Genomic DNA, 60,948 nt, shown 5'->3' with positions numbered 1-60,948 from the left:
CAGGTCGTGGGCCGGATGCAGGGGAGGGGGGCCCCAAGTGGCCCTACTCCTGCTCTAGAACCACCATGAGATTTGCATTTATGGTGTTGAGAGAAATATTGCAATGACTATTTGATGAATTGCCATGACATTTGATGCACACATTTATGTCTCCCTCTGGAAGGGGAACTCAACAAGTTCTTGAAGGTCTCACCATTCCACATGCTGATTGCAGCAGATGTCCTTCGTGCTGTTGCCAAGGGGGAATAGTTCAGGTCCGTCGATTTGAAGGACACTTATTTTCATGTCCCCAATGTGCCTCACCACAGACGGTTTCTTCATTTTGCCTTCCAAGACTCTCCCAGCTCAAGGAACTTCCATTCCGACTTCCCCTCCCCACACAGGTGTTTCCCAGGTGCATTGTTGCAGGGCTGTTGTGCCTGCTGTCACAGGGCATGAAGATTCTGCCTTATCTAGACAATTGGTTGGTTTGTTTAGAGAAGAGCTTTCTGAACCCCTGTCAGAACATAACATTCATTGTTGTGGTTTTGAACATGGTCACTATGAGGGCCTGTCCATCGCTTCAGCAAGTGGACGATATCCTCTACCTCTTTCCTCTCTTCCTAAGAGGCAATGTATTACCATACATATAATTGTAATTTTTTTTAATCTTGCAACATCATCAGGTCAAAATTTTAATTCATCCAAATGGATTTATGGACGTTTATGTTCAACTGACATCAGAGATTCTGCCACGACCATAAAAAGGGAGTTCTCTTGGTTGTAGCAGTGTGTGTATCTATGATGTACATGTGATGTGTTAATCTTGACACATCCTAACCAGTAAAGCTGTTTTCATCCATCTAATGACCAGAGATAACAAACACTGTTTAAAAAGTAGGTTTGTCTGTGGAGTCCTCCCCTCAGAGGTTTATTTAGGCCTAGCAGTGAGGACCCCAACCCATAATCCTCCTGCAGACACACATCAAGCTTCACAGAGTCTCTCCACAGCAGCTCTCCACAGAAGCTCCACAGCCTCCAGACCGACCCTGAAGATGACTCCCTCTGCCAGCCTGCTGCTGCTGCTCCTGCTCGGCCTCTGTCAGGCACATCCTCTCCAGGAGGAAGGAGGCCAAGAAGGCGGATGTTTTTCCGCTCTGGGCAGAACAGGAGGCAGACAGGTGCTCTCTCTCAACAGGCAGGGCTGCCTCTACCACGGCATCATCCAGCATGAGATCAACCACGCTCTGGGCTTCCAGCACGAACAGACCAGGAGCGACCGCGACTACTACGTCAGGATCAACTGGGAGAACATCGACCCCAACATGTCCTACAACTTCTACAAGCAGAACACCAACAACCTGAACACCCCCTACGACTACTCCTCCATCATGCACTATGGAAGAACAGCCTTCTCCATCCAGCACGGCAGGGACTCCATCACCCCCATCCCCAACGCCAACGCGCAGATCGGCCAGAGGCAGGGCATGTCCTACTGGGACATCATGAGGATCAACCTGCTCTACGGCTGCTCATAATGGTGATTCTGATCAAAGTTGTCAGATATTGAGGAGACAACTGAGCTATCTTCTATAAATATTCTGTAATAAAGTCAGTGCAAAACACCATTGTCTTGTTATTTTTATGTATTTTTGTGTGCATATACACACATTAGTATAAACCCCAAACTAGCATGTGATTCACAGACCCCAAGAAAACAGAACTGGCTGCATAGACTGTCTCTAATGGTGTAAACTCCTGTACAGTAACAGTAGTTAACAGCCTCTCAGAGTGACATCTGAAGAGCTGTTCCTTTTTTTAGCTCCACAATGAAACAGGTGTTCAGATCCTATAGCCCGGTGGGGGTGTGATGTGTGTGGGTGGGTGAAGGTGGGGGGCTTCATCTGCTGTTTTAACATAAGTGATGATAGATATCAGGCTTTTCATAATCTGGTCTATTGTTTCAAATGATGGTTGAGATACTGCTTACTTCGGGTTTTCTTTGGTTTGAGCACCTTAGATGAACTATGGGGTTGTAACAGATTTTTTTTACCCTTTACCCCAGTGAGAGGCAGGCATTGCGTGTTCATCCCATCTGTTTCCATCTTCCTGTGGTATCTCTCACCTCGGCTGCCTGCCTGCCAACTATCTCTGCCATGAAGTGAGGACATTCCCTACAGGCTCTGCATTGCATATGGACGACCCTCCTCCAAGACACAGCAGATAGATAGGAAGCTGCTTCTAAAACTGTCCCTCAATGTCCCTCACAGAGAAGGACTGTACACCAGCAGTTGTTTGTGGCACTGTAGTGTCGGTCAGTCCAGTTAGCCATATGCAGCAATGAAATACAGTGAGTAAAAAAGGTTTGTTTGTGAAATTCAGAAACACACACTACTACAGCCATCACATCACCATATTTCTAATCAAGGAAAATTTCAAGAGAGAGATCCAATCAGAAGGTGATGTCAGAAATGTGTGACTAATTGTCATAACCTATCCTAAATTCAAAATTGTATACTATTTTCTCTTGATGTATTCAAGCACCAAAAACAGCATAGGAAGCAGAACAAAAGCCTTCATTCATTATAATGCTGATAACATGATGTAGGGTGAAGTAGCCCTTTCATTGTTACTGTACACACACTGTGCTTACGTACAAATTTAATGTACTTGTTCTTTACTTGAGTCTTTTCTTTATTAGGTCACTTTATACTTTTCCTCTACTTCATCTCAGAGGAATATTGACTGACAGCTTTAGTAAAGATTTTCACCCGCAATCAATAAATCAATTAGTCGATTGACAGAACATTCTGTGGATCACTGAAATAATTTTTTGCATATTTTTATATTCACATTTCATGGCTCCAGCATCTAAAGATTTGCTGTTTTTCCTTTCAATCATTCTAATAAGGTTTGGAGGATTGTTTGGAAAAAGCAGACATTGTGAAGGTTTCTCTTTAAGCTCTGGGTAGCTGTGAAACAAAACAATCTATCGATTAAGAGAGGAAATAATCAGCAGATTAACCCATAATCAAAACAATCATTAGTTACAGTAAATCCTGATTTTTTCCTTCACATTAATGCACAAATAATAATAATCTAATGATATAAGATATTATAGTATAACAGTCACAGGGGACGTTTCTCTGCAATGAGTACTTTTACTTTTCACAAGTACACTTCCCTGATTATGATTACATACTATAATTTTAGTAACATTTTCAATACAGGACTTCTACTTGTAATGGAGTATATTTACAGTGTGGTATTAGTGCTTTTACTTGTATCTGTTGTATCTGTTAAGCCAAGTGCTTTAAATATAAAGATGTCTTCATTTACAGTTGATAGAGTGTTCTGTGGTGCCCCCTAGAGGTCACTGACATTAACGTCAGTAGGGATTCCATCCATCCATTCATCCATAACAAGAAGGCTTGAATACATTTATGCCATATATTCGTGACAGTGTGAAATACAAAAGGCCTTTCTTACACAAGACATTTTATGTCACAATAGGAAAAGCACAGATATAGACTAAATAATGAGATGAACATCACACTGTCACTGACTTACTGGGACATTTTAATAGAGCAGAGCCATCGTTAATGTAACAACAAGTTACAATGTCTTCTGTGAAAACGGCCTATTGTATTTAGCCTTGAGGCTATTATGACATAAAGGGTTATCCTACTCTATTCATGTATTCTAGCCTTTTTGTAAGTGTTGTACTGTAAGTATCGTACCACTAGATGGCAGCAAAGCACCTAATAATTACTGTAGTATATCCTAATGGCATGGACAATCTCTGTACTCCAACAACCTTCAAATCTCTGCACTGTATTTGTCATTCATGCACAGTACCTGCACTGATCTTACTGTTCTCTTTCTCCGGCGTCTAGAATCCCACTGTTCCCTGCTGCTTGGCACAGTTCCTCCTCTGAAATCATTAAAGTTTCATCTTGTCATGTTCATATCCTGGTCGAGAGTTGACAGGAGGTCACAGATTAAACTCCCCTGAGAGACTGGGCAAGGAAATGAGAAACTCATCCCTCTCATCCCTCAACATATACTGTACTATATCATATTGCAGTATTATATAATGTACATTGTCTTCACAGGGACAGTGGACTGGTTTTACTGAACAGCAACCAGATGTCACTCTGTAAACTCTCTCTGGAGACATGACTGTTGAACACATGAGGCCTTTTTTGGACAGCTTGTTGCCCAAAATGCAATGTTTCTGAGCAGGTTGACACCTTTCTCAAGGAAATCTTTTAAAACAAAGTTGACAGCAGAACAGTTTTGCAGCATTCTCTGAAACAACTGAAGTAGATGGGGACTTGTTTTAAAATGTAAAAATCCATACAGCACATACTTATTTGAAAAGACGTTATTTACACCTTCAACACGTAGTCAAGCTTGCACACTCACAGACGAGGTGTGTCCCCCTCTTCTTTAATTATTGTAGAGAAAAGCTGTTTTGCCATGAAGCTCTAGAAATGTTTATTGAACGACAAAACTTCACCTGACTTCCCATCAGCATGAGGGTGAGTGGATGATGACTGAATTTTCATTTTTTGACTGAACTTATCCTTTAAGCATTCACGTTCTCTGTCCAGAATTCCAGACTCTCTGACCTTTATCATACCAACCTCTATCTACAGTAAATGTCCACATCTCCACATCTGACGGGGACAAAAAACCAGCCGCAGGGAGAACCAATTTCCCTCCTTCACACTTCTTGTGTTTTCAAGGTTGACATTTTGTGTTAGCAACGTGTGGAATCTCCTTACTGAGGTTTCCTCAAAGCTTCCTTTGATCCAACACAGCCCTTTCATCCACGGACAGAAATGAAACGCTGATAAGGAAAATTCAAGGAGCAGGACTCACCGGCAGCCATGCTGTATGTAGCTCCAGCCTCATTAACTTACATACTGTACATACCTGACACAACAACAACACACACAGAGGCACTTTCATTTCAAAAGTAAGTGTGTTAAGCCTGGTCTTGCCATTTATTACACTTAAAATACCAAACAAACCATCCGCTCTGAAAGCACTCAAACAATATGGATTAGTATGTTGAATAAGGAAGTCATCCAACCAGCAAAGTGCCATATGTTGACTTGCTTTTCTGAAATTGCAAGGCATCTGTATCTCTAATGTTGAGGCATTTTGTGTCACTTTGCAGGTTTATTTGTATGTTTATATTCAGTGCTCTTTTTTCAAATGCTTTACATACAGTATGTTGTTGGGCGTAAGCCTTGAATCATCAGTCATATTATAAATAGCCCAAGTCACCATTTTCATGTATGGAGAAAAGAGTCATCATGCAAGTACGCATATCTTTACAAGAAATACTTAATTACTATGTCATATGAGGATTCCAATTAACAGCAAACTTAAAGATATCTGTGACCATCAGCAATTCAAATACTAAATGTTTTTATTTCCAGTGGTTACAGTAGCTTCACAGGTAAGATCAGAGTGAGAGGATCAAAATCATGAAACCATTACTCATCAGTTCATACTTCATTGTCTGTATATGAAACCCTGATTAGGCTCATGTATTGCCAAATGAATGGATAGTTGTGACTTGTGGATGTGCTGTATACCATTAGTATACTGTTTATTCCAATTGATCAAACAAGAAGGTAGACATATGGTTTCTGGAAGACAACATAATTCTGAGCACATTAAAAAGATATTAGCTAGCAGCTGTAAAAAGGCATTTTAGCAACATTATCATACAGTATTTGTACTTTTTGAGAATCTATTTCGCTTTGTGCCACTTTGTTCCCGGTGTGACAAAATGAATGAATGAAATCTTAATAAAAAAAATCAATAAATTGTATAATTTGCCTATAATAGCAAAGGAGCAATATGTACAAATGTGTACTCCAAACAAATAAGGGGCAGCATATCACCAGAGTAACAGCTAACTGCTGCTAACCGTAGCTGCTGTTAGCTATAGTAAGTTCCCTTAATCATGCAGCTAGGGGTTGTATTAGCTGAGTCTTCCAGACTGGAAGCTTGGAGCATCGGGGCAGTGTTGGTGTCATTTACTACTGTCAGCTCTTGAGGTATAAAGTGGCCAGGGGCTAGCTGGTTAGCATGCTAACTTAAAAAAATATCCCTGCAACATGAGACATATAGGTCTTTGAAATGAATAGAAAAAAGTGATTTCTTTTCACATTCTGTTGGTATTTGTAGTTAATTTTTGAATGTTTTAAACTGAAATTCTTTTGATTCACATTGCACCTTTAAATATTTCTATTTCTACAATGTAACCCAGTAGAACAGAACAGAAATACTCAAGTGAATTAAAGTACCTCAAATGTGGAGACTAGATGAGTAAATGTGATTTTGCTCCGCTGCACATTATTTAGTGCAGTATTTGTATCTGCTGTACTGTGTGGGGAAACGTTGGAGTAAAGCTGTAGATTTCCTTATACTTTTACTGTGAAAGTCCCTGACCGGATGTGGCAGGTGCTCTGGTGTCTGGTCTGATCGCCGCTGCTGTCACATTAAAATGCCTAACGTCAGTTTTGACAAACCTCCACGCGTCTCAAAGGCCTGGATCGCTCTGAGACGGTTTGACAAAAACGGTTCGTAGATTTTTTGTGAGTTTTTCTCGACTTTACGATCTTTGGTTTGGTTTTACAGTCAGTGATGTGCACTGACTCTGTGTGTGCGTCTGTGTCCATGGCAGCCAGCCTCTTCAACCCATTCAACACTAAATGGAGATTATATATGCGCTCAGCTTCTTCTCAGATATTGTCGTGCAAATCCAACCTACACACTTTATCTCTGTTCAGTTTTTTCTTTCTTTTTTTTTTTTTTTTTACTTCAGGTGTAGCTGCTCAAGCTTGTATCCATGAACGGTCAAAGAGGAGAGCAGCTGTATGTGACTGCTGAGTGTTACAGCCTTCACAGCTCAGATTTAAAGTCGTCCAAAGAGCCTGTTTCATCTGAATATGAGACGACTGTCATACAAAATGTTCCTGCATGGCTTTTATTGACTTACTTCTGATACTTCATAAATAATTTACTTACTCAAGTCTGCAGATATAAATTTAATTAAAGTAATTAATAAAGAGTTGTAAGTTTCCTGTTTTCTAAAAAGCAATGAAAAAAACGTACCCAGTCATCAGCAGGCAAATGTTAACAAAAATGTTAACCCTTTTATGATAACCATCTCATGTTGACCTGCACAATTTAAGAAAGCTGTTAAATGTTTGTTTTTTATCTCTGCAAAGTTATCCTTATGGGTTATGTTGGTAAACCATCCGCTAATTGTAATTTTATTTTACTTTGTGTTTCCCATCCTTTTAATAATTTTATGTTTCTCTTTTTCTTTTTAATGGACTAATGTGGTCTTTGCAGTGGAGAGTGCCCAGCTCAAGCACCTCTGAGGGTTTTTTGCACATCAATTCATAAAGAATTAAAATATATATTGATTAATCATTTATAAAGCCACAGGTTACAACTCATCAACACTTTGTAAAGGTGACATATTAGAAAGTGGTAGCATCATGTTGTATCTGTTGCAGATGACAGAGCGGTGGCTCTTCGAGAAGTGTCCATTCCTCCAGCGGCTGAGGTCACCGTGATCGTACAGGTGTGTTGCTTTTATCTATCTATCTATCTATCTATCTATCTATCTATCTATCTATCTATCTATCTATCTATCTATCTATCTATCTATCTATCACAACAATAGAGAAAAATAACAAGATAGCAATCAGTCATTTTGCATTACCTTTATTACAGATCATTGTGGTATTCATTCTGAACATTTGAACTAACATGGTGAAAGAAACAACAATCTTTAGCATTGATGTCACAGGTTATAGCAGCTTTAAAAAGTATCAGCATTATTATCAGCAGCCGTAGAGCAGGTTGATCCTCATGATGTCCCAGTAGGACATGCCCTGCCTCTGGCCGATCTGCGCGTTGGCGTTGGGGATGGGGGTGATGGAGTCCCTGCCGTGCTGGATGGAGAAGGCTGTTCTTCCATAGTGCATGATGGAGGAGTAGTCGTAGGGGGTGTTCAGGTTGTTGGTGTTCTGCTTGTAGAAGTTGTAGGCCATGTTGGGGTCGATGTTCTCCCAGTTGATCCTGACGTAGTAGTCGCGGTCGCTCCTGGTCTGTTCGTGCTGGAAGCCCAGAGCGTGGTTGATCTCGTGCTGGATGATGCCGTGGTAGAGGCAGCCCTGCCTGTTGAGAGAGAGCACCTGTCTGCCTCCCGTTCTGCCCAGAGCGGAGAAACATCCGCCTTTGTTCTCCACGCTGATGTAGTCGTACTCGTTCTGACGGGGGACGAAGCGGATGCAGGTACTGCTGTGGAAGGCCTTCATGGCGTTGTCGATCTTCTGCCTCTCCCAGCCGCTGAACTCACCGCTCATGGTGAAGGGGATCATCACCATGCCGTTGGAAGCTTTCCTCCACTGGCAGCTCTGGGACCAGCACGTCATGGCGTTTCTGGTTGTGGGAGCCAGCAGGTCTCCTTCCAGCAGGAACTCATCTGTGGCATTGTTGGAGGTCAGAATCCTGGTGGTGATGTCCATGATGTCTGGGACTTCTTCTTCTCCGCTTCCTTCCTCCTGGAGAGGATGTGCCTGACAGAGGCCGAGCAGGAGCAGCAGCAGCAGGCTGGCAGAGGGAGTCATCTTCAGGGTCTTTCTGGAGGCTGTGGAGCTTCTGTGGAGAGCTGCTGTGGAGAGACTCTGTGAAGCTTGATGTGTGACTCAGTTCAGTCCAGGCTCTTTATACTCTCCTCTACAGGTGTGTCTGCAGGAGGATTATGGGTTGGGGTCCTCACTGCTAGGCCTAAATAAACCTCTGAGGGGAGGACTCCACAGACAAACCTACTTTTTAAACATGGTTTGTTATCTGTGCTCATTAGATGGATGAACACAGCTTCTGTCAAGATAAACACATTACAAGGTCTTCAACCAACAAGACGTCACATCATCTCTGTCAAACTAACCTTAATTCAAACAGAATAATATATATCATTGTCTCTTTGAAAGCTCCTCTTGTAGTTGTTCCATGTCATTTATTTGTGTGTATTATTGAATAGTTGGGATGCAAACAAATACAAATACATTATCAGGGTATGAACAGAGTGGTCTTTCCAGCGATGGTATTCAGTATTACATCTTTTGATATTGTGTCTCTTTTCAGATCATCACCTCTACCTTTGGTCTGAACTCTCCTGATGCCATATTAAAGGTACAATGAACCAGGACATGCCTGGATCCACAGAATATTGTTAAAGAAAAGGAAAAATAACTTTTTGTTGTAGCTGAACAAATCAATACTGGGTCAGAACTCTGAAAAACACAGTGAGTTGGATCATTTCTGCTTTGGTCTGTTTACAGATTAGGAACCACTGTGGATGTCTGATCCCTCTGAACAGCTTGATCCCTGCTAACAGCAAGCACATGTGAGGACACATTATATTCTGTATTTCAATACATCCATCCACCACATCATCACATTAATTAAGCACCGTTTATATCAACTGTTTTTTTCACCACAGGCCTTATGTGCTTGAGGTCGCCAAGACCTTTCAACATGGTAAGAGCTGACTCAGCTTTTGTTCTTTTTCTTAAAATATTCATGAAAAATACAAATTCCACTAAAATCTAATAAAAACAGGTGTGTCTCATTCAACCAGTATAGGACAACATTTGTGATTGATTTCGAGTCAATCGGTCGAATGGCTTGGAAGCTATTGAAGAAATCGTCCGATGTTTTCATGAAAAATTGTGACTTTTTAAAGAAATATTCATGAAAAATGCAAATTCCACCCAAGTCCAATAAAAGCAGCTGTGTCTCGTTCATCCATTATAGGATGACATTTGTAATCGATTTCGAGTCATTTGGTCAAAAGACCTGGAAGCTATTGGAGAACTCGTCCGATGTTTTCATGAAAAATTACGACTTTTTAAAAAAATATTCATGAAAAATACAAATTCTATTAAAATCCAATAAAAACTGCTGTGTCTCATTCAACCAGTATAGGACAACATTTGTGATCGATTTCGAGTCACTCGGTCAAATGACCTGGGAGCTATTGAAAAAATTGGGCGGTGTATTCGCTAAAAATGGTGATTTTTCATTAAAATATTCATGAAAAAAAGAAACTCCACTAAAATCCAATAAAAACTGCTGTGTCTCATTCTACCAGTATAACAAGACATGTTGGCATAGATTTCGAGTCGATGGCTCAAATGACCTGGGAGCTATTGAAAAAATCAGGCAGTGTATTCGCCAATAATGGTGATTTTTCATTAAAATATTCATGAAAAATAGAAATTCTACTAAAATCCAATAAAAACTGCTGTGTCTCATTCTAACAGTGTAACAAGACATGTCGGCATTGATTTCGAGTCGATGGCTCAAATGACCTGGGAGCTATTGAAAAAATCGGGCGGGGTATTCGCCAAAAATGGTGATTTTTTGAAAAAAATATTCATGAAAAAAAGAAATTCCACTAAAATCCAATAAAAACTGCTGTGTCTCATTTTACCAGTATAACAAGACATTTGGCCATTGATTTTGAGTCGATGGTTCAAATGACGCAGGAGCTATTGAAAAAATTGGGCGGTGTATTCGCCAAAAATGGTGATTTTTCATTAAAATATTCATGAAAAAAAGAAATTCCACTAAAATCCAATAAAAACTGCTGTGTCTCATTCTACCAGTGTAACAAGACATGTCGGCATTGATTTCGAGTCGATGGCTCAAATGACGCAGGAGCTATTGAAAAAATCGGCCAATGTTTTCATGAAAAATGGTGACTTTTCTTGAAAATATTCATGAAAAATACAAATTCCACTAAAATCCAATAAAAACTGCTGTGTCTCATTCTAACAGTGTAACAAGACATGTCGGCATTGATTTTGAGTCGATGGCTCAAATTACCTGGAAGGTATTGAAAAAATCGTGCAGTGTATTTGCCAAAAATGGTGATTTTTCATTAAAATATTCATGAAAAATACAAATTTCACTAAAATCCAATAAAAACTGCTGTGTCTCATTCTACCAGTATAGGACGACATTTCTGATCGATTTCGAGTCACTCGGTCAAATGACCTGGAAGCTATTGAAAAAATTGGGCGGTGTATTCGCCAAAAATGGTGATTTTTTGAAAAAAATATTCATGAAAAAAAGAAATTCCGCTAAAATCCAATAAAAACTGCTGTGTCTCATTCTACCAGTATAACAAGACATGTCGGCATTGATTTCGAGTCGATGGCTCAAATTACCTGGAAGCTATTGAAAAAATTGGGCGGTGTATTCGCCAAAAATGGTGATTTTTCATTTAAATATTCATGAAAAAAAGAAATTCCACTAAAATCCAATAAAAGCTGCTGTGTCTCATTCTCCCAGTATAACAAGACATGTCGGCATTGATTTTGAGTCGATGGCTCAAATTACCTGGAAGGTATTGAAAAAATCGTGCAGTGTATTTGCCAAAAATGGTGATTTTTCATTAAAATATTCATGAAAAATACAAATTTCACTAAAATCCAATAAAAACTGCTGTGTCTCATTCTACCAGTATAGGACGACATTTCTGATCGATTTCGAGTCACTCGGTCAAATGACCTGGAAGCTATTGAAAAAATTGGGCGGTGTATTCGCCAAAAATGGTGATTTTTTGAAAAAAATATTCATGAAAAAAAGAAATTCCGCTAAAATCCAATAAAAACTGCTGTGTCTCATTCTACCAGTATAACAAGACATGTCGGCATTGATTTCGAGTCGATGGCTCAAATGACCTGGAAGCTATTGAAAAAATTGGGCGGTGTATTCGCCAAAAATGGTGATTTTTTGAAAAAAATATTCATGAAAAAAAGAAATTCCGCTAAAATCCAATAAAAACTGCTGTGTCTCATTCTACCAGTGTAACAAGACATGTCGGCATTGATTTCGAGTCGATGGCTCAAATGACGCAGGAGCTATTGAAAAAATCGGCCAATGTTTTCATGAAAAATGGTGACTTTTCATGAAAATATTCATGAAAAATACAAATTCCACTAAAATCCAATAAAAACTGCTGTGTCTCATTCTAACAGTGTAACAAGACATGTCGGCATTGATTTTGAGTCGATGGCTCAAATTACCTGGAAGGTATTGAAAAAATCGTGCAGTGTATTTGCCAAAAATGGTGATTTTTCATTAAAATATTCATGAAAAATACAAATTTCACTAAAATCCAATAAAAACTGCTGTGTCTCATTCTACCAGTATAGGACGACATTTCTGATTGATTTCGAGTCACTCGGTCAAATGACCTGGAAGCTATTGAAAAAATTGGGCGGTGTATTCGCCAAAAATGGTGATTTTTTGAAAAAAATATTCATGAAAAAAAGAAATTCCGCTAAAATCCAATAAAAACTGCTGTGTCTCATTCTACCAGTATAACAAGACATGCCGGCATTGATTTCGAGTCGATGGCTCAAATGACCTGGGAGCTATTGAAAAAATTGGGCGGTGTATTCGCCAAAAATGGTGATTTTTCATTTAAATATTCATGAAAAAAAGAAATTCCACTAAAATCCAATAAAAGCTGCTGTGTCTCATTCTCCCAGTATAACAAGACATGTCGGCATTGATTTTGAGTCGATGGCTCAAATGACCTGGAAGGTATTGAAAAAATTGGGCGGTGTATTCGCCAAAAATGGTGATTTTTGAAAAAAATATTCATGAAAAAAAGAAATTCCGCTAAAATCCAATAAAAACTGCTGTGTCTCATTCTGCCAGTATAGCAAGACATGTCGGCATTGATTTCGAGTCGATGGCTCAAATGACCTGGGAGCTATTGAAAAAATTGGGCGGTGTATTCGCCAAAAATGGTGATTTTTCATTTAAATATTCATGAAAAATAGAAATTCCACTAAAATCCAATAAAAGCTGCTGTGTCTCATTCTCCCAGTATAACAAGACATGTCGGCATTGATTTTGAGTCGATGGCTCAAATTACCTGGAAGGTATTGAAAAAATCGTGCAGTGTATTTGCCAAAAATGGTGATTTTTCATTAAAATATTCATGAAAAATACAAATTTCACTCGGTCAAATGACCTGGAAGCTATTGAAAAAATTGGGCGGTGTATTCGCCAAAAATGGTGATTTTTCATGTAAATATTCATGAAAAAAAGAAATTCCACTAAAATCCAATAAAAACTGCTGTGTCTCATTTTACCAGTATAACAAGACATTTGGCCATTGATTTTGAGTCGATGGTTCAAATGACGCAGGAGCTATTGAAAAAATTGGGCGGTGTATTCGCCAAAAATGGTGACTTTTCTTGAAAATATTCATGAAAAATACAAATTCCACTAAAATCCAATAAAAACTGCTGTGTCTCATTCTAACAGTGTAACAAGACATGTCGGCATTGATTTTGAGTCGATGGCTCAAATTACCTGGAAGGTATTGAAAAAATCGTGCAGTGTATTTGCCAAAAATGGTGATTTTTCATTAAAATATTCATGAAAAATACAAATTTCACTAAAATCCAATAAAAACTGCTGTGTCTCATTCTACCAGTATAGGACGACATTTCTGATCGATTTCGAGTCACTCGGTCAAATGACCTGGAAGCTATTGAAAAAAATGGGCGGTGTATTCGCTAAAAATGGTGATTTTTCATTAAAATATTCATGAAAAAAAGAAATTCCACTAAAATCCAATAAAAGCTGCTGTGTCTCATTCTACCAGTGTAACAAGACATGTCGGCATTGATTTCGAGTCGATGGCTCAAATGACCTGGGAGCTATTGAAAAAATCAGGCAGTGTATTCGCCAATAATGGTGATTTTTTGAAAAAAATATTCATGAAAAAAAGAAATTCCACTAAAATCCAATAAAAACTGCTGTGTCTCATTCTACCTGTATAACAAGACATGTCGGCATTGATTTTGAGTCGATGGCTCAAATGACCTGGGAGCTATTGAAAAAATTGGGCGGTGTATTCGCCAAAAATGGTGATTTTTCATTTAAATATTCATGAAAAAAAGAAATTCCACTAAAATCCAATAAAAACTGCTGTGTCTCATTCTACCAGTGTAACAAGACATGTCGGCATTGATTTCGAGTCGATGGCTCAAATGACGCAGGAGCTATTGAAAAAATCGGCCAATGTTTTCATGAAAAATGGTGACTTTTCTTGAAAATATTCATGAAAAATACAAATTCCACTAAAATCCAATAAAAACTGCTGTGTCTCATTCTACCAGTATAGGACGACATTTCTGATCGATTTCAAGTCAATCAGTCAAATGACCTGGGAGCTATTGAAAAAATCGGCCCATGTTTTCATGGAAAATGGCGACTTTTCTTTAAAATATTCATGAAAAAAAGAAATTCCACTAAAATCCAATAAAAGCTGCTGTGTCTCATTCTCCCAGTATAACAAGACATGTCGGCATTGATTTTGAGTCGATGGTTCAAATGACGCAGGAGCTATTGAAAAAATTGGGCGGTGTATTCGCCAAAAATGGTGATTTTTCATTAAAATATTCATGAAAAAAAGAAATTCCACTAAAATCCAATAAAAACTGCTGTGTCTCAGTCAATCGGTCAAATGACCTGGAAACTATTAAAAAAAAACAGCCAATATTATCATAGAAAATAGTGATTTGTGTCTAAAATATTAATGAAAAATACAAATTCCACTAAAATCCAATAAAAACTGCTGTGTCTCATTCTACCAGTATAGGACGACATTTCTGATCGATTTCGAGTCACTCGGTCAAATGACCTGGAAGCTATTGAAAAAATTGGGCGGTGTATTCGCCAAAAATGGTGATTTTTTGAAAAAAATATTCATGAAAAAAAGAAATTCCACTCAAATCCAATAAAAACTGCTGTGTCTCATTCTACCAGTATAACAAGACATGTCGGCATTGATTTCGAGTCGATGGCTCAAATGACCTGGGAGCTATTGAAAAAATTGGGCGGTGTATTCGCCAAAAATGGTGATTTTTCATTTAAATATTCATGAAAAAAAGAAATTCCACTAAAATCCAATAAAAGCTGCTGTGTCTCATTCTCCCAGTATAACAAGACATGTCGGCATTGATTTTGAGTCGATGGCTCAAATTACCTGGAAGGTATTGAAAAAATCGTGCAGTGTATTTGCCAAAAATGGTGATTTTTCATTAAAATATTCATGAAAAATACAAATTTCACTAAAATCCAATAAAAACTGCTGTGTCTCATTCTACCAGTATAGGACGACATTTCTGATCGATTTCGAGTCATTCGGTCAAATGACCTGGAAGCTATTGAAAAAATTGGGCGGTGTATTCGCCAAAAATGGTGATTTTTTGAAAAAAATATTCATGAAAAAAAGAAATTCCGCTAAAATCCAATAAAAACTGCTGTGTCTCATTCTACCAGTATAACAAGACATGTCGGCATTGATTTCGAGTCGATGGCTCAAATGACGCAGGAGCTATTGAAAAAATCGGCCAATGTTTTCATGAAAAATGGTGACTTTTCTTGAAAATATTCATGAAAAATACAAATTCCACTAAAATCCAATAAAAACTGCTGTGTCTCATTCTAACAGTGTAACAAGACATGTCGGCATTGATTTTGAGTCGATGGCTCAAATTACCTGGAAGGTATTGAAAAAATCGTGCAGTGTATTTGCCAAAAATGGTGATTTTTCATTAAAATATTCATGAAAAATACAAATTTCACTAAAATCCAATAAAAACTGCTGTGTCTCATTCTACCAGTATAGGACGACATTTCTGATCGATTTCGAGTCACTCGGTCAAATGACCTGGAAGCTATTGAAAAAATTGGGCGGTGTATTCGCCAAAAATGGTGATTTTTTGAAAAAAATATTCATGAAAAAAAGAAATTCCGCTAAAATCCAATAAAAACTGCTGTGTCTCATTCTACCAGTGTAACAAGACATGTCGGCATTGATTTTGAGTCGATGGCTCAAATTACCTGGAAGGTATTGAAAAAATCGTGCAGTGTATTTGCCAAAAATGGTGATTTTTCATTAAAATATTCATGAAAAATACAAATTTCACTAAAATCCAATACAAACTGCTGTGTCTCATTCTACCAGTATAGGACGACATTTCTGATCGATTTCGAGTCACTCGGTCAAATGACCTGGAAGCTATTGAAAAAATTGGGCGGTGTATTCGCCAAAAATGGTGATTTTTTGAAAAAAATATTCATGAAAAAAAGAAATTCCGCTAAAATCCAATAAAAACTGCTGTGTCTCATTCTACCAGTATAACAAGACATGTCGGCATTGATTTCGAGTCGATGGCTCAAATGACCTGGGAGCTATTGAAAAAATTGGGCGGTGTATTCGCCAAAAATGGTGATTTTTCATTTAAATATTCATGAAAAATAGAAATTCCACTAAAATCCAATAAAAGCTGCTGTGTCTCATTCTCCCAGTATAACAAGACATGTCGGCATTGATTTTGAGTCGATGGCTCAAATGACCTGGGAGCTATTGAAAAAATTGGGCGGTGTATTCGCCAAAAATGGTGATTTTTCATTTAAATATTCATGAAAAAAAGAAATTCCGCTAAAATCCAATAAAAACTGCTGTGTCTCATTCTACCAGTATAACAAGACATGTCGGCATTGATTTCGAGTCGATGGCTCAAATGACGCAGGAGCTATTGAAAAAATCGGCCAATGTTTTCATGAAAAATGGTGACTTTTCTTGAAAATATTCATGAAAAATACAAATTCCACTAAAATCCAATAAAAACTGCTGTGTCTCATTCTAACAGTGTAACAAGACATGTCGGCATTGATTTTGAGTCGATGGCTCAAATTACCTGGAAGGTATTGAAAAAATCGTGCAGTGTATTTGCCAAAAATGGTGATTTTTCATTAAAATATTCATGAAAAATACAAATTTCACTAAAATCCAATAAAAACTGCTGTGTCTCATTCTACCAGTATAGGACGACATTTCTGATTGATTTCGAGTCACTCGGTCAAATGACCTGGAAGCTATTGAAAAAACTTGGGCGGTGTATTCGCCAAAAATGGTGATTTTTTGAAAAAAATATTCATGAAAAAAAGAAATTCCGCTAAAATCCAATAAAAACTGCTGTGTCTCATTCTACCAGTATAACAAGACATGTCGGCATTGATTTCGAGTCGATGGCTCAAATGACCTGGAAGCTATTGAAAAAATTGGGCGGTGTATTCGCCAAAAATGGTGATTTTTTGAAAAAAATATTCATGAAAAAAAGAAATTCCACTAAAATCCAATAAAAGCTGCTGTGTCTCATTCTCCCAGTATAACAAGACATGTCGGCATTGATTTTGAGTCGATGGCTCAAATTACCTGGAAGGTATTGAAAAAATCGTGCAGTGTATTTGCCAAAAATGGTGATTTTTCATTAAAATATTCATGAAAAATACAAATTTCACTAAAATCCAATAAAAACTGCTGTGTCTCATTCTACCAGTATAGGACGACATTTCTGATCGATTTCGAGTCACTCGGTCAAATGACCTGGAAGCTATTGAAAAAATTGGGCGGTGTATTCGCCAAAAATGGTGATTTTTCATTTAAATATCCATGAAAAAAAGAAATTCCACTAAAATCCAATAAAAACTGCTGTGTCTCATTCTACCAGTATAACAAGACATGTCGGCATTGATTTCGAGTCGATGGCTCAAATGACGCAGGAGCTATTGAAAAAATCGGCCAATGTTTTCATGAAAAATGGTGACTTTTCTTGAAAATATTCATGAAAAATACAAATTCCACTAAAATCCAATAAAAACTGCTGTGTCTCATTCTAACAGTGTAACAAGACATGTCGGCATTGATTTTGAGTCGATGGCTCAAATTACCTGGAAGGTATTGAAAAAATCGTGCAGTGTATTTGCCAAAAATGGTGATTTTTCATTAAAATATTCATGAAAAATACAAATTTCACTAAAATCCAATAAAAACTGCTGTGTCTCATTCTACCAGTATAGGACGACATTTCTGATCGATTTCGAGTCACTCGGTCAAATGACCTGGAAGCTATTGAAAAAATTGGGCGGTGTATTCGCCAAAAATGGTGATTTTTTGAAAAAAATATTCATGAAAAAAAGAAATTCCGCTAAAATCCAATAAAAACTGCTGTGTCTCATTCTACCAGTGTAACAAGACATGTCGGCATTGATTTCGAGTCGATGGCTCAAATGACGCAGGAGCTATTGAAAAAATCGGCCAATGTTTTCATGAAAAATGGTGACTTTTCTTGAAAATATTCATGAAAAATACAAATTCCACTAAAATCCAATAAAAACTGCTGTGTCTCATTCTAACAGTGTAACAAGACATGTCGGCATTGATTTTGAGTCGATGGCTCAAATTACCTGGAAGGTATTGAAAAAATCGTGCAGTGTATTTGCCAAAAATGGTGATTTTTCATTAAAATATTCATGAAAAAAAGAAATTCCACTAAAATCCAATAAAAACTGCTGTGTCTCATTCTACCAGTGTAACAAGACATGTCGGCATTGATTTCGAGTCGATGGCTCAAATGACGCAGGAGCTATTGAAAAAATCGGCCAATGTTTTCATGAAAAATGGTGACTTTTCTTGAAAATATTCATGAAAAATACAAATTCCACTAAAATCCAATAAAAACTGCTGTGTCTCATTCTAACAGTGTAACAAGACATGTCGGCATTGATTTTGAGTCGATGGCTCAAATTACCTGGAAGGTATTGAAAAAATCGTGCAGTGTATTTGCCAAAAATGGTGATTTTTCATTAAAATATTCATGAAAAATACAAATTTCACTAAAATCCAATAAAAACTGCTGTGTCTCATTCTACCAGTATAGGACGACATTTCTGATCGATTTCGAGTCACTCGGTCAAATGACCTGGAAGCTATTGAAAAAATTGGGCGGTGTATTCGCTAAAAATGGTGATTTTTCATTAAAATATTCATGAAAAAAAGAAATTCCACTAAAATCCAATAAAAACTGCTGTGTCTCATTCTACCAGTATAACAAGACATGTCGGCATTGATTTTGAGTCGATGGCTCAAATGACCTGGGAGCTATTGAAAAAATTGGGCGGTGTATTCGCCAAAAATGATGATTTTTCATTTAAATATTCATGAAAAAAAGAAATTCCACTAAAATCCAATAAAAACTGCTGTGTCTCATTCTACCAGTGTAACAAGACATGTCGGCATTGATTTCGAGTCGATGGCTCAAATGACGCAGGAGCTATTGAAAAAATCGGCCAATGTTTTCATGAAAAATGGTGACTTTTCTTGAAAATATTCATGAAAAATACAAATTCCACTAAAATCCAATAAAAACTGCTGTGTCTCATTCTACCAGTATAGGACGACATTTCTGATCGATTTCAAGTCAATCGGTCAAATGACCTGGGAGCTATTGAAAAAATCGGCCCATGTTTTCATAGAAAATGGCGACTTTTCTTTAAAATATTCATGAAAAAAAGAAATTCCACTAAAATCCAATAAAAGCTGCTGTGTCTCATTCTCCCAGTATAACAAGACATGTCGGCATTGATTTTGAGTCGATGGCTCAAATTACCTGGAAGGTATTGAAAAAATCGTGCAGTGTATTCACCAAAAATGGTGATTTTTCATTAAAATATTCATGAAAAATACAAATTTCACTAAAATCCAATAAAAACTGCTGTGTCTCAATCTACCAGTATAGGACGACATTTCTGATCGATTTCAAGTCAATTGGTCAAATGACCTGGAAGCTATTGAATAAAGCCTCCGATGTTTTCATGAAAAATTGTGAATTTCTAAAAAAATATTCATGAAAAGTACAAATTTCACTAAAATCCAATAAAAACAGGTGTGTCTCAGTCAATCGGTCAAATGACCTGGAAACTATTGAAAAAAAACAGCCAATATTCTCATAGAAAATAGTGATTTGTGTCTAAAATATTCATGAAAAATACAAATTCCACTAAAATCCAATAAAAACTGCTGTGTCTCATTCTACCAGTATAGGACGACATTTCTGATCGATTTCAAGTCAATCGGTCAAACAACCTGGGAGCTATTGAAAAAATCGGCCCATGTTTTCATGGAAAATGGCGACTTTTCTTTAAAATATTCATGAAAAATACAAATTCAACTAAAATCCAATAGAAATAGGTGTGTCTCATTCAGCCAGTATGGGACGACGTGTGATCAATTTATTATTGTGTTTAGGGTCTGCACACTGCTTAAAGTTCTTTCTGTCCTTCAAATACATCATAGTCTTTAAAGGGTCAGTTTACTGACTCTCTGCTTCCAGTTTGCAACCCTGAAGGTTATTAACATTATGGTTACTGTAAGGGAGAGGTGTAACTGTAGGTATTATTATATTGTTATGTCATGCTTGTTTCCACGCAGAGTTTTTAAAGTGAGTAAATGTAATAGTTCTCCCTTACCTGCTTACATCACTTAAGTGAAACACTAATTCATCCTGAAGAAAAGGCAAAGTCCTCATGTCTGTGCTCACTTCAGTTTTTTTTGTTGTTCTCAGTTCGTCCTAAGCCCAGAACCATCCCCATGACTGTGATCAACAAGAGCATGAAGACCAGGCTACAGACTATTGACAGGAGGGTAAGATAGTACCAGTTATGGTACTAATACAGCACTGTTGCATGTGTATAAAAGTAAACATTTTGAAGGAGGAAATCTAGTAATTATCTTAAACCTGGGAAATAAGTGCTTTAAATTAGGAATTTAGTATGTTTCAACGTGTCAATGAGGAGATGATTGAAAACAGAAAAACACAGCTGAAAACAATGAGATGCAATAAGGAGGAGCTTTTCTAGACTCTTCTTCTCAGTAAATTTTAAAAGCTGACTTTACCTTCAAAAAGTCAGGAAACCAATTACCTCAGAATAACCAAGTAAAGCAGACTATGAAATTAGCTAAACGTTTTAACAGCTTCAAATTAGTCTACTATTAGTCACTTTGTCAGTTTTTACAGTATTTAATTAACGGATTAATGGTGCACCGTTTATTTGGCCAGCACAGGCTCAGGTTTGCCTGTTTTCTTTTCAGTTTACTTTTAATGTTTCACCACCTGCCAGAAATGAATTAAGACTGTGTGTTTTATTACAGATTCAGAGACTGGAGGAGCTCCTGCCTCAGATCAAACTCAGGCGCAATGAAAAACTAAGCCAGGTATGTAACCTTTCCTCTGGGCCTTCTATAACAGTGAACACAATGCTAACCACAACACAGACATGCTTGTGAGTGTGACCATGGCAACTTGCTTGTGATAAATGTTATTTTATTTATTTCTTCATTTATTTTGTGAAACGGACCATGGCCTTTCTGTGTTGTCTCAGGAAATTGAATGTCTCAACCAGAAGTTGAGGTTTCTTCATAAGAGGATGCAGGTGAGTCATTCTGATCAATACACCCACATTCTACTCAGATTATCTTAGATGGATGCATGATTTCGATTTAAGTTACTTCAAAGTTCAAGGCATTTTGTTTGGCTCTTGTCTTTGTAATGTTACTATGGTTCATTGGGCTTTGACTAACAAGCATACCCTCCTACCACGCTGCGGCCTTGCTTAAGATTTTACTTATAAAGCTGACGTCTGTCAATGGAAATTTGGATTTTAAATCTAATTAACAGAAGGTTTAGTTCAGATGCCGCGGTCTCAAGAACAACACTCTCAAGTTACTGTATGTTTTCACGAATTCTCCAGATCTCTGCTTTGTTTCTGCACTCTTAATGCTTTTTACTGCATGTTGTGATTTTTCAGTTTAATGTTATTAAATGCAAAACATCAAGTTGTTTATTTCCTTTTTAAAACGTGTCAGTTTGTCGCAGCATCACCATACAAGCCTGTCTGCTTCTGTGTCTGAAGTCTGTCCAACCTGCCAACATTTAGCAGCTGTTTGAACAACTGACGTCACCATTTACACTAAATCAATGAAAGAAGACATGTTATGGACGGTAAACACGTACAAATACAGTAAACTGTAACCAATATAAGCAACCTTGTCACCCTTGGAGAAAATCCCAGACTCCCTTAAAGAATAGCTGAATTTTCTGATTTGTTGAGTTAGAAGAAACTTTAAAAACTTTGTGAAACGCTGTATACAACACATTCTTAACTATTTGGGTCTTCGTGTAAATTTGGCAAATGTTACACATCATAATTGTCTTTGTTTACAAAATATTTCTTTGTTTGTGTAAAAAAGTCCTTGTGTCTGTTTGTCCCAGTGATGTACGTGTTAGTTTGCATGTAGAGTGAGGAAGTGAGATCCGATCAAATGTGGTCACAGAGCAGCCGTTAATGCCAGGTGTGAACTGATGGACTTAAAGCTGTCCACTTGTGATCTGAATCCCCTCACTGTCTTCCTCTCCTCCACTGCAGGTGGCAGATTCTCACAGCTGGAAGGGCGTGCTGTCCAGAGCCCCTCTGTGGTAAACCAACACCCACATTTCTGGCTATTATAGAAGACACAAACCTTCTGACCTGTGTGGACGAGAATCTGTTAAGTTATATATACTATATGGATGGATATGTAGTGAGTGTGTCACTTTGGTGTAACTGAGGAACAACACAATTGTGTCGAGCCCTTTTAGATTAACTATGGTAACCAACCTTTGGTTTGACTGGCAGATCATGATTGGCCAAATGTAACCTGTGATAAAACCTTATGTCGTGTTTACCATGAAATCAATGAAATACAGTTGAAAAACTGAGACTCTCTGTTCTGTTCATGAGTGGCTGCAACATACAGAAGTGAGCCACGCAGCCTTAAATACCACAGTGTTTTAATATGAAGTCTGTGCATAACATTTATAAATGTATTATCCTCTATCACTGAAATCCCACTCTCGCTTATTGAAATCATTCTGGGTACTTTACACAGGTCAGCTTTGTCTGTTTTATGTGAAAAACAAAACAGTTATACCTTGGTATTTACATGTCTGAGGTCATTCCCGTTCCAAACTACATTACATACTAAATACTGTTTGTGTGTTCACAACATTAAGTGTACTTTAAACTGTACATATATTTAAAAAAAAACATTATTTTTCTTGGTAGCAGCATTCCAAGTTGGCAGTGTGATTGGTGTGCTTTGGTACACATATTTTATCATTTCTGGCACAAAAAAATGAAGTCTATTATTTATTGTAGGTTAACAGCATAGTTCGACAATGCATGCTATACAATTAGTGTGTATGAAATTGGGACTCCTGTTTCCCTCGAGGTGAGGAAACGGTGCAAAAAAATGATGAACACAACCTGCTGTCTCCAATGATCAACCATTCACATTCTTTAAAAGTGGCTTATAGATGTATTCCAGCAACACCCCCGAGCCATTACAGGAAGTGAACCTCAGTCGTAAACTTCATCATTTAGATATTTATGTTTTAAAATTCTGTATTAAAAGAAATTACTTCTTGAAAAAAAAAAATTCTTAACGTGTTTTTTTTTTTCTGGGTACCACCTACAGTATCTGCTGTCTTACGTGATGGCTAAGGCACTTTCCAGAGGTGTCTGAAAACTCTATGTGTCACATCGTTCATCTCTTGGTGCACACTTCAACTATACCACATGGTTCCCCTGTTATACTGCATAAAAGAGAGGTTATATCACTGCTTAAAGCAACAAAATAATGTGAATTACATATGTCTGAAACAGGTTTGTTCAAATCACTATATACTATATACTATATTACTATACTATTACTATACTATATTAAACAATTCATATATTAAAGTATTAATAATAGAATTCATAAAATTATAATCTAAAACAAGAAAATAATACATTTAACAATGAATGAAATGGAAATCACTGGAAAAGTCACTGCCATTTAAAGAAGAATATACAACTACATACATATGTATTTACACAGTCACTATCACATTTAGATAATTATCTAAAAACTGAAATAACCACCCATTAACTAACACTAACCATAACTAACTATCCTAAAACATTTCATCATCAAGTTGAAACTGGCGAGGGTCCCTCTGCATCGCCGTCGCCAGAGCTGGGTGCAGGGCCCGGTCCGCTCAGCCTCCTGATCTTCTTCCTCCACAAGTTAGTTGGTTTTGTCTGCAATGTTAAAATATTCTTCTGTTACATTGGTATTTTAATATCAATCTCTTATTATGACTTTGCTTTAATCATCTTCCCTCCCATCACACAGTCTTTCTGCCTGTTACTGATTTAGCCATCTGGTAAAGATTGTGAGTTGGGGCTGGGCCTGAGGGTTGCTACGTTACATTTAAAACAAAAAAGTGGCTCATAAGAAGCTGTTTCCTCTATTCAAAACCTAATAAATACTAATTCAATATTCATGTATGATTAAAAACTTAAACTTTAATGGAGAAGTGGGGACTTCTGTTGCTGACCAGATTCATCCACTGACCTCATTCTGTATAATTATTAATAAAAATTACAACTCGTGAAAATACACCTCACATTTTAAAACAACCACACACGTCATTCACTGTACAGATTGTAAAGCCCCTTGAGGCAATGTGATGTGATTTTAGGCTATATAAATACATTGATGTTATTTAATTTGACACTTGGCGGAGTGTCAGCAGGGCCAACACAAAGTGCCTGAAGTTGGTATGGCTATTTAAACCAACACACGGGTGATGTTCAGTGCATTCTGATGAAGACAGAGGTACACAACACAGACACACACATTAGATGTGTCTGCACCGTGGACTAGTTGTTTTCAAACAATAAGATCTGTTGAATCAGTAGGAATCAAGGGTGCAGTTTATCAGCTTTAGATCCAGCAGGTGCTTCATACTGACAACTAATGACATTTTTAGTTGATAGTATTCATTATGTTGTAGTCCACTATAGTTTATAAAAGGATTGGCTAAAATGATGTTGACTAAATTAGGCCTGTGGTTGGCTGGGATATTCTGAGGTAGACTGCCCCTTGAGTTTTAGCTAAAGGGTTTTGTCCTTTCCTTGGTAACAATTTGGACAGTGGGCAAATATGGGATCAGCTCTGGGACCATGATCCTTTGCAATAAGGCTATGTGTATGTGTGTGTTCTGCTGGTAGCGTGACTGACCGAGCTTGCCAAACAGATGACCCCTGAAAGGGCCAGAATTCGAAGGTAGCTCCAAAACCACAGGGGGCAGCACAACTGCTTACTGCTGCTCACTATACTGGACTTGCTACTACCTACCGTTAGCAAGTAGCTCAGGTAGTTGTGGAGCTAAGTGGCCCTATTAGCTGAACGAGTCTGCCCGCACAGCAACCTCAGATGATGGGGGAGTCACCAAGGACAGTGGGGCTCAATCATGCCTGGACACCAGACTGGGACTGAACACAGCCTCTGAGACCAACAGATGCCAGTTTGAAGACGGGATAGAGTATGGAGGTGATTTACAGCGGCTCTGACCAGAACTATGACTCCTGGGACAAGAAGACAAATCAGGCGGGGACACGAGAGGCATGAAGCAACAGAGGAGGGAGAGAGAATCGAGAACGAGCAAAGACATTGTGTAGAGCCGCAATATTTTTACATCTTACTCTGTGAATTTTAGATTTATTTCGATCCAACCAGTTGTGATTGTGGAAAGATAAAGACTGTTGGTGAGTTTATTTAGTTTATTGTCAGGGTCCTGTCATTTTGGTTTATTGTGTGTGTGTTATATGTGTTATCAGGTTTTGTGTTGTCTTTTGCCCTTCTTCTGCTGCAGAATTTTCAGTCTGATTGGGCTACAGAATTTTCAAACATCCCTGAAAATCTGACTGATTCTCAGCCCACTACTCTCCAGTCTCCGAGCTCCCACACTGGGCTTATCATGGAGTCTGCCAACCCTCAGTCCCGGGCTCCCAGCTCTCAGCCCAAGCTTCAGCCTCCAGCCAGCTCCTGCATCTGCTAGCCACCAGCCTGATAGCCTCTCTCCAGCTCCTCTATCAGCCACTGGCTGGCTAGCTGCCTGCAGGAAACTATTTCAGATGCTCAGCATGTTATTGTCACATGCATTGGCCAGAGAGACAACGATGTGGACTGTAGACATTATCACCAAAGAACCATCCACGATGTTCCAGGACGACCGGCATTAGCTCTCCTTCACAAACAGCAAACAGAGAGCAAGGACCTGGTGCGAAAGCAACAATACAGCAATACAATCTTTAATATTATGGATTCTTTAAAACACTGCTGACTTTCAGCTGAAGGTCCTAGTTACAAAACTTGAAGGTAAAATATTATTGATCTATATTTCAGTTAATGCCATTTCATAATAATCACTGATCTCTGGGCTTAAAAAGCAAAATGGATGTTTACCTTAAAAAGCATCTCTGGGGGGGCATGTCCGACCATCGCCATGTGAGACATTTTTCTCAGTTGCTCCTGGAGTCTGTGACTATTTTTGAAATTTTGAGTGTCTTTTATCATTAGATACTTGTTGATACCTTTAATTTAGTTTCCCCTGACTTGATTTTGGAACACCTTTCGCACTCCTGAGTCGACCATGACCTCTACTCGCCCGAAGACAGAGTCATCACGAGGAGGCTGCGCTAAGGCCTTGCCCTCGACTGACCCGGACTCCCCACCGAAGCTAGATGCTAACTTTCCTGACTGGGACCGGCTTGAGCGAATGCTCCCCCCCGCATGAAAGGTGATATATGCGGAAGAATTGACTCACTGGCTTTTGACCTTCATTCTGAGATCACTTCAGTAAAACAAGAGTTGGAAAATACAGTTGAACCTATGCTACAGCGGCTAAATGCCCATGACCAGACCATGCACGAGCTGGAGCGCGCATGCACTGACAACGGCACCGAGCTGTCCAGGCTGGACTCAACAGTGAATTCCCTGAAAGCCCAGGTGAAAATACTGAATGACAAATGCGAGGACCTAGAGGGGAGGTCGAGGAGATATAACATCCGTTTGATTGGTGTCCCGGAAGGCGTGGAGGGCCCTCGACTGACCAACTTTATTGCGCAACTCCTAAAGGACACATTGAAGCTGGATGAGATGCCACTGCTTGACTGAGCTCACCGCACCCTCCGCGCAAAACCTAGAGAGGGAGAGGCGCCCCATCCTTTCATCATCAGGATCCACTACTTCCATGTCCGTAATGAAATTTTGCGTGCCGGTGAGATGTCCCGGGTCTCTCCACTTCTCTACGAGGGGAAAAAGCTTTTCATTTTTCCTGACTACACTGCGTCTGTCTCCAAGAAACGCGCTGCCTTTGCAGGGGTGAAGCGGCAGCTCCACTCCTGCCCCGGTACAAAGTTTGGACTTCTTTTCCCGGCCGTCCTGAAGATAACCCTACCAGGCGGATCAACGCACACATTTGATGATCTGGACTCAGCCATGGACTTTGTCAATGCAAGTATTAAGAAGTCTGTTACCCCAGATGCTGTGGTCTAAGGTATAGCGCCACTTTCATTTTATTTATTTTTTTTATTTATTTATTTATTTTTATTTGTCTGTTAATTTATTTGTTCTTATCATTTATATATTTTAATTCTTTCTGTTTTTTTTTCTTTCTATTTTTGTATCAACAATAATACAATATACAATGTTTTTCTTTCAAATATTGACGCTCCTTAGTCTAAGCAAATAACCGAGTGGTATGTCACATACCTCTGACGGAGCTTTGGTTTAGGTTTAGCAGAGAGTTTAGGTAGAAGATGGGACCAGCACGCGTCTCGTTTGGGGAGACGCTTATGCTAAGGGAGGTGGGGGGTGTGGGAGGGGTTGTTCTCTTGTTCCTTGTTACTTGTTCCGTTCTGTTGTTACGTAATGTTTGTGTCATTAGGTCACCTTACTTTAACTTTTGTAGTGGCTATCCGTTTGTCACTGAGTACACCTGTACACACATTTACTTTAAGATCAGTACGTGCTATGGCTCAGAATAGCCAGTTTTGTCGGTCCAGGAGGAGGTTAAAGTGAAACTCTCGCCAAAATGAAACCTAGGCTTTTTTTGTGAATGTGTTTGAGTCAAACCTTCATGTAAAAGCATAATTACGACGAAAAAGCTACTTTTAAGATTCACCGTAGTTTCGTTTCCGGGTCAAACTCATTTTCAATGGTGTGCAGGGGCAACTTTACGGTAGCATCAAACTGGCTATTTTTAAAACACTAAGAAGACTCGACACAACATGAAACTTTGCTTGTAGCATCACCAGGGTCTCTACACATGAACACGAGCATTGAGAACATCGTTTGTGTACATAGAGTTTACTAAAAAGAAGGTTTTTGAACAGCTCACGTTAGCAGTAGCAGTGGCCGTCCTGCCAGTCGAAATGCGTCGATCCCCGAGTGCGGCGTAACATTGAGGAGAAAGCTCCATGTTACGCCGGGGATCGGGGATCGACGCATCTCGTCTGGCAGGACGGCGACGAGCGGAGCAAGCTAAAGCTAACGTGAGTTGTTCAAAAACCTTCTTTTTAGTAAACTTTGTGTACACAAACGATGTTCTCAATGCTCATGTGTAGAGACCCTGGTGATGCTATGAGCAAAGTTTCATGTTGTGTCGAGTCTTCTTAGTGTTTTAAAAATAACGATTTTAATGCTACCGTAAAGTTGCCCCTGCACACCATTGGAAATGAGTTTGACCTGAAAACGAGACTACGGTGAATCTTAAAAGTGGCTTTTCGTCGTAATTATTCTTTTACATGAAGGTTTATTGGATTCCGGTGGAATTTGTATTTTTGGTGAATATTTTGGTGAAAAGTGGGCATTTTTCATGAAAACGTGGGCCGATTTTTTCAATAGCTTCCAGGTCTTTGGACCGATTGACTCGAAATTGCTCCCAAATGTGGTCCTATACTGGCTGAACGAGACACAGCAGTTTTTATTGGATTCCGGTGGAATTTGTATTTTTGGTGAATATTTTGGTGAAAAGTGGGCATTTTTCATGAAAACGTTGGACGATTTTTTCAATAGCTTCCAGGTCTTTGGACCGATTGACTCGAAATTGCTCCCAAATGTGGTCCTATACTGGCTGAACGAGACACAGCAGTTTTTATTGGATTCCGGTGGAATTTGTATTTTTGGTGAATATTTTGAAGTCAAGTGACATTCCTCTGCCCTCAGGGCAGAGTGGCCTAAATCATTATTTGTCTGACGGTAGTTTAGTCTCTCTTCTGGTCCCAGGGCTGAAGTAACATTTTCTGTATTTTTGGTGAATATTTTAGTGAAAAGTGGCCATTTTTCATGAAAACGTCGGCAGATTTTTTCAATAGCTTCCAAGTCTTTTAACCGATTGACTCGAAATCACTCCCAAATGTGGTCCTATACTGGCTGAACGAGACACAGCAGATTCTATTGGATTCCGGTGGAATTTGTATTTTTGGTGAATATTTTAGTGAAGAGTGGCCATTTTTCATGAAAACGTCATCCGATTTTTTCAATAGCTTTCAGGGCTTTGGACCGATTGACTCGAAATCGCTCACAAATGTGGTCCTATACTGGCTGAACGAGACACAGCAGTTTTTATTGGATTCCGGTGGAATTTGTATTTTTGGTGAATATTTTGAAGTCAAGTGACATTCCTCTGCCCTCAGGGCAGAGTGGCCTAAATCATTATTTGTCTGACGTTAGTTTAGTCTCTCTTCTGGTCCCAGGGCTGAAGTAACATTTTCTGTATTTTTGGTGAATATTTTAGTGAAAAGTCGCCATTTTTCATGAAAACGTCGGCCGATTTTTTCAATAGCTTCCAGGTCTTTTAACCGATTGACTCGAAATCACTCCCAAATGTGGTCCTATACTGGCTGAACAAGACACAGCAGTTTTTATTGGATTCCGGTGGAATTTGTATTTTTGGTGAATATTTTAGTGAAAAGTGGCCATTTTTCATGAAAACGTCGGCCTATTTTTTCAATAGCTTCCAGGTCTTTGGACCGATTGACTCGAAATCGCTCCCAAATGTGGTCCTATACTCGCTGAACGAGACACAGCAGTTTTTATTGGATTCCGGTGGAATTTGTATTTTTGGTGAATATTTTAGTGAAAAGTCGCCATTTTTCATGAAAATGTCGGCCGATTTTTTCAATAGCTTCCAAGTCTTTTAACCGATTGACTCGAAATCACTCCCAAATGTGGTCCTATACTGGCTGAATGAGACACAGCAGTTTTTATTGGATTCCGGTGGAATTTGTATTTTTGGTGAATATTTTTGTGAAAAGTCAACATTTTTCATGAAAACGTCGGCAGATTTTTTCAATAGTTTCCAGGTCTTTGGACCGATTGACTCGAAATCGTTCCCAAGTGTGGTCTTACACTGGCTGAACGAGACTATTGTGTTCGTGCAGGAGTCAATGACCACAACGTGTTGCTTCGTTTGTTGCGTTTACTGAACTGACGCACACCTTACATTTTACGACCTTGCCGTACATCACTGCTGAAATGTCACCCTGTCACATAGTCCCCATGCCAGACAGGCGGGGCCCTCATTCTCTGAGGGCGTGCTGGCCCTGAAGCTGCGTCGAGTGGCGCTGGTGGGTCCCCTGCCACCCGATTACCTCCTGGCCGGGGCTGCCAACCTAGAGCTGCCGGCGACAGAGGTGAGGCTGGTACAGTGGGGCTTGCAACTCTGTGCAGGCGGTTTGAGTGCCAACGAGTCCCGTTCTCCAGTCTGTAAGTGGCCGGCCCCAGCTGCTTAGTCACCCGCAGGGGCTCTGACCAGTATGACTGCAGCTTATTTTGGCGGTGGAGGCGTTTGATCCTGACCCAATCCCCTGCTGAAAGTGAGGGGGTCTGCACTCTACGTGTGGCATCGTACTTCTCTTTCATCCGAGCCTGCGAATGTTTCACCTGAGCTCTGGCTTTCTGGAGCCCTGGGCTCCCACGTGCAGGAGGTGGCTCAGCTCTCAAGCAGTCCAGTGGTTGCTTTAGTTCACGTCCAATCATTAGCAATGCAGGTGACACTCCAGTGGTGGAATGTTTGGATGCCCGGATGGTCAGGAGAGTTTGGTTGAGAGCGTCGCTGAAGGTCTTCCCTTCCTCCAGACAGGCTCGGATACCATTTTTGAGAGTTTTATTCAGTCTTTCCACCCCTCCATTACTCTCTGGGTGATACACTGCCGTCCTGATGTGCTTGATGGACCGCAGCGTGAGAAACTCTGCGAACTCTGCTGATGTGAATTGGGGCCCGTTATCTGTTGTGACCACACCCGGGAGGCCCCAGCGCCCAAACAGGTTGTCCAGGCGGTCGACGATGGAGTGCACGGTGATGGAGCTCAATTGGAAAACCTCTGGCCATTTCGAATGAAGATCGTGCACCACCAGCAGGTACCGGGCATGAGCAGGCGCCCCGTGAAGTTCACCGCAGATGTCGACCTGGATATGTTCCCAGGGTGAAGACGGCCAAGGGGTTGGGGTGAGAGGGGCTGTGGCGGGCTGGCCTGTTTTCCCACTCAGAAGGCAGCAGGCGCAGTTACGCACCAGCTCCTCAACGTCAGAGTCTATGTGGGGCCACCAAACTGTATCCCGGCAGCGCTGCTTTACCTTGACCACCCCAAGGTGCCCCTCATGTGCCATGTACTCTGGACCTGAGAGTCTCTGGAATGACCGCACGGTGACCGCGAGCTAGGCACACAGCCCCCCAGCAGGAGAGCTCGTTGCGGAAGCGGTAGTAGGGAAGCAGCCTATCATCCACTTTGGCAGGCCAGCCGTCCCGGACGTAGGTGCGGAGAGTCGTGAGGGCCTCATCAGCAGCTGAGGCCTGCTGCAGCTCCGCCAGGGTGACTGCTGAGCTGAGGGGCCCATGCAGGATGTGGACCCAGTCTTCGTCGCTCTCTGGGTCTGATGACACCCCACCCATCTCCTTCGTCACCGACACAGCCCTCGACAGGAGGTCGGCCACTGTGTTGGCCCGCCCAGGCACAAACTCCAGACTGAAGTTGTACTGGTTCAGCCTGTCAGCCCACCTTAGCAGTCTCATAGGCCTGTGCCCCGAGCCTTGGGTCGCCAGCAGTGCCGTCAGCGCTTGGTGGTCTGTGCGAATGGTGAAAGCCCTCCCGTATAAATAAACATGCCAGCGTTCGCAAGCCCACAGACAGGCCAGAGCCTCCCTCTCCCCCACCGAATACTTCTGCTCCGCTGGAGTAAGTGCTCGTGAGGCGAAAGCTACCGGGCATTCCACCCCGTCTTGAGTCTGGGAGAGGACAGCACCCAGCGCCACCCCAGAAGCATCACAGGTGACCAAGGTGGGCGCAGTCAGGCTGAAATGGGTCAGTGTGGGCGGGGACGTGAGCTGCTGTTTGATGACGCGCACGGCTTCATGGCAGGCCGGGGTCCAGTCCCACGCAGCCTCCTTCCTGAGCAGCCGGCGCAAGGGAGCTGTTGAATCAGAGAAGTGTGGCATGAACCTGAGATAGTAGGCGGCCATCCCCAGGAAGGAAGACAGCTGGGATGGTGACTGCGGGTCTGGGAGGGACAGAATGGCTTCAGTGTGGGACATAATCGGGGTGATGCCCTCCTTCGAGAGCCTGAAGCCCAGGAACTCGACTTCCTCAACCCCGAACATGCACTTTTCAGCGTTCAGTGTGACCCCATGCTGTTCGAAACGCTGAAAGACTTGCACCAGGCGAGCATCATGCAGTGTGGTGGAGGGTGCATGCACGACCACGTCATCCAGGTAGATGGAGACACCCTGGATACCGGCCAGTATGAGTGACATTATCTTCTGAAAGCAGCTCGGGGCTGATGAGAGTCCAAATGCCATGCGTTTGAATCTGAAGACCCCCATGTGCGTGACAAACGCTGTAAGGTCCATGCTGGGTCGTGTCAGAGGAACCTGCAGGTAGCCATTTCGTAGGTCCATCTTACTGAAGACAGTGGAGCCGTGGAAATGGCTAGTGAGTTCCTCAGCCGTAGGCAGGGGGTACTTGTCGGGGATGATGGCTTTGTTCACGTCTGTGAGGTCCACACAGAGTCGCAGTCCGCCCCCCTTTTTCTTAGCTATCACCAGGTTCGACACCCATGGCGAGGCGTTGACAGGCTCGACGACGTCTGCCCCCACCAGGCGCTGCAGCTCGGCCTCCACTGCGTCACGGAGAGCCAGAGGAATGCGCCGTAGAGGCTGGATGACAGGGCGGACTGACTGGTCAACCGTAGGCTGGTGTACAAATCCTGTCATGCGGCCCAGCCCGTTGAACAGTTGTGGGTAGCGGTCAGGCCAGGAGGTGGCGACCTGCAGGACATGCTGGCCTCTAGCATCACTCACAGCAAAACCCAGGGCAAGGAACAAATCTAGGCCCATAATGTTCGCTCCACTCCGGGTGATGCAGAACTTGGTGTTAGGCGCACATTGTTGATCATATCTGACGGGAAGGCAAGCCACGCCCAGAGTGGAGATGGGAGAATGGCCGTAGCCCAACAGGGGTTTAACTGCTGCTTCCAGAGGCACCTGACTGAAGAAGCGGTCATATGTGCATTTGTTCAGGATTGACACTTTGGCTCCTGTGTCCACGAGGAGCGGGATTAGAGCTGTGCCCACACGGCATGTGCAATGTTTGAAGGCAGGCTGTGAGGTCTGAACAGTGTTTATGGGGACAGCAGCAGTATCATGGGAAGCGGGGGAAGAGCGACAGCAGCGTGCAAAATGGTTCAACTTGCTGCAGTTGCGGCAACGTTTTCCCCGAGCAGGGCATGATTGATCTCTGGCAGCATGTTTAGAGGAGCCACAGTTGCTACAGCTCTTGGCCCCACTCTCTCTGGGCCCCCTGTCCACTCTCTGTACATCCAAACTGTCACTCACCCCGTCGTTTGACTCTGCAGTCTCTGTATGATGAACTGACGGCGGTGATGACGTCATCGGGTCGTGCACTGCGCGGCCGAACTTGCGCGCCTCCGCTAGGGCCGTTTCCAACTGTTTTCCAATCACTACAGCATCTGCTAGTGTCATGGAGTCTGGCTCTAATAAAAGTCTCTCCCTCAGTTGGTTGCATGACGTTTTCTCTATTAACTGGTCAACTACAATTCCATCCTCCAAAGTCACAAAGCCTAGCCAGCTCACGTAAAGCTGACACGAAGTGGGCAACGGTCTCACCCGGCTTTTGGGTCCTCTGACGAAACTCGAAGCGGTACATCCGCCGGCTTCTCCCGGAGCTGAAGTGTGCCTTCAAAGCGGCCGTAGCTGTGGCGTACTTATCGTCCAATAAGGTGAGCGTGGCGAAGACTCGCTGTCCCTCCTGCCCGAGGCAATGGCGTAGGAGCGCACACTTCCTGGCCTCCGCTAGGTCCGTGTGTCCCAACGCCAGCAGATAATCCTCAAATGACCGCAGCCACCGATCCCAGGGAACAGCTGGGTCGCCGGGAACAGGTAGGAAAGGTGGAGGAGGCGGTAAGGCGAGTTCAGACATCCTCGTTCGCCAAATATTGTGTTCGTGCAGGAGTCAATGACCACAACGTGTTGCTTCGTTTGTTGCGTTTACTGAACTGACGCACACCTTACATTTTACGACCTTGCCGTACATCATAACCTACCAGAGTCCAACAGGACACATTATGAAGACAAACTGCATGTTTTCAGACATAACAGAGACACAGCAGTTTTTTATTGGATTCCGGTGGAATTTGTATTTTTGGTGAATATTTTAGTGAAAAGTCCCCATTTTTCATGAAAACGTCGGCCGATTTTTTCAATAGCTTCCAGGTCTTTTAACCGATTGACTCGAAATCACTCCCAAATGTGGTCCTATGCTGGCTGAAAGAGACACAGCAGTTTGTATTGGATTCCTGTGGAATTTGTATTTTTGGTGAATATTTTAGTGAAAAGTGGCCATTTTTCATGAAAACGTCGGCCGATTTTTTCAATAGCTTCCAGGTCTTTGGACCGATTGATTCGAAATCGCTCCCAAATGTGGTCTTATACTGGCTGAACGAGACACAGCAGTTTGTATTGGATTCCGGTGGAATTTGTATTTTTGGTGAATATTTTGAAGTCAAGTGACATTCCTCTGCCCTCAGGGCAGAGTGGCCTAAATCATTATTTGTCTGACGGTAGTTTAGTCTCTCTTCTGGTCCCAGGGCTGAAGTAACATTTTCTGTATTTTTGGTGAATATTTTAGTGAAAAGTCGCCATTTTTCATGAAAACGTCGGCCGATTTTTTCAATAGCTTCCAGGTCTTTTAACCGATTGACTCGAAAACACTCCCAAATGTGGTCCTATACTGGCTGAACGAGACACAGCAGTTTGTATTGGATTCCGGTGGATTTTGTATTTTTGGTGAATATTTTGAAGTCAAGTGACATTCCTCTACCCTCAGGGCAGAGTGGCCTAAATCATTATTTGTCTGACGTTAGTTTAGTCTCTCTTCTGGTCCCAGGGCTGAAGTAACATTCTCTGTATTTGTGGTGAATATTTTAGTGAAAAGTCGCCATTTTTCATGAAAACGTCATCAGATTTTTTCAATAGCTTTCAGGTCTTTGGACCGATTGATTCGAAATTGCTCCCAAATGTGGTCCTATACTGGCTGAACGAGACACAGCAGATTCTATTGGATTCTGGTGGAATTTGTATTTTTGGTGAATATTTTAGTGAAAAGTGGCCATTTTTCATGATAACGTCATCCGATTTTTTCAATAGCTTTCAGGTCTTTGGACCGATTTATTCGAAATCGCTCCCAAATGTGGTCCTATACTGGCTGAACGAGACACAGCAGTTTTTATTGGATTCCAGTGGAATTTGTAGTTTTGGTGAATATTTTGAAGTCAAGTGACATTCCTCTGCCTTCAGGGCAGAGTGGCCTAAATCATTATTTGTCTGACGGTAGTTTAGTCTCTCTTCTGGTCCCCGGGCTGAAGTAACATTTTCTGTATTTTTGGTGAATATTTTAGTGAAAAGTCGCCATTTTTCATGAAAACGTCGGCAGATTTTTTCAATAGCTTCCAGGTCTTTTAACCGATTGACTCGAAAACACTCCCAAATGTGGTCCTATACTGGCTGAACGAGACACAGCAGTTTGTATTGGATTCCGGTGGATTTTGTATTTTTGGTGAATATTTTGAAGTCAAGTGAGATTCCTCTACCTTCAGGGCAGAGTGGCCTAAATCATTATTTGTCTGACGTTAGTTTAGTCTCTCTTCTGGTCCCAGGGCTGAAGTAACATTCTCTGTATTTTTGGTGAATATTTTAGTGAAAAGTCGCCATTTTTCATGAAAACGTCATCAGATTTTTTCAATAGCTTTCAGGTCTTTGGACCGATTGATTCGAAATTGCTCCCAAATGTGGTCCTATACTGGCTGAACGAGACACAGCAGTTTGTATTGGATTCCAGTGGAATTTGTATTTTTGGTGAATATTTTGAAGTCAAGTGACATTCCTCTGCCCTCAGGGCAGAGTGGCCTAAATCATTATTTGTCTGACGGTAGTTTAGTCTCTCTTCTGGTCCCAGGGCTGAAGTAACATTTTCTGTATTTTTGGTGAATATTTTAGTGAAAAGTGGCCATTTTTCATGAAAACGTCGGCCTATTTTTTCAATACCTTCCAGGTCTTTGGACCGATTGACTCGAAATCGCTCCCAAATGTGGTCCTATACTGGCTGAACGAGACACAGCAGTTTTTATTGGATTCCGGTGGAATTTGTATTTTTGGTGAATATTTTAATGAAAAGTCGCCATTTTTCATGAAAACGTAGGCCGATTTTTTCAATAGCTTCCAGGTCTTTTAACCGATTGACTCGAAATCACTCCCAAATGTGGTCCTATACTGGCTGAACAAGACACAGGAGTTTTTATTGGATTCCTGTGGAATTTGTATTTTTGGTGAATATTTTAGTGAAAAGTGGCCATTTTTCATGAAAACGTCGGCCGATTTTTTCAATAGCTTCCAGGTCTTTGGACCGATTGATTCGAAATCGCTCCCAAATGTGGTCTTATACTGGCTGAACGAGACACAGCAGTTTGTATTGGATTCCGGTGGAATTTGTATTTTTGGTGAATATTTTGAAGTCAAGTGACATTCCTCTGCCCTCAGGGCAGAGTGGCCTAAATCATTATTTGTCTGACGGTAGTTTAGTCTCTCTTCTGGTCCCAGGGCTGAAGTAACATTTTCTGTATTTTTGGTGAATATTTTAGTGAAAAGTCGCCATTTTTCATGAAAACGTCGGCCGATTTTTTCAATAGCTTCCAGGTCTTTTAACCGATTGACTCGAAAACACTCCCAAATGTGGTCCTATACTGGCTGAACGAGACACAGCAGTTTGTATTGGATTCCGGTGGATTTTGTATTTTTGGTGAATATTTTGAAGTCAAGTGACATTCCTCTACCCTCAGGGCAGAGTGGCCTAAATCATTATTTGTCTGACGTTAGTTTAGTCTCTCTTCTGGTCCCAGGGCTGAAGTAACATTCTCTGTATTTGTGGTGAATATTTTAGTGAAAAGTCGCCATTTTTCATGAAAACGTCATCAGATTTTTTCAATAGCTTTCAGGTCTTTGGACCGATTGATTCGAAATTGCTCCCAAATGTGGTCCTATACTGGCTGAACGAGACACAGCAGATTCTATTGGATTCTGGTGGAATTTGTATTTTTGGTGAATATTTTAGTGAAAAGTGGCCATTTTTCATGATAACGTCATCCGATTTTTTCAATAGCTTTCAGGTCTTTGGACCGATTTATTCGAAATCGCTCCCAAATGTGGTCCTATACTGGCTGAACGAGACACAGCAGTTTTTATTGGATTCCAGTGGAATTTGTAGTTTTGGTGAATATTTTGAAGTCAAGTGACATTCCTCTGCCTTCAGGGCAGAGTGGCCTAAATCATTATTTGTCTGACGGTAGTTTAGTCTCTCTTCTGGTCCCCGGGCTGAAGTAACATTTTCTGTATTTTTGGTGAATATTTTAGTGAAAAGTCGCCATTTTTCATGAAAACGTCGGCAGATTTTTTCAATAGCTTCCAGGTCTTTTAACCGATTGACTCGAAAACACTCCCAAATGTGGTCCTATACTGGCTGAACGAGACACAGCAGTTTGTATTGGATTCCGGTGGATTTTGTATTTTTGGTGAATATTTTGAAGTCAAGTGAGATTCCTCTACCTTCAGGGCAGAGTGGCCTAAATCATTATTTGTCTGACGTTAGTTTAGTCTCTCTTCTGGTCCCAGGGCTGAAGTAACATTCTCTGTATTTTTGGTGAATATTTTAGTGAAAAGTCGCCATTTTTCATGAAAACGTCATCAGATTTTTTCAATAGCTTTCAGGTCTTTGGACCGATTGATTCGAAATTGCTCCCAAATGTGGTCCTATACTGGCTGAACGAGACACAGCAGTTTGTATTGGATTCCAGTGGAATTTGTATTTTTGGTGAATATTTTGAAGTCAAGTGACATTCCTCTGCCCTCAGGGCAGAGTGGCCTAAATCATTATTTGTCTGACGGTAGTTTAGTCTCTCTTCTGGTCCCAGGGCTGAAGTAACATTTTCTGTATTTTTGGTGAATATTTTAGTGAAAAGTGGCCATTTTTCATGAAAACGTCGGCCTATTTTTTCAATACCTTCCAGGTCTTTGGACCGATTGACTCGAAATCGCTCCCAAATGTGGTCCTATACTGGCTGAACGAGACACAGCAGTTTTTATTGGATTCCGGTGGAATTTGTATTTTTGGTGAATATTTTAATGAAAAGTCGCCATTTTTCATGAAAACGTAGGCCGATTTTTTCAATAGCTTCCAGGTCTTTTAACCGATTGACTCGAAATCACTCCCAAATGTGGTCCTATACTGGCTGAACAAGACACAGGAGTTTTTATTGGATTCCGGTGGAATTTGTATTTTTGGTGAATATTTTAGTGAAAAGTGGCCATTTTTCATGAAAACGTCGGCAGATTTTTTCAATAGCTTCCAAGTCTTTTAACCGATTGACTCGAAATCACTCCCAAATGTGGTCCTATACTGGCTGAACGAGACACAGCAGATTCTATTGGATTCCGGTGGAATTTGTATTTTTGGTGAATATTTTAGTGAAGAGTGGCCATTTTTCATGAAAACGTCATCCGATTTTTTCAATAGCTTTCAGGGCTTTGGACCGATTGACTCGAAATCGCTCACAAATGTGGTCCTATACTGGCTGAACGAGACACAGCAGTTTTTATTGGATTCCGGTGGAATTTGTATTTTTGGTGAATATTTTGAAGTCAAGTGACATTCCTCTGCCCTCAGGGCAGAGTGGCCTAAATCATTATTTGTCTGACGTTAGTTTAGTCTCTCTTCTGGTCCCAGGGCTGAAGTAACATTTTCTGTATTTTTGGTGAATATTTTAGTGAAAAGTCGCCATTTTTCATGAAAACGTCGGCCGATTTTTTCAATAGCTTCCAGGTCTTTTAACCGATTGACTCGAAATCACTCCCAAATGTGGTCCTATACTGGCTGAACAAGACACAGCAGTTTTTATTGGATTCCGGTGGAATTTGTATTTTTGGTGAATATTTTAGTGAAAAGTGGCCATTTTTCATGAAAACGTCGGCCTATTTTTTCAATAGCTTCCAGGTCTTTGGACCGATTGACTCGAAATCGCTCCCAAATGTGGTCCTATACTCGCTGAACGAGACACAGCAGTTTTTATTGGATTCCGGTGGAATTTGTATTTTTGGTGAATATTTTAGTGAAAAGTCGCCATTTTTCATGAAAATGTCGGCCGATTTTTTCAATAGCTTCCAAGTCTTTTAACCGATTGACTCGAAATCACTCCCAAATGTGGTCCTATACTGGCTGAATGAGACACAGCAGTTTTTATTGGATTCCGGTGGAATTTGTATTTTTGGTGAATATTTTTGTGAAAAGTCAACATTTTTCATGAAAACGTCGGCAGATTTTTTCAATAGTTTCCAGGTCTTTGGACCGATTGACTCGAAATCGTTCCCAAGTGTGGTCTTACACTGGCTGAACGAGACTATTGTGTTCGTGCAGGAGTCAATGACCACAACGTGTTGCTTCGTTTGTTGCGTTTACTGAACTGACGCACACCTTACATTTTACGACCTTGCCGTACATCACTGCTGAAATGTCACCCTGTCACATAGTCCCCATGCCAGACAGGCGGGGCCCTCATTCTCTGAGGGCGTGCTGGCCCTGAAGCTGCGTCGAGTGGCGCTGGTGGGTCCCCTGCCACCCGATTACCTCCTGGCCGGGGCTGCCAACCTAGAGCTGCCGGCGACAGAGGTGAGGCTGGTACAGTGGGGCTTGCAACTCTGTGCAGGCGGTTTGAGTGCCAACGAGTCCCGTTCTCCAGTCTGTAAGTGGCCGGCCCCAGCTGCTTAGTCACCCGCAGGGGCTCTGACCAGTATGACTGCAGCTTATTTTGGCGGTGGAGGCGTTTGATCCTGACCCAATCCCCTGCTGAAAGTGAGGGGGTCTGCACTCTACGTGTGGCATCGTACTTCTCTTTCATCCGAGCCTGCGAATGTTTCACCTGAGCTCTGGCTTTCTGGAGCCCTGGGCTCCCACGTGCAGGAGGTGGCTCAGCTCTCAAGCAGTCCAGTGGTTGCTTTAGTTCACGTCCAATCATTAGCAATGCAGGTGACACTCCAGTGGTGGAATGTTTGGATGCCCGGATGGTCAGGAGAGTTTGGTTGAGAGCGTCGCTGAAGGTCTTCCCTTCCTCCAGACAGGCTCGGATACCATTTTTGAGAGTTTTATTCAGTCTTTCCACCCCTCCATTACTCTCTGGGTGATACACTGCCGTCCTGATGTGCTTGATGGACCGCAGCGTGAGAAACTCTGCGAACTCTGCTGATGTGAATTGGGGCCCGTTATCTGTTGTGACCACACCCGGGAGGCCCCAGCGCCCAAACAGGTTGTCCAGGCGGTCGACGATGGAGTGCACGGTGATGGAGCTCAATTGGAAAACCTCTGGCCATTTCGAATGAAGATCGTGCACCACCAGCAGGTACCGGGCATGAGCAGGCGCCCCGTGAAGTTCACCGCAGATGTCGACCTGGATATGTTCCCAGGGTGAAGACGGCCAAGGGGTTGGGGTGAGAGGGGCTGTGGCGGGCTGGCCTGTTTTCCCACTCAGAAGGCAGCAGGCGCAGTTACGCACCAGCTCCTCAACGTCAGAGTCTATGTGGGGCCACCAAACTGTATCCCGGCAGCGCTGCTTTACCTTGACCACCCCAAGGTGCCCCTCATGTGCCATGTACTCTGGACCTGAGAGTCTCTGGAATGACCGCACGGTGACCGCGAGCTAGGCACACAGCCCCCCAGCAGGAGAGCTCGTTGCGGAAGCGGTAGTAGGGAAGCAGCCTATCATCCACTTTGGCAGGCCAGCCGTCCCGGACGTAGGTGCGGAGAGTCGTGAGGGCCTCATCAGCAGCTGAGGCCTGCTGCAGCTCCGCCAGGGTGACTGCTGAGCTGAGGGGCCCATGCAGGATGTGGACCCAGTCTTCGTCGCTCTCTGGGTCTGATGACACCCCACCCATCTCCTTCGTCACCGACACAGCCCTCGACAGGAGGTCGGCCACTGTGTTGGCCCGCCCAGGCACAAACTCCAGACTGAAGTTGTACTGGTTCAGCCTGTCAGCCCACCTTAGCAGTCTCATAGGCCTGTGCCCCGAGCCTTGGGTCGCCAGCAGTGCCGTCAGCGCTTGGTGGTCTGTGCGAATGGTGAAAGCCCTCCCGTATAAATAAACATGCCAGCGTTCGCAAGCCCACAGACAGGCCAGAGCCTCCCTCTCCCCCACCGAATACTTCTGCTCCGCTGGAGTAAGTGCTCGTGAGGCGAAAGCTACCGGGCATTCCACCCCGTCTTGAGTCTGGGAGAGGACAGCACCCAGCGCCACCCCAGAAGCATCACAGGTGACCAAGGTGGGCGCAGTCAGGCTGAAATGGGTCAGTGTGGGCGGGGACGTGAGCTGCTGTTTGATGACGCGCACGGCTTCATGGCAGGCCGGGGTCCAGTCCCACGCAGCCTCCTTCCTGAGCAGCCGGCGCAAGGGAGCTGTTGAATCAGAGAAGTGTGGCATGAACCTGAGATAGTAGGCGGCCATCCCCAGGAAGGAAGACAGCTGGGATGGTGACTGCGGGTCTGGGAGGGACAGAATGGCTTCAGTGTGGGACATAATCGGGGTGATGCCCTCCTTCGAGAGCCTGAAGCCCAGGAACTCGACTTCCTCAACCCCGAACATGCACTTTTCAGCGTTCAGTGTGACCCCATGCTGTTCGAAACGCTGAAAGACTTGCACCAGGCGAGCATCATGCAGTGTGGTGGAGGGTGCATGCACGACCACGTCATCCAGGTAGATGGAGACACCCTGGATACCGGCCAGTATGAGTGACATTATCTTCTGAAAGCAGCTCGGGGCTGATGAGAGTCCAAATGCCATGCGTTTGAATCTGAAGACCCCCATGTGCGTGACAAACGCTGTAAGGTCCATGCTGGGTCGTGTCAGAGGAACCTGCAGGTAGCCATTTCGTAGGTCCATCTTACTGAAGACAGTGGAGCCGTGGAAATGGCTAGTGAGTTCCTCAGCCGTAGGCAGGGGGTACTTGTCGGGGATGATGGCTTTGTTCACGTCTGTGAGGTCCACACAGAGTCGCAGTCCGCCCCCCTTTTTCTTAGCTATCACCAGGTTCGACACCCATGGCGAGGCGTTGACAGGCTCGACGACGTCTGCCCCCACCAGGCGCTGCAGCTCGGCCTCCACTGCGTCACGGAGAGCCAGAGGAATGCGCCGTAGAGGCTGGATGACAGGGCGGACTGACTGGTCAACCGTAGGCTGGTGTACAAATCCTGTCATGCGGCCCAGCCCGTTGAACAGTTGTGGGTAGCGGTCAGGCCAGGAGGTGGCGACCTGCAGGACATGCTGGCCTCTAGCATCACTCACAGCAAAACCCAGGGCAAGGAACAAATCTAGGCCCATAATGTTCGCTCCACTCCGGGTGATGCAGAACTTGGTGTTAGGCGCACATTGTTGATCATATCTGACGGGAAGGCAAGCCACGCCCAGAGTGGAGATGGGAGAATGGCCGTAGCCCAACAGGGGTTTAACTGCTGCTTCCAGAGGCACCTGACTGAAGAAGCGGTCATATGTGCATTTGTTCAGGATTGACACTTTGGCTCCTGTGTCCACGAGGAGCGGGATTAGAGCTGTGCCCACACGGCATGTGCAATGTTTGAAGGCAGGCTGTGAGGTCTGAACAGTGTTTATGGGGACAGCAGCAGTATCATGGGAAGCGGGGGAAGAGCGACAGCAGCGTGCAAAATGGTTCAACTTGCTGCAGTTGCGGCAACGTTTTCCCCGAGCAGGGCATGATTGATCTCTGGCAGCATGTTTAGAGGAGCCACAGTTGCTACAGCTCTTGGCCCCACTCTCTCTGGGCCCCCTGTCCACTCTCTGTACATCCAAACTGTCACTCACCCCGTCGTTTGACTCTGCAGTCTCTGTATGATGAACTGACGGCGGTGATGACGTCATCGGGTCGTGCACTGCGCGGCCGAACTTGCGCGCCTCCGCTAGGGCCGTTTCCAACTGTTTTCCAATCACTACAGCATCTGCTAGTGTCATGGAGTCTGGCTCTAATAAAAGTCTCTCCCTCAGTTGGTTGCATGACGTTTTCTCTATTAACTGGTCAACTACAATTCCATCCTCCAAAGTCACAAAGCCTAGCCAGCTCACGTAAAGCTGACACGAAGTGGGCAACGGTCTCACCCGGCTTTTGGGTCCTCTGACGAAACTCGAAGCGGTACATCCGCCGGCTTCTCCCGGAGCTGAAGTGTGCCTTCAAAGCGGCCGTAGCTGTGGCGTACTTATCGTCCAATAAGGTGAGCGTGGCGAAGACTCGCTGTCCCTCCTGCCCGAGGCAATGGCGTAGGAGCGCACACTTCCTGGCCTCCGCTAGGTCCGTGTGTCCCAACGCCAGCAGATAATCCTCAAATGACCGCAGCCACCGATCCCAGGGAACAGCTGGGTCGCCGGGAACAGGTAGGAAAGGTGGAGGAGGCGGTAAGGCGAGTTCAGACATCCTCGTTCGCCAAATATTGTGTTCGTGCAGGAGTCAATGACCACAACGTGTTGCTTCGTTTGTTGCGTTTACTGAACTGACGCACACCTTACATTTTACGACCTTGCCGTACATCATAACCTACCAGAGTCCAACAGGACACATTATGAAGACAAACTGCATGTTTTCAGACATAACAGAGACACAGCAGTTTTTTATTGGATTCCGGTGGAATTTGTATTTTTGGTGAATATTTTAGTGAAAAGTCCCCATTTTTCATGAAAACGTCGGCCGATTTTTTCAATAGCTTCCAGGTCTTTTAACCGATTGACTCGAAATCACTCCCAAATGTGGTCCTATGCTGGCTGAAAGAGACACAGCAGTTTGTATTGGATTCCTGTGGAATTTGTATTTTTGGTGAATATTTTAGTGAAAAGTGGCCATTTTTCATGAAAACGTCGGCCGATTTTTTCAATAGCTTCCAGGTCTTTGGACCGATTGATTCGAAATCGCTCCCAAATGTGGTCTTATACTGGCTGAACGAGACACAGCAGTTTGTATTGGATTCCGGTGGAATTTGTATTTTTGGTGAATATTTTGAAGTCAAGTGACATTCCTCTGCCCTCAGGGCAGAGTGGCCTAAATCATTATTTGTCTGACGGTAGTTTAGTCTCTCTTCTGGTCCCAGGGCTGAAGTAACATTTTCTGTATTTTTGGTGAATATTTTAGTGAAAAGTCGCCATTTTTCATGAAAACGTCGGCCGATTTTTTCAATAGCTTCCAGGTCTTTTAACCGATTGACTCGAAAACACTCCCAAATGTGGTCCTATACTGGCTGAACGAGACACAGCAGTTTGTATTGGATTCCGGTGGATTTTGTATTTTTGGTGAATATTTTGAAGTCAAGTGACATTCCTCTACCCTCAGGGCAGAGTGGCCTAAATCATTATTTGTCTGACGTTAGTTTAGTCTCTCTTCTGGTCCCAGGGCTGAAGTAACATTCTCTGTATTTGTGGTGAATATTTTAGTGAAAAGTCGCCATTTTTCATGAAAACGTCATCAGATTTTTTCAATAGCTTTCAGGTCTTTGGACCGATTGATTCGAAATTGCTCCCAAATGTGGTCCTATACTGGCTGAACGAGACACAGCAGATTCTATTGGATTCTGGTGGAATTTGTATTTTTGGTGAATATTTTAGTGAAAAGTGGCCATTTTTCATGATAACGTCATCCGATTTTTTCAATAGCTTTCAGGTCTTTGGACCGATTTATTCGAAATCGCTCCCAAATGTGGTCCTATACTGGCTGAACGAGACACAGCAGTTTTTATTGGATTCCAGTGGAATTTGTAGTTTTGGTGAATATTTTGAAGTCAAGTGACATTCCTCTGCCTTCAGGGCAGAGTGGCCTAAATCATTATTTGTCTGACGGTAGTTTAGTCTCTCTTCTGGTCCCCGGGCTGAAGTAACATTTTCTGTATTTTTGGTGAATATTTTAGTGAAAAGTCGCCATTTTTCATGAAAACGTCGGCAGATTTTTTCAATAGCTTCCAGGTCTTTTAACCGATTGACTCGAAAACACTCCCAAATGTGGTCCTATACTGGCTGAACGAGACACAGCAGTTTGTATTGGATTCCGGTGGAATTTGTATTTTTGGTGAATATTTTGAAGTCAAGTGAGATTCCTCTACCTTCAGGGCAGAGTGGCCTAAATCATTATTTGTCTGACGTTAGTTTAGTCTCTCTTCTGGTCCCAGGGCTGAAGTAACATTCTCTGTATTTTTGGTGAATATTTTAGTGAAAAGTCGCCATTTTTCATGAAAACGTCATCAGATTTTTTCAATAGCTTTCAGGTCTTTGGACCGATTGATTCGAAATTGCTCCCAAATGTGGTCCTATACTGGCTGAACGAGACACAGCAGTTTGTATTGGATTCCAGTGGAATTTGTATTTTTGGTGAATATTTTGAAGTCAAGTGACATTCCTCTGCCCTCAGGGCAGAGTGGCCTAAATCATTATTTGTCTGACGGTAGTTTAGTCTCTCTTCTGGTCCCAGGGCTGAAGTAACATTTTCTGTATTTTTGGTGAATATTTTAGTGAAAAGTGGCCATTTTTCATGAAAACGTCGGCCTATTTTTTCAATACCTTCCAGGTCTTTGGACCGATTGACTCGAAATCGCTCCCAAATGTGGTCCTATACTGGCTGAACGAGACACAGCAGTTTTTATTGGATTCCGGTGGAATTTGTATTTTTGGTGAATATTTTAATGAAAAGTCGCCATTTTTCATGAAAACGTAGGCCGATTTTTTCAATAGCTTCCAGGTCTTTTAACCGATTGACTCGAAATCACTCCCAAATGTGGTCCTATACTGGCTGAACAAGACACAGGAGTTTTTATTGGATTCCGGTGGAATTTGTATTTTTGGTGAATATTTTAGTGAAAAGTGGCCATTTTTCATGAAAACGTCGGCAGATTTTTTCAATAGCTTCCAGATCTTTGGACCAATTGACTCGAAATCGCTCCCAAATGTGGTCCTATACTGGCTGAACGAGACACAGCAGATTCTATTGGATTCCAGTGGAATTTGTAGTTTTGGTGAATATTTTGAAGTCAAGTGACATTCCTCTGCCCTCAGGGTAGAGTGGCCTAAATCATTATTTGTCTGACGGTAGTTTAGTCTCTCTTCTGGTCCCAGGGCTGAAGTAACATTTTCTGTATTTTTGGTGAATATTTTAGTGAAAAGTCGCCATTTTTCATGAAAACGTCATCAGATTTTTTCAATAGCTTTCAGGTCTGTGGACCGATTGACTCGAAATCACTCCCAAATGTGGTCCTATACTGGCTGAACAAGACACAGCAGTTTTTATTGGATTCCGGTGGAATTTGTATTTTTGGTGAATATTTTAGTGAAAAGTGGCCATTTTTCATGAAAACGTCGGCAGATTTTCTCAATAGCTTCCAGGTCTTTGGACCGATTGACTCAAAATGGCTCCCAAATGTGGTCCTATACTGGCTGAACGAGACACAGCAGTTTTTATTGGATTCCGGTGGAATTTGTGTTTTTGGTGAATATTTTTGTGAAAAGTGGCCATTTTTCATGAAAACGTCGGCAGATTTTTTCAATAGCTTCCAGGTCTTTGGACCGATTGACTCGAAATTGTTCCCAAGTGTGGTCCTATACTGGCTGAACGAGACACAGCAGTTTTTGTTGGATTCCTGTGGAATTTGTATTTTTGGTGAATATTTTTGTGAAAAGTGGCCATTTTTCATGAAAACGTCGGCAGATTTTTTCAATAGCTTCCAGGTCTTTGGACCGATTGACTCGAAAACACTCCCAAATGTGGTCCTATACTGGCTGAACGAGACACAGCAGTTTGTATTGGATTCCGGTGGATTTTGTATTTTTGGTGAATATTTTGAAGTCAAATGACATTCCTCTACCTTCAGGGCAGAGTGGCCTAAATCATTATTTGTCTGACGTTAGTTTAGTCTCTCTTCTGGTCCCAGGGCTGAAGTAACATTCTCTGTATTTTTGGTGAATATTTTAGTGAAAAGTCGCCATTTTTCATGAAAACGTCATCAGATTTTTTCAATAGCTTTCAGGTCTTTGGACCGATTGATTCGAAATTGCTCCCAAATGTGGTCCTATACTGGCTGAACGAGACACAGCAGTTTGTATTGGATTCCAGTGGAATTTGTATTTTTGGTGAATATTTTGAAGTCAAGTGACATTCCTCGTGGCCTAAATCATTATTTGTCTGACGGTAGTTTAGTCTCTCTTCTGGTCCCAGGGCTGAAGTAACATTTTCTGTATTTTTGGTGAATATTTTAGTGAAAAGTGGCCATTTTTCATGAAAACGTCGGCCTATTTTTTCAATAGCTTCCAGGTCTTTTAACCGATTGACTCGAAATCACTCCCAAATTTTGGTCCTATACTGGCTGAACAAGACACAGCAGTTTTTATTGGATTCCTGTGGAATTTGTATTTTTGGTGAATATTTTAGTGAAAAGTCACCATTTTTCATGAAAACGTTTGCCGATTTTTCAATAGCTTCCAGGTCTTTGGACTGATTGACTCGAAATCACTCCCAAATGTGGTCCTATACTGGCTGAACGAGACACAGCAGTTTTTATTGGATTCCGGTGGAATTTGTATTTTTGGTGAATATTTTAGTGAAAAGTGGCCATTTTTCATGAAAACGTCGGTCGATTTTCTAAATAGCTTCCAGGTCTTTGGACCGATTTACTCGAAATCGCTCCCAAATGTGGTCCTATACTGGCTGAACGAGACACAGCAGTCTTTATTGGATTCCGGTGGAATTTGTATTTTTGGTGAATATTTTTGTGACAAGTGGCCATTTTTCATGAAAACGTCGGCCGATTTTCTCAATTGCTTTCAGGTCTTTGGACCGATTTACTCGAAATCGCTCCCAAATGTGGTCCTATACTGGCTGAACGAGACACAGCAGTTTTTATTGGATTCCTGTTGAATTTGTATTTTTGGTGAATATTTTTGTGAAAAGTGGCCATTTTTCATGAAAACGTCGGCCGATTTTCTCAATAGCTTCCACGTCTTTGGACCGATTTACTCGAAATAGCTACCAAATGTGGTCATATACTGGCTGAACAAGACACAGCAGTTTTTATTGGATTCCTGTGGAATTTGTATTTTTGGTGAATATTTTAGTGAAAAGTGGCCATTTTTCATGAAAACGTGGGCCGATTTTCTCAATAGCTTCCAGGTCTTTGGACCGATTTACTCGAAATCGCTCCCAAATGTGGTCCTATACTGGCTGAACGAGACACAGCAGTCTTTATTGGATTCCGGTGGAATTTGTATTTTTGGTGAATATTTTTGTGAAAAGTGGCCATTTTTCATTAAAACGTCGGCCGATTTTCTCAATAGCTTCCAGATCTTTGGACCGATTGCCTCGAAATCACTCCCAAATGTGGTCCTATACTGGCTGAACGAGACACAGCAGTTTTTATTGGATTCCGGTGGAATTTGTATTTTTGGTGAATATGTTAGTGAAAAGTGGCCATTTTTCATTAAAACGGTGGTCGATTTTTCAATAGCTTCCAGGTCTTTGGACCGATTGACTCGAAATCACTCCCAAATGTGGTCCTATACTGGCTGAACGAGACACAGCAGTCTTTATTGGATTCCGGTGGAATTTGTATTTTTGGTGAATATTTTAGTGAAAAGTCGCCATTTTTCAAGAAAACGTCGGCAGATTTTTTCAATAGCTTCCAGGTCTTTTAACCGATTGACTCGAAATCACTCCCAAATTTTGGTCCTATACTGGCTGAACGAGACACAGCAGTTTTTATTGGATTCCTGTGGAATTTGTATTTTTGGTGAATATTTTAGTGAAAAGTCACCATTTTTCATGAAAACGTTGGTCGATTTTTCAATAGCTTCCAGGTCTTTGGACTGATTGACTCGAAATCACTCCCAAATGTGGTCCTATACTGGCTGAACGAGACACAGCAGTCTTTATTGGATTCCGGTGGAATTTGTATTTTTGGTGAATATTTTTGTGACAAGTGGCCATTTTTCATGAAAACGTCGGCCAATTTTCTCAATTGCTTCCAGGTCTTTGGACCGATTTACTCGAAATCGCTCCCAAATGTGGTCCTATACTGGCTGAACGAGACACAGCAGTTTTTATTGGATTCCTGTGGAATTTGTATTTTTGGTGAATATTTTTGTGAAAAGTGGCCATTTTTCATGAAAACGTCGGCCGATTTTCTCAATAGCTTCCACGTCTTTGGACCGATTTACTCGAAATCGCTACCAAATGTGGTCCTATACTGGCTGAACAAGACACAGCAGTTTTTATTGGATTCCTGTGGAATTTGTATTTTTGGTGAATATTTTAGTGAAAAGTGGCCATTTTTCATGAAAACGTGGGCCGATTTTCTCAATAGCTTCCAGGTCTTTGGACCGATTTACTCGAAATCGCTCCCAAATGTGGTCCTATACTGGCTGAACGAGACACAGCAGTTTTTATTGGATTCCTGTGGAATTTGTATTTTTGGTGAATATTTTAGTGAAAAGTCGCCATTTTTCATGAAAACGTTGGCCGATTTTTTCAATAGCTTCCAGATCTTTGGACCGATTGCCTCGAAATCACTCCCAAATGTGGTCCTATACTGGCTGAACGAGACACAGCAGTTTTTATTGGATTCCGGTGGAATTTGTATTTTTGGTGAATATGTTAGTGAAAAGTGGCCATTTTTCATTAAAACGGTGGTCGATTTTTCAATAGCTTCCAGGTCTTTGGACCGATTGACTCGAAATCACTCCCAAATGTGGTCCTATACTGGCTGAACGAGACACAGCAGTCTTTATTGGATTCCGGTGGAATTTGTATTTTTGGTGAATATTTTAGTGAAAAGTCGCCATTTTTCAAGAAAACGTCGGCAGATTTTTTCAATAGCTTCCAGGTCTTTTAACCGATTGACTCGAAATCACTCCCAAATTTTGGTCCTATACTGGCTGAACGAGACACAGCAGTTTTTATTGGATTCCTGTGGAATTTGTATTTTTGGTGAATATTTTAGTGAAAAGTCACCATTTTTCATGAAAACGTTGGTCGATTTTTCAATAGCTTCCAGGTCTTTGGACTGATTGACTCGAAATCACTCCCAAATGTGGTCCTATACTGGCTGAACGAGACACAGCAGTTTTTATTGGATTCCTGTGGAATTTGTATTTTTGGTGAATATTTTTGTGAAAAGGGGCCATTTTTCATGAAAACGTCGGCCGATTTTCTCAATAGCTTCCACGTCTTTGGACCGATTTACTCGAAATAGCTACCAAATGTGGTCCTATACTGGCTGAACAAGACACAGCAGTTTTTATTGGATTCCTGTGGAATTTGTATTTTTGGTGAATATTTTAGTGAAAAGTGGCCATTTTTCATGAAAACGTGGGCCGATTTTCTCAATAGCTTCCAGGTCTTTGGACCGATTTACTCGAAATCGCTCCCAAATGTGGTCCTATACTGGCTGAACGAGACACAGCAGTCTTTATTGGATTCCGGTGGAATTTGTATTTTTGGTGAATATTTTTGTGAAAAGTGGCCATTTTTCATTAAAACATCGGCCGATTTTCTCAATAGCTTCCAGATCTTTGGACCGATTGCCTCGAAATCACTCCCAAATGTGGTCCTATACTGGCTGAACGAGACACAGCAGTTTTTATTGGATTCCGGTGGAATTTGTATTTTTGGTGAATATGTTAGTGAAAAGTGGCCATTTTTCATTAAAACGGTGGTCGATTTTTCAATAGCTTCCAGGTCTTTGGACCGATTGACTCGAAATCACTCCCAAATGTGGTCCTATACTGGCTGAACGAGACACAGCAGTCTTTATTGGATTCCGGTGGAATTTGTATTTTTGGTGAATATTTTAGTGAAAAGTCGCCATTTTTCAAGAAAACGTCGGCAGATTTTTTCAATAGCTTCCAGGTCTTTTAACCGATTGACTCGAAATCACTCCCAAATTTTGGTCCTATACTGGCTGAACGAGACACAGCAGTTTTTATTGGATTCCTGTGGAATTTGTATTTTTGGTGAATATTTTAGTGAAAAGTCACCATTTTTCATGAAAACGTCGGCCGATTTTCTCAATAGCTTCCACGTCTTTGGACCGATTTACTCGAAATCGCTACCAAATGTGGTCCTATACTGGCTGAACAAGACACAGCAGTTTTTATTGGATTCCTGTGGAATTTGTATTTTTGGTGAATATTTTAGTGAAAAGTGGCCATTTTTCATGAAAACGTGGGCCGATTTTCTCAATAGCTTCCAGGTCTTTGGACCGATTTACTCGAAATCGCTCCCAAATGTGGTCCTATACTGGCTGAACAAGACACAGCAGTTTTTATTGGATTCCTGTGGAATTTGTATTTTTGGTGAATATTTTAGTGAAAAGTCGCCATTTTTCATGAAAACGTTGGCCGATTTTTTCAATAGCTTCCAGATCTTTGGACCGATTGCCTCGAAATCACTCCCAAATGTGGTCCTATACTGGCTGAACGAGACACAGCAGTTTTTATTGGATTCCGGTGGAATTTGTATTTTTGGTGAATATTTTTGTGAAAAGTGGCCATTTTTCATGAAAACGTCGGCCGATTTTCTCAATAGCTTCCAGGTCTTTGGACCGATTGACTCGAAATCACTCCCAAATGTGGTCCTATACTGGCTGAACAAGACACAGCAGTTTTTATTGGATTCCTGTGGAATTTGTATTTTTGGTGAATATTTTAGTGAAAAGTCGCCATTTTTCATGAAAACCTGGGCCGATTTTTTCAATAGCTTCCAGATCTTTGGACCGATTGCCTCGAAATCACTCCCAAATGTGGTCCTATACTGGCTGAACGAGACACAGCAGTTTTTATTGGATTCCGGTGGAATTTGTATTTTTGGTGAATATTTTAGTGAAAAGTGGCCATTTTTCATGAAAACGTGGGCCGATTTTCTCAATAGCTTCCAGGTCTTTGGACCGATTTACTCGAAATCGCTCCCAAATGTGGTCCTATACTGGCTGAACGAGACACAGCAGGCTTTATTGGATTCCGGTGGAATTTGTATTTTTGGTGAATATTTTAGTGAAAAGTGGCCATTTTTCAAGAAAACGTCGGCAGATTTTTTCAATAGCTTCCAGGTCTTTTAACCGATTGACTCGAAATCACTCCCAAATTTTGGTCCTATACTGGCTGAACGAGACACAGCAGTTTTTATTGGATTCCTGTGGAATTTGTATTTTTGGTGAATATTTTAGTGAAAAGTCACCATTTTTCATGAAAACGTCGGCCGATTTTCTCAATAGCTTCCACGTCTTTGGACCGATTTACTCGAAATCGCTACCAAATGTGGTCCTATACTGGCTGAACAAGACACAGCAGTTTTTATTGGATTCCTGTGGAATTTGTATTTTTGGTGAATATTTTAGTGAAAAGTGGCCATTTTTCATGAAAACGTGGGCCGATTTTCTCAATAGCTTCCAGGTCTTTGGACCGATTTACTCGAAATCACTCCCAAATGTGGTCCTATACTGGCTGAACGAGACACAGCAGTTTTTATTGGATTCCGGTGGAATTTGTATTTTTGGTGAATATTTTAGTGAAAAGTGGCCATTTTTCATGAAAACGTCGGCCGATTTTCTCAATAGCTTCCAGGTCTTTGGACCGATTTACTCGAAATCGCTCCCAAATGTGGTCCTATACTGGCTGAACGAGACACAGCAGTCTTTATTGGATTCCGGTGGAATTTGTATTTTTGGTGAATATTTTTGTGACAAGTGGCCATTTTTCATGAAAACGTCGGCCGATTTTCTCAATTGCTTCCAGGTCTTTGGACCGATTTACTCGAAATCGCTCCCAAATGTGGTCCTATACTGGCTGAACGAGACACAGCAGTTTTTATTGGATTCCTGTGGAATTTGTATTTTTGGTGAATATTTTTGTGAAAAGTGGCCATTTTTCATGAAAACGTCGGCCGATTTTCTCAATAGCTTCCACGTCTTTGGACCGATTTACTCGAAATCGCTACCAAATGTGGTCCTATACTGGCTGAACAAGACACAGCAGTTTTTATTGGATTCCTGTGGAATTTGTATTTTTGGTGAATATTTTAGTGAAAAGTGGCCATTTTTCATGAAAACGTGGGCCGATTTTCTCAATAGCTTCCAGGTCTTTGGACCGATTTACTCGAAATCGCTCCCAAATGTGGTCCTATACTGGCTGAACGAGACACAGCAGTCTTTATTGGATTCCGGTGGAATTTGTATTTTTGGTGAATATTTTTGTGAAAAGTGGCCATTTTTCATGAAAACGTCGGCCGATTTTCTCAATAGCTTCCAGGTCTTTGGACCGATTGACTCGAAATCACTCCCAAATGTGGTCCTATACTGGCTGAACAAGACACAGCAGTTTTTATTGGATTCCTGTGGAATTTGTATTTTTGGTGAATATTTTAGTGAAAAGTCGCCATTTTTCATGAAAACGTGGGCCGATTTTTTCAATAGCTTCCAGATCTTTGGACCGATTTACTCGAAATCGCTCCCAAATGTGGTCATATACTGGCTGAACAAGACACAGCAGTTTTTATTGGATTCCGGTGGAATTGGTATTTTTGGTGAATATTTTAGTGAAAAGTGGCCATTTTTCATGAAAAAGTCGGCAGATTTTCTCAATAGCTTCCAGGTCTTTGAACCGATTTACTCGAAATCGCTCCCAAATGTGGTCCTATACTGGCTGAACGAGACACAGCAGTTTTTATTGGATTCCGGTGGAATTTGTATTTTTGGTGAATATTTTAGTGAAAAGTGGCCATTTTTCATGAAAACGTCGGCCGATTTTCTCAATAGCTTCCACGTCTTTGGACCGATTTACTCGAAATCGCTACCAAATGTGGTCCTATACTGGCTGAACGAGACACAGCAGTTTTTAGTGGATTCCGGTGGAATTTGTATTTTTGGTGAATATTTTAGTGAAAAGTCGCCATTTTTCATGAAAACGTCGGCAGATTTTTTCAATAGCTTCCAGGTCTTTTAACCGATTGACTCGAAATCACTCCCAAATGTGGTCCTACAAGACACAGCAGTTTTTATTGGATTCCGGTGGAATTTGTATTTTTGGTGAATATTTTTGTGAAAAGTGGCCATTTTTCATGAAAACGTCGGCCGATTTTCTCAATAGCTTCCAGGTCTTTGGACCGATTTACTCGAAATCGCTCCCAAATGTGGTCATATACTGGCTGAACAAGACACAGCAGTTTTTATTGGATTCCGGTGGAATTTGTATTTTTGGTGAATATTTTAGTGAAAAGTGGCCATTTTTCATGAAAACGTCGGCCGATTTTCTCAATAGCTTCCAGGTCTTTGGACCGATTTACTCGAAATCGCTCCCAAATGTGGTCCTATACTGCCTGAACGAGACACAGCAGTTTTTATTGGATTCCGGTGGAATTTGTATTTTTGGTGAATATGTTAGTGAAAAGTGGCCATTTTTCATGAAAACGTTGGTCGATTTTTCAATAGCTTCCAGGTCTTTGGACTGATTGACTCGAAATCACTCCCAAATGTGGTCCTATACTAGCTGAACGAGACACAGCAGTTTTTATTGGATTCCGGTGGAATTTGTATTTTTGGTGAATATTTTAGTGAAAAGTGGCCATTTTTCATGAAAACGTCGGCCGATTTTCTCAATAGCTTCCAGGTCTTTGGACCGATTTACTCGAAATCGCTCCCAAATGTGGTCCTATACTGGCTGAACGAGACACAGCAGTTTTTATTGGATTCCGGTGGAATTTGTATTTTTGGTGAATATTTTAGTGAAAAGTGGCCATTTTTCATGAAAACGTCGGCCGATTTTCTCAATAGCTTCCAGGTCTTTGGACCGATTTACTCGAAATCGCTCCCAAATGTGGTCCTATACTGGCTGAACGAGACACAGCAGTCTTTATTGGATTCCGGTGGAATTTGTATTTTTGGTGAATATTTTTGTGAAAATTGGCCATTTTTCATGAAAACGTCGGCCGATTTTTTCAATAGCCTCCAGGTCTTCGGACCGATTTACTCGAAATCGCTCCCAAATGTGGTCCTATACTGGCTGAACAAGACACAGCAGTTTTTATTGGATTCCGGTGGAATTTGTATTTTTGGTGAATATTTTAGTGAAAAGTCGCCATTTTTCATGAAAACGTGGGCCGATTTTTTCAATAGCTTCCAGATCTTTGGACCGATTGCCTCGAAATCACTCCCAAATGTGGTCCTATACTGGCTGAACGAGACACAGCAGTTTTTATTGGATTCCGGTGGAATTTGTATTTTTGGTGAATATTTTAGTGAAAAGTGGCCATTTTTCATGAAAACGTGGGCCGATTTTCTCAATAGCTTCCAGGTCTTTGGACCGATTTACTCGAAATCGCTCCCAAATGTGGTCCTATACTGGCTGAACGAGACACAGCAGGCTTTATTGGATTCCGGTGGAATTTGTATTTTTGGTGAATATTTTAGTGAAAAGTGGCCATTTTTCATGAAAACGTCGGCCGATTTTCTCAATAGCTTCCAGGTCTTTGGACCGATTTACTCGAAATCGCTCCCAAATGTGGTCCTATACTGGCTGAACGAGACACAGCAGTCTTTATTGGATTCCGGTGGAATTTGTATTTTTGGTGAATATTTTTGTGACAAGTGGCCATTTTTCATGAAAACGTCGGCCGATTTTCTCAATTGCTTCCAGGTCTTTGGACCGATTTACTCGAAATCGCTCCCAAATGTGGTCCTATACTGGCTGAACGAGACACAGCAGTTTTTATTGGATTCCTGTGGAATTTGTATTTTTGGTGAATATTTTTGTGAAAAGTGGCCATTTTTCATGAAAACGTCGGCCGATTTTCTCAATAGCTTCCACGTCTTTGGACCGATTTACTCGAAATCGCTACCAAATGTGGTCCTATACTGGCTGAACAAGACACAGCAGTTTTTATTGGATTCCTGTGGAATTTGTATTTTTGGTGAATATTTTAGTGAAAAGTGGCCATTTTTCATGAAAACGTGGGCCGATTTTCTCAATAGCTTCCAGGTCTTTGGACCGATTTACTCGAAATCGCTCCCAAATGTGGTCCTATACTGGCTGAACGAGACACAGCAGTCTTTATTGGATTCCGGTGGAATTTGTATTTTTGGTGAATATTTTTGTGAAAAGTGGCCATTTTTCATGAAAACGTCGGCCGATTTTCTCAATAGCTTCCAGGTCTTTGGACCGATTGACTCGAAATCACTCCCAAATGTGGTCCTATACTGGCTGAACAAGACACAGCAGTTTTTATTGGATTCCTGTGGAATTTGTATTTTTGGTGAATATTTTAGTGAAAAGTCGCCATTTTTCATGAAAACGTCGGCCGATTTTCTCAATAGCTTCCAGGTCTTTGGACCGATTTACTCGAAATCGCTCCCAAATGTGGTCATATACTGGCTGAACAAGACACAGCAGTTTTTATTGGATTCCGGTGGAATTTGTATTTTTGGTGAATATTTTAGTGAAAAGTGGCCATTTTTCATGAAAACGTCGGCCGATTTTCTCAATAGCTTCCAGGTCTTTGGACCGATTTACTCGAAATCGCTCCCAAATGTGGTCCTATACTGCCTGAACGAGACACAGCAGTTTTTATTGGATTCCGGTGGAATTTGTATTTTTGGTGAATATGTTAGTGAAAAGTGGCCATTTTTCATGAAAACGTTGGTCGATTTTTCAATAGCTTCCAGGTCTTTGGACTGATTGACTCGAAATCACTCCCAAATGTGGTCCTATACTAGCTGAACGAGACACAGCAGTTTTTATTGGATTCCGGTGGAATTTGTATTTTTGGTGAATATTTTAGTGAAAAGTGGCCATTTTTCATGAAAACGTCGGCCGATTTTCTCAATAGCTTCCAGGTCTTTGGACCGATTTACTCGAAATCGCTCCCAAATGTGGTCCTATACTGGCTGAACGAGACACAGCAGTTTTTATTGGATTCCGGTGGAATTTGTATTTTTGGTGAATATTTTAGTGAAAAGTGGCCATTTTTCATGAAAACGTCGGCCGATTTTCTCAATAGCTTCCAGGTCTTTGGACCGATTTACTCGAAATCGCTCCCAAATGTGGTCCTATACTGGCTGAACGAGACACAGCAGTCTTTATTGGATTCCGGTGGAATTTGTATTTTTGGTGAATATTTTTGTGAAAATTGGCCATTTTTCATGAAAACGTCGGCCGATTTTTTCAATAGCCTCCAGGTCTTCGGACCGATTTACTCGAAATCGCTCCCAAATGTGGTCCTATACTGGCTGAACAAGACACAGCAGTTTTTATTGGATTCCGGTGGAATTTGTATTTTTGGTGAATATTTTAGTGAAAAGTCGCCATTTTTCATGAAAACGTGGGCCGATTTTTTCAATAGCTTCCAGATCTTTGGACCGATTGCCTCGAAATCACTCCCAAATGTGGTCCTATACTGGCTGAACGAGACACAGCAGTTTTTATTGGATTCCGGTGGAATTTGTATTTTTGGTGAATATGTTAGTGAAAAGTGGCCATTTTTCATGAAAACGTTGGTCGATTTTTCAATAGCTTCCAGGTCTTTGGACCGATTGACTCGAAATCGCTCCCAAATGTGGTCCTATACTGGCTGAACGAGACACAGCAGTCTTTATTGGATTCCGGTGGAATTTGTATTTTTGGTGAATATTTTTGTGAAAAGTGGCCATTTTTCATGAAAACGTCGGCCGATTTTCTCAATAGCTTCCAGGTCTTTGGACCGATTTACTCGAAATCGCTCCCAAATGTGGTCCTATACTGGCTGAACGAGACACAGCAGTCTTTATTGGATTCCGGTGGAATTTGTATTTTTGGTGAATATTTTTGTGAAAAGTGGCCATTTTTCATGAAAACGTCGGCCGATTTTCTCAATAGCTTCCAGGTCTTTGTACCGATTTACTCGAAATCGCTCCCAAATGTGGTCCTATACTGGCTGAACAAGACACAGCAGTTTTTATTGGATTCCGGTGGAATTTGTATTTTTGGTGAATATTTTAGTGAAAAGTGGCCATTTTTCATGAAAACGTCGGCAGATTTTTTCAATAGCTTCCAGGTCTTTTAACGGATTGACTCGAAATCACTCCCAAATGTGGTCCTATACTGGCTGAACAAGACACAGCAGTTTTTATTGGATTCCTGTGGAATTTGTATTTTTGGTGAATATTTTAGTGAAAAGTCGCCATTTTTCATGAAAACGTGGGCCGATTTTTTCAATAGCTTCCAGATCTTTGGACCGATTGCCTCGAAATCACTCCCAAATGTGGTCCTATACTGGCTGAACGAGACACAGCAGTTTTTATTGGATTCCGGTGGAATTTGTATTTTTGGTGAATATTTTAGTGAAAAGTGGCCATTTTTCATGAAAACGTCGGCCGATTTTCTCAATAGCTTCCAGGTCTTTGAACCGATTTACTCGAAATCGCTCCCAAATGTGGTCCTATACTCGCTGAACGAGACACAGCAGTCTTTATTGGATTCCGGTGGAATTTGTATTTTTGGTGAATATTTTTGTGAAAAGTGGCCATTTTTCATGAAAACGTCGGCCGATTTTTTCAATAGCCTCCAGGTCTTCGGACCGATTTACTCGAAATCGCTCCCAAATGTGGTCCTATACTGGCTGAACAAGACACAGCAGTTTTTATTGGATTCCGGTGGAATTTGTATTTTTGGTGAATATTTTAGTGAAAAGTCGCCATTTTTCATGAAAACGTCGGCAGATTTTTTCAATAGCTTCCAGGTCTTTGGACCGATTTACTCGAAATCACTCCCAAATGTGGTCCTATACTGGCTGAACAAGACACAGCAGTTTTTATTGGATTCCGGTGAAATTTGTATTTTTGGTGAATATTTTAGTGAAAAGTGGCCATTTTTCATGAAAACGTCGGCAGATTTTTTCAATAGCTTCCAGGTCTTTTAACCGATTGACTCGAAATCACTCCCAAATGTGGTCTTACAAGACACAGCAGTTTTTATTGGATTCCTGTGGAATTTGTATTTTTGGTGAATATTTTAGTGAAAAGTCGCCATTTTTCATGAAAACGTTGGCCGATTTTTCAATAGCTTCCAGGTCTTTGAACCGATTGACTCGATTGACCGATTTTTTAACCGATTGACTCGAAATCACTCCCAAATGTGGTCCTATACTGCCTGAACGAGACAGAGCAGTTTTTATTGGATTCCGGTGGAATTTGTATTTTTGGTGAATATTTTAGTGAAAAGTCGCCATTTTTCATGAAAACGTCGGCCGATTTTCTCAATAGCTTCCAGGTCTTTGGACCGATTGACTCGAAATCACTCCCAAATGTGGTCCTATACTGCCTGAACGAGACACAGCAGTTTTTATTGGATTCCGGTGGAATTTGTATTTTTGGTGAATATTTTAGTGAAAAGTGGCCATTTTTCATGAAAACGTCGGCAGATTTTTTCAATAGCTTCCAGGTCTTTGGACCGATTGACTCGAAATCACTCCCAAATGTGGTCCTATACTGGCTGAACGAGACACAGCAGTTTTTATTGGAGTCCGGTGGAATTTGTATTTTTGGTGAATATTTTAGTGAAAAGTGGCCATTTTTCATGAAAACGTCGGCCGATTTTCTCAATAGCTTCCAGGTCTTTGAACCGATTTACTCGAAATCGCTCCCAAATGTGGTCCTATACTGGCTGAACGAGACACAGCAGTTTTTATTGGATTCCGGTGGAATTTGTATTTTTGGTGAATATTTTAGTGAAAAGTGGCAATTTTTCATGAAAACGTCGGCAGATTTTCTCAATAGCTTCCAGGTCTTTTAACCGATTGACTCGAAATCATTCCCAAATGTGGTCCTATACTGGCTGAACAAGACACAGCAGTTTTTATTGGATTCCTGTGGAATTTGTATTTTTGGTGAATATTTTAGTGAAAAGTCGCCATTTTTCATGAAAACGTCGGCAGATTTTTTCAATAGCTTCCAGGTCTTTTAACCGATTGACTCGATTGACCGATTTTTTAACCGATTGACTCGAAATCACTCCCAAATGTGGTCCTATACTGCCTGAACGAGACAGAGCAGTTTTTATTGGATTCCGGTGGAATTTGTATTTTTGGTGAATATTTTAGTGAAAAGTGGCCATTTTTCATGAAAACGTCGGCCGATTTTCTCAATAGCTTCCAGGTCTTTGGACCGATTTACTCGAAATCACTCCCAAATGTGGTCCTATACTGCCTGAATGAGACACAGCAGTTTTTATTGGATTCCTGTGGAATTTGTATTTTTGGTGAATATTTTTGTGAAAAGTGGCCATTTTTCATGAAAACGTCGGCCGATTTTCCCAATAGCTTCCAGGTCTTTTAACCGATTGACTCGAAATCACTCCCAAATGTGGTCCTATACTGGCTGAACGAGACACAGTAGTTTTTATTGGATTCCTGTGGAATTTGTATTTTTGGTGAATATTTTAGTGAAAAGTGGCCATT

The 60,948-nt window shown here is 41.6% G+C and overlaps 3 protein-coding genes across 3 annotated transcripts; 2 read left to right on the top strand and 1 right to left on the bottom strand.

Annotated features, from left to right (window-relative positions):
- Positions 1-1,034: 1,034 nt before the first annotated feature.
- On the top strand, positions 1,035-1,517 carry LOC140994808 (high choriolytic enzyme 1-like). The gene has a single exon (XM_073464595.1). The coding sequence runs from the start codon at positions 1,035-1,037 to the stop codon at positions 1,515-1,517; it is 483 nt and encodes a 160-aa protein (XP_073320696.1).
- A 4,991-nt stretch (positions 1,518-6,508) lies between these two features.
- Positions 6,509-22,457, top strand: LOC140994807 (uncharacterized). The gene is made up of 9 exons (XM_073464594.1): positions 6,509-6,584; positions 7,530-7,597; positions 9,166-9,213; positions 9,363-9,427; positions 9,524-9,561; positions 20,526-20,605; positions 21,113-21,175; positions 21,343-21,393; positions 22,387-22,457. The coding sequence occupies exons 1-9, from the start codon at positions 6,509-6,511 to the stop codon at positions 22,438-22,440; spliced, it is 543 nt and encodes a 180-aa protein (XP_073320695.1). The 3' UTR covers positions 22,441-22,457.
- LOC140994700 (high choriolytic enzyme 1-like) lies at positions 7,860-8,648 on the bottom strand. The gene has a single exon (XM_073464445.1). It carries the CDS (start codon positions 8,646-8,648, stop codon positions 7,860-7,862), a length of 789 nt encoding a protein of 262 aa, XP_073320546.1.
- Positions 22,458-60,948: the final 38,491 nt, after the last annotated feature.

Source organism: Pagrus major, chromosome 4 (assembly GCF_040436345.1).
Source record: "Pagrus major chromosome 4, Pma_NU_1.0".
Taxonomy (NCBI): Eukaryota; Metazoa; Chordata; class Actinopteri; order Spariformes; family Sparidae; genus Pagrus; species Pagrus major.
This window is presented reverse-complemented; position numbering and strand designations above follow the sequence as displayed.

Coding starts and splice junctions, on each gene's coding strand:
- LOC140994808 (XM_073464595.1), top strand. CDS start 1,035: ATGACTCCCTCTGCCAGCCTGCTGCTGCTGCTCCTGCTCGGCCTCTGT.
- LOC140994807 (XM_073464594.1), top strand. CDS start 6,509: ATGCCTAACGTCAGTTTTGACAAACCTCCACGCGTCTCAAAGGCCTGG. Junction 9,214..9,362: donor CTCCTGATGCCATATTAAAG/GTACAATGAACC, acceptor GTCTGTTTACAG/ATTAGGAACCACTGTGGATG. Junction 20,606..21,112: donor TACAGACTATTGACAGGAGG/GTAAGATAGTAC, acceptor GTTTTATTACAG/ATTCAGAGACTGGAGGAGCT.
- LOC140994700 (XM_073464445.1), bottom strand. CDS start 8,648: ATGACTCCCTCTGCCAGCCTGCTGCTGCTGCTCCTGCTCGGCCTCTGT.